Source organism: Petromyzon marinus, chromosome 23 (assembly GCF_048934315.1).
Source record: "Petromyzon marinus isolate PM22_M1 ecotype Great Lakes invasive population chromosome 23, UKy_Petmar_22M1.pri1.0, whole genome shotgun sequence".
NCBI lineage: Eukaryota > Metazoa > Chordata > Hyperoartia > Petromyzontiformes > Petromyzontidae > Petromyzon > Petromyzon marinus.
In genome coordinates this window covers 21,592,485-21,664,573 of record NC_133689.1, presented here as the reverse complement: position 1 = coordinate 21,664,573, position 72,089 = coordinate 21,592,485, and the positions used below count along the sequence as shown (strand labels likewise).

Sequence of the window (72,089 nt, the reverse complement as noted above, 5' to 3'; positions counted from 1 at the left end):
TGGGTCTGGGACGTTTCCTTCCAGAGTTATCACAAAAAAACCACAAACATCCCAGAATCCTCTCGATTTGGGGTCAAAATGTTGTCGCTCAATAAATCCCATAAGAAACGTCGCATAGAATAAATGTGATTGAATTCTCCCCGTCTTGACGAGAGGAATTGAATGGTGCAACTGATTTTGCTGTGCTGTGTTAAATAAGAGATTTGCATGACTGCTTTTGTTCTAGTTTGTGAATAGCAAAAAGCATTCAACCTCATAATACATGTTGTTTTATTGGTCGCTCGTCCATTTCATATCCCATAGCTTAACCACTCATATCTTTGGATTCCGCTCGATGAGTCGAGCAGTACGAGTACCACCTTGATGGGTCTCCGACGTTTCCTTCCAGAGTTATTACAAAAAACCACAAACATCCCAGAATCCTCTCGGTTTGGGGTCAAAATGTTGTCGCTCATTAAATCCCATAAGAAACGTCGCATCGAATAAATGTGATTGAATTCTCCCCGTCTGGACGAGCGGGATTGAATGGTGCAACTGATTTTGCTGTGCTGTGTTAAATACGATATTTGCTTTACTGCTTTTGTTTTATTTTGTGAATAGCAAAAAGCATTCAACCCCATAATACATGTTGTTTAATTGGTCGAGCGTCCATTTTATATCCCATAGCTTAACCCCTCATATCTTTGCATTCCTCTCGATGAGGCGAGCAGTACGAGTACCACCTTGATGGGTCTGCGACGTTTCCTTCCAGAGTTATTACAAAAAAAACCACAAACATCCCAGAATCCTCTCGATTTGGGGTCAAAATGTTTTCGCTCAATAAACCCCATAAGAAACGTCGCATTGAATAAATGTGATTGACTTCTCCCCGTCTGGACGAGCGGGATTGAATGGTGCAACTGATTTTGCTGTGCTGTGTTAAATAAGATATTTGCATGACTGCTTTTGTTTTATTTTGTGAATAGCAAAAAGCATTCAACCCAATAAAACATGTTGTTTTATTGGTCGCTCGTCCATTTCATATCCCATAGCTTAACCACTTATATCTTTGGATTCCTCTCGATGAGGGGAGCAGTAGGAGTACCACCTTGATTGGTCTGCGACGTTTCCTTCCAGAGTTATTACAAAAAAACCACAAACATCCCAGAATCCTCTCGATTTGGGGTCAAAATGTTTTCGCTCAATAAATCCCATAAGAAACGTCGCATAGAATAAATGTGATTGAATTCTCCCCGTCTTGACGAGAGGAATTGAATGGTGCAACTGATTTTGCTGTGCTGTGTTAAATAAGATATTTGCATGACTGCTTTTGTTCTAGTTTGTGAATAGCAAAAAGCATTCAACCTCATAATACATGTTGTTTTATTGGTCGCTCGTCCATTTCATATCCCATAGCTTAACCACTCATATCTTTGGATTCCGCTCGATGAGTCGAGCAGTACGAGTACCACCTTGATGGGTCTCCGACGTTTCCTTCCAGAGTTATTACAAAAAACCACAAACATCCCAGAATCCTCTCGGTTTGGGGTCAAAATGTTGTCGCTCATTAAATCCCATAAGAAACGTCGCATCGAATAAATGTGATTGAATTCTCCCCGTCTGGACGAGCGGGATTGAATGGTGCAACTGATTTTGCTGTGCTGTGTTAAATACGATATTTGCTTTACTGCTTTTGTTTTATTTTGTGAATAGCAAAAAGCATTCAACCCCATAATACATGTTGTTTAATTGGTCGAGCGTCCATTTTATATCCCCTAGCTTAACCCCTCATATCTTTGCATTCCTCTCGATGAGGCGAGCAGTACGAGTACCACCTTGATGGGTCTGCGACGTTTCCTTCCAGAGTTATTACAAAAAAACCACAAACATCCCAGAATCCTCTCGATTTGGGGTCAAAATGTTTTCGCTCAATAAACCCCATAAGAAACGTCGCATTGAATAAATGTGATTGACTTATCCCCGTCTGGACGAGCGGGATTGAATGGTGCAACTGATTTTGCTGTGCTGTGTTAAATAAGATATTTGCATGACTGCTTTTGTTTTATTTTGTGAATAGCAAAAAGCATTCAACCCAATAATACATGTTGTTTTATTGGTCGCTCGTCCATTTCATATCCCATAGCTTAACCACTCATATCTTTGGATTCCTCTCGATGAGGGGAGCAGTAGGAGTACCACCTTGATTGGTCTGCGACGTTTCCTTCCAGAGTTATTACAAAAAAACCACAAACATCCCAGAATCCTCTCGATTTGGGGTCAAAATGTTTTCGCTCAATAAATCCCATAAGAAACGTCGCATAGAATAAATGTGATTGACTTCTCCCCGTCTGGACGAGCGGGATTGAATGGTGCCACTGATTTTGCTGTGCTGTCTTAAATAAGATATTTGCATGACTGCTTTTGTTTTATTTTGTGAATAGCAAAAAGCATTCAACCCCATAATACATGTTGTTTTATTGGTCGAGCGTCCATTTTATATCCCATAGCTTAACCCCTCATATCTTTGCATTCCTCTCGATGAGGCGAGCAGTACGAGTACCACCTTGATGGGTCTGGGACGTTTCCTTCCAGAGTTATTACAAAAAAACCACAAACATCCCAGAATCCTCTCGATTTGGGGTCAAAATGTTGTCGCTCATTAAATCCCATAAGAAACGTCGCAACGAATAAATGTGATTGAATTCTCCCCGTCTGGACGAGCGGGATTGAATGGTGCAACTGATTTTGCTGTGCTGTGTTAAATACGATATTAGCTTTACTGCTTTTGTTTTATTTTGTGAATAGCAAAAAGCATTCAACCCCATAATACATGTTGTTTTATTGGTCGAGCGTCCATTTCATATCCCATAGCTTAACCACTCATATCTTTGGATTCCTCTCGATGAGGGGAGCAGTAGGAGTACCACCTTGATTGGTCTGCGACGTTTCCTTCCAGAGTTATTACAAAAAAACCACAAACATCCCAGAATCCTCTCGATTTGGGGTCAAAATGTTTTCGCTCAATAAATCCCATAAGAAACGTCGCATAGAATAAATGTGATTGACTTCTCCCCGTCTGGACGAGCGGGATTGAATGGTGCCACTGATTTTGCTGTGCTGTCTTAAATAAGATATTTGCATGACTGCTTTTGTTTTATTTTGTGAATAGCAAAAAGCATTCAACCCCATAATACATGTTGTTTTATTGGTCGAGCGTCCATTTTATATCCCATAGCTTAACCCCTCATATCTTTGCATTCCTCTCGATGAGGCGAGCAGTACGAGTACCACCTTGATGGGTCTGGGACGTTTCCTTCCAGAGTTATTACAAAAAAACCACAAACATCCCAGAATCCTCTCGATTTGGGGTCAAAATGTTGTCGCTCATTAAATCCCATAAGAAACGTCGCATCGAATAAATGTGATTGAATTCTCCCCGTCTGGACGAGCGGGATTGAATGGTGCAACTGATTTTGCTGTGCTGTGTTAAATACGATATTTGCTTTACTGCTTTTGTTTTATTTTGTGAATAGCAAAAAGCATTCAACCCCATAATACATGTTGTTTTATTGGTCGAGCGTCCATTTCATATCCCATAGCTTAACCACTCATATCTTTGGATTCCGCTCGATGAGTCGAGCAGTACGAGTACCACCTTGATGGGTCTCCGACGTTTCCTTCCAGAGTTATTACAAAAAACCACAAACATCCCAGAATCCTCTCGGTTTGGGGTCAAAATGTTGTCGCTCATTAAATCCCATAAGAAACGTCGCATCGAATAAATGTGATTGAATTCTCCCCGTCTGGACGAGCGGGATTGAATGGTGCAACTGATTTTGCTGTGCTGTGTTAAATACGATATTTGCTTTACTGCTTTTGTTTTATTTTGTGAATAGCAAAAAGCATTCAACCCCATAATACATGTTGTTTAATTGGTCGAGCGTCCATTTTATATCCCATAGCTTAACCCCTCATATCTTTGCATTCCTCTCGATGAGGCGATCAGTACGAGTACCACCTTGATGGGTCTGCGACGTTTCCTTCCAGAGTTATTACAAAAAAACCACAAACATCCCAGAATCCTCTCGATTTGGGGTCAAAATGTTTTCGCTCAATAAACCCCATAAGAAACGTCGCATTGAATAAATGTGATTGACTTCTCCCCGTCTGGACGAGCGGGATTGAATGGTGCAACTGATTTTGCTGTGCTGTGTTAAATAAGATATTTGCATGACTGCTTTTGTTTTATTTTGTGAATAGCAAAAAGCATTCAACCCCATAATACATGTTGTTTTATTGGTCGCTCGTCCATTTCATATCCCATAGCTTAACCACTCATATCTTTGGATTCCTCTCGATGAGGGGAGCAGTAGGAGTACCACCTTGATTGGTCTAAGACGTTTCCTTCCAGAGGTATTACAAAAAAACCACAAACATCCCAGAATCCTCTCGATTTGGGGTCAAAATGTTTTCGCTCAATAAATCCCATAAGAAACGTCGCATTGAATAAATGTGATTGACTTCTCCCCGTCTGGACGAGCGGGATTGAATGGTGCCACTGATTTTGCTGTGCTGTCTTAAATAAGATATTTGCATGACTGCTTTTGTTTTATTTTGTGAATAGCAAAAAGCATTCAACCCCATAATACATGTTGTTTTATTGGTCGAGCGTCCATTTTATATCCCATAGCTTAACCCCTCATATCTTTGCATTCCTCTCGATGAGGCGAGCAGTACGAGTACCACCTTGATGGGTCTGGGACGTTTCCTTCCAGAGTTATTACAAAAAAACCACAAACATCCCAGAATCCTCTCGATTTGGGGTCAAAATGTTGTCGCTCATTAAATCCCATAAGAAACGTCGCATCGAATAAATGTGATTGAATTCTCCCCGTCTGGACGAGCGGGATTGAATGGTGCAACTGATTTTGCTGTGCTGTGTTAAATACGATATTTGCTTTACTGCTTTTGTTTTATTTTGTGAATAGCAAAAAGCATTCAACCCCATAATACATGTTGTTTTATTGGTCGAGCGTCCATTTCATATCCCATAGCTTAACCACTCATATCTTTGGATTCCGCTCGATGAGTCGAGCAGTACGAGTACCACCTTGATGGGTCTCCGACGTTTCCTTCCAGAGTTATTACAAAAAACCACAAACATCCCAGAATCCTCTCGGTTTGGGGTCAAAATGTTGTCGCTCATTAAATCCCATAAGAAACGTCGCATCGAATAAATGTGATTGAATTCTCCCCGTCTGGACGAGCGGGATTGAATGGTGCAACTGATTTTGCTGTGCTGTGTTAAATACGATATTTGCTTTACTGCTTTTGTTTTATTTTGTGAATAGCAAAAAGCATTCAACCCCATAATACATGTTGTTTAATTGGTCGAGCGTCCATTTTATATCCCATAGCTTAACCCCTCATATCTTTGCATTCCTCTCGATGAGGCGAGCAGTACGAGTACCACCTTGATGGGTCTGCGACGTTTCCTTCCAGAGTTATTACAAAAAAACCACAAACATCCCAGAATCCTCTCGATTTGGGGTCAAAATGTTTTCGCTCAATAAACCCCATAAGAAACGTCGCATTGAATAAATGTGATTGACTTCTCCCCGTCTGGACGAGCGGGATTGAATGGTGCAACTGATTTTGCTGTGCTGTGTTAAATAAGATATTTGCATGACTGCTTTTGTTTTATTTTGTGAATAGCAAAAAGCATTCAACCCCATAATACATGTTGTTTTATTGGTCGCTCGTCCATTTCATATCCCATAGCTTAACCACTCATATCTTTGGATTCCTCTCGATGAGGGGAGCAGTAGGAGTACCACCTTGATTGGTCTAAGACGTTTCCTTCCAGAGGTATTACAAAAAAACCACAAACATCCCAGAATCCTCTCGATTTGGGGTCAAAATGTTTTCGCTCAATAAATCCCATAAGAAACGTCGCATTGAATAAATGTGATTGACTTCTCCCCGTCTGGACGAGCGGGATTGAATGGTGCCACTGATTTTGCTGTGCTGTCTTAAATAAGATATTTGCATGACTGCTTTTGTTTTATTTTGTGAATAGCAAAAAGCATTCAACCCCATAATACATGTTGTTTTATTGGTCGAGCGTCCATTTTATATCCCATAGCTTAACCCCTCATATCTTTGCATTCCTCTCGATGAGGCGAGCAGTACGAGTACCACCTTGATGGGTCTGGGACGTTTCCTTCCAGAGTTATTACAAAAAAACCACAAACATCCCAGAATCCTCTCGATTTGGGGTCAAAATGTTGTCGCTCATTAAATCCCATAAGAAACGTCGCATCGAATAAATGTGATTGAATTCTCCCCGTCTGGACGAGCGGGATTGAATGGTGCAACTGATTTTGCTGTGCTCTGTTAAATACGATATTTGCTTTACTGCTTTTGTTTTATTTTGTGAATAGCAAAAAGCATTCAACCCCATAATACATGTTGTTTTATTGGTCGAGCGTCCATTTAATATCCCATAGCTTAACCCCTCATATCTTTGCATTCCTCTCGATGAGGCGAGCAGTACGAGTACCACCTTGATGGGTCTGGGACGTTTCCTTCCAGAGTTATTACAAAAAAAACCACAAACATCCCAGAATCCTCTCGGTTTGGGGTCAAAATTTTGTCGCTCATTAAATTCCATAAGAAACGCCTCATCTAATAAATGTGATTGAATTCTCCCCGTCTGGACGAGCGGGATTGAATGGTGCAACTGATTTTGCAGTGCTGTATTAAATAAGATATTTGCATGACTGCATTTGTTTTATTTTGTGAATAGCAGAAAGCATTCAACCCAATAATACATGTTGTTTTATTGGTCGCTCGTCCATTTCATATCCCATAGCTTAACCACTCATATCTTTGGATTTCTCTCGATGAGGCGAGCAGTACGAGTACCACCTTGATGGGTCTGCGACGTTTCCTTCCAGAGTTATCACAAAAAAACCACAAACATCCCAGAATCCTCTCGATTTGGGGTCAAAATGTTGTCGCTCAATAAATCCCATAAGAAACGTCGCATAGAATAAATGTGATTGAATTCTCCCCGTCTTGACGAGAGGAATTGAATGGTGCAACTGATTTTGCTGTGCTGTGTTAAATAAGATATTTGCAGGACTGCTTTTGTTCTAGTTTGTGAATAGCAAAAAGCATTCAACCTCATAATACATGTTGTTTTATTGGTCGCTCGTCCATTTCATATCCCATAGCTTAACCACTCATATCTTTGGATTCCGCTCGATGAGTCGAGCAGTACGAGTACCCCCTTGATGGGTCTCCGACGTTTCCTTCCAGAGTTATTACAAAAAACCACAAACATCCCAGAATCCTCTCGGTTTGGGGTCAAAATGTTGTCGCTCATTAAATCCCATAAGAAACGTCGCATCGAATAAATGTGATTGAATTCTCCCCGTCTGGACGAGCGGGATTGAATGGTGCAACTGATTTTGCTGTGCTGTGTTAAATACGATATTTGCTTTACTGCTTTTGCTTTATTTTGTGAATAGCAAAAAGCATTCAACCCCATAATACATGTTGTTTAATTGGTCGAGCGTCCATTTTATATCCCATAGCTTAACCCCTCATATCTTTGCATTCCTCTCGATGAGGCGAGCAGTACGAGTACCACCTTGATGGGTCTGCGACGTTTCCTTCCAGAGTTATTACAAAAAAACCACAAACATCCCAGAATCCTCTCGATTTGGGGTCAAAATGTTTTCGCTCAATAAACCCCATAAGAAACGTCGCATTGAATAAATGTGATTGACTTCTCCCCGTCTGGACGAGCGGGATTGAATGGTGCAACTGATTTTGCTGTGCTGTGTTAAATAAGATATTTGCATGACTGCTTTTGTTTTATTTTGTGAATAGCAAAAAGCATTCAACCCCATAATACATGTTGTTTTATTGGTCGCTCGTCCATTTCATATCCCATAGCTTAACCACTCATATCTTTGGATTCCTCTCGATGAGGGGAGCAGTAGGAGTAACACCTTGATTGGTCTGCGACGTTACCTTCCAGAGTTATTACAAAAAAACCACAAACATCCCAGAATCCTCTCGGTTTGGGGTCAAAATGTTGTCGCTCATTAAATCCCATAAGAAACGTCGCATCGAATAAATGTGATTGAATTCTCCCCGTCTGGACGAGCGGGATTGAATGGTGCAACTGATTTTGCTGTGCTGTGTTAAATAAGATATTTGCATGACTGCTTTTGTTTTATTTTGTGAATAGCAAAAAGCATTCAACCCAATAATACATGTTGATTTATTGGTCGCTCATCCATTTCATATCCTATAGCTTAACCACTCATATCTTTGGATTCCTCTCGATGAGGCGAGCAGTACGATTACTACCTTGATGGGTCTGCGACGTTTCCTTCCAGAGTTATTACAAAAAAACCACAAACATCCCAGAATCCTCTCGATTTGGGGTCAAAATGTTGTCGCTCAATAAATCCCATATGAAACGTCGCAAAGAATAAATGTGATTGAATTCTCCCCGTCTGGACGAGCGGGATTGAATGGTGCAACTGATTTTGCTGTGCTGTGTTAAATAAGATATTTGCATGACTGCTTTTGTTTTATTTTATGAATAGCAAAAAGCATTCAACCCCATAATACATGTTGTTTTATTGGTCGCTCGTCCATTTCATATCCCATAGCTTAACCACTCATATCTTTGGATTCCTCTCGATGAGGGGAGCAGCAGGAGTACCACCTTGATTGGTCTGCGACGTTACCTTCCAGAGTTATTACAAAAAAACCACAAACATCCCAGAATCATCTCGGTTTGGGGTCAAAATGTTGTCGCTCATTAAATCCCATAAGAAACGTCGCATCGAATAAATGTGATTGAATTCTCCCCGTCTGGAGGAGCGGGATTGAATGGTGCAACTGATTTTGCTGTGCTGTGTTAAATACGATATTTGCTTTACTGCTTTTGTTTTATTTTGTGAATAGCAAAGAGCATTCAACCCCATAATACATGTTTTTTTATTGGTCGAGCGTCCATTTTATATCCCATAGCTTAACCCCTCATATCTTGGCATTCCTCTCGATGAGGCGAGCAGTACGAGTACCACCTTGATGGGTCTGGGACGTTTCCTTCCAGAGTTATTACAAAAAAACCACAAACATCCCAGAATCCTCTCGATTTGGGGTCAAAATGTTGTCGCTCAATAAATCCCATAAGAAACGTCGCATCGAATAAATGTGATTGAATTCTCCCCGTCTGGACGAGCGGGATTGAATGGTGCAACTGATTTTGCTGTGCTGTGTTAAAACAGATATTTGCATGACTGCTTTTGTTTTATTTTGTGAATAGCAAAAAGCATTCAACCCAATAATACATGTTGTTTTATTGGTCGCTCGTCCATTTCATATCCCATAGCTTAACCACTCATATCTTTGGATTCCGCTCGATGAGGCGAGCAGTACGAGTACCACCTTGATGGGTCTGCGACGTTTCCTTCCAGAGTTATCACAAAAAAACCACAAACATCCCAGAATCCTCTCGGTTTGGGGTCAAAATGTTGTCGCTCATTAAATCCCATAAGAAACGTCGCATCGAATAAATGTGATTGAATTCTCCCCGTCTTGACGAGAGGAATTGAATGGTGCAACTGATTTTGCTGTGCTGTGTTAAATCAGATATTTGCATGACTGCTTTTGTTCTAGTTTGTGAATAGCAAAAAGCATTCAACCCCATAATACATGTTGTTTTATTGGTCGCTCGTCCATTTCATATCCCATAGCTTAACCACTCATATCTTTCGATTCCTCTCGATGAGGCGAGCAGTAGGAGTACCACTTTGATGGGTCTGCGACGTTTCCTTCCAGAGTTATTACAAAAAAAACCACAAACATCCCAGAATCCTCTCGGTTTGGGGTCAAAATGTTGTCGCTCAATAAATCCCATAAGAAACGTCGCATAGAATAAATGTGATTGAATTCTCCCCGTCTGGACGAGAGGAATTGAATGGTGCAACTGATTTTGCTGTGCTGTGTTAAATACGATATTTGCTTTACTGCTTTTGTTTTATTTTGTGAATAGCAAAAAGAATTCAACCCCATAATACATGTTGTTTAATTGGTCGAGCGTCCATTTTATATCCAATAGCTTAACCCCTCATATCTTTGCATTCCTCTCGATGAGGCGAGCAGTACGAGTACCACCTTGATGGGTCTGCGACGTTTCCTTCCAGAGTTATTACAAAAAAACCACAAACATCCCAGAATCCTCTCGATTTGGGGTCAAAATGTTTTCGCTCAATAAATCCCATAAGAAACGTCGCATTGAATAAATGTGATTGACTTCTCCCCGTCTGGACGAGCGGGATTGAATGGTGCCACTGATTTTGCTGTGCTGTGTTAAATAAGATATTTGCATGACTGCTTTTGTTTTATTTTGTGAATAGCAAAAAGCATTCAACCCCATAATACATGTTGTTTTATTGGTCGCTCGTCCATTTCATATCCCATAGCTTAACCACTCATATCTTTGGATTCCTCTCGATGAGGGGAGCAGCAGGAGTACCACCTTGATTGGTCTGCGACGTTACCTTCCAGAGTTATTACAAAAAAACCACAAACATCCCAGAATCCTCTCGGTTTGGGGTCAAAATGTTGTCGCTCATTAAATCCCATAAGAAACGTCGCATCGAATAAATGTGATTGAATTCTCCCCGTCTGGACGAGCGGGATTGAATGGTGCAACTGATTTTGCTGTGCTGTGTTAAATACGATATTTGCTTTACTGCTTTTGTTTTATTTTGTGAATAGCAAAAAGCATTCAACCCCATAATACATGTTGTTTTATTGGTCGAGCGTCCATTTTATATCCCATAGCTTAACCCCTCATATCTTTGCATTCCTCTCGATGAGGCGAGCAGTACGAGTACCACCTTGATGGGTCTGGGACGTTTCCTTCCAGAGTTATTACAAAAAAACCACAAACATCCCAGAATCCTCTCGGTTTGGGGTCAAAATGTTGTCGCTCATTAAATCCCATAAGAAACGCCTCATCTAATAAATGTGATTGAATTCTCCCCGTCTGGATGAGCGGGATTGAATGGTGCAACTGATTTTGCAGTGCTGTATTAAATAAGATATTTGCATGACTGCTTTTGTTTTATTTTGTGAATAGCAGAAAGCATTCAACCCAATAATACATGTTGTTTTATTGGTCGCTCGTCCATATCATATCCCATAGCTTAACCACTCATATCTTTTGATTCCTCTCGATGAGGCGAGCAGTACGAGTACCACCTTGATGGGTCTGCGACGTTTCCTTCCAGAGTTATCACAAAAAAACCACAAACATCCCAGAATCCTCTCGATTTGGGGTCAAAATGTTGTCGCTCAATAAATCCCATAAGAAACGTCGCATAGAATAAATGTGATTGAATTCTCCCCGTCTTGACGAGAGGAATTGAATGGTGCAACTGATTTTGCTGTGCTGTGTTAAATAAGATATTTGCATGACTGCTTTTGTTCTAGTTTGTGAATAGCAAAAAGCATTCAACCTCATAATACATGTTGTTTTATTGGTCGCTCGTCCATTTCATATCCCATAGCTTAACCACTCATATCTTTGGATTCCGCTCGATGAGTCGAGCAGTACGAGTACCACCTTGATGGGTCTCCGACGTTTCCTTCCAGAGTTATTACAAAAAAACCACAAACATCCCAGAATCCTCTCGGTTTGGGGTCAAAATGTTGTCGCTCATTAAATCCCATAAGAAACGTCGCATCGAATAAATGTGATTGAATTCTCCCCGTCTGGACGAGCGGGATTGAATGGTGCAACTGATTTTGCTGTGCTGTGTTAAATACGATATTTGCTTTACTGCTTTTGTTTTATTTTGTGAATAGCAAAAAGCATTCAACCCCATAATACATGTTGTTTAATTGGTCGAGCGTCCATTTTATATCCCATAGCTTAACCCCTCATATCTTTGCATTCCGCTCGATGAGGCGAGCAGTACGAGTACCACCTTGATGGGTCTGCGACGTTTCCTTCCAGAGTTATTACAAAAAAACCACAAACATCCCAGAATCCTCTCGATTTGGGGTCAAAATGTTTTCGCTCAATAAACCCCATAAGAAACGTCGCATTGAATAAATGTGATTGACTTCTCCCCGTCTGGACGAGCGGGATTGAATGGTGCAACTGATTTTGCTGTGCTGTGTTAAATAAAATATTTGCATGACTGCTTTTGTTTTATTTTGTGAATAGCAAAAAGCATTCAACCCCATAATACATGTTGTTTTATTGGTCGCTCGTCCATTTCATATCCCATAGTTTAACCACTCATATCTTTTGATTCCTCTCGATGAGGCGAGCAGTACGAGTACCACCTTGATGGGTCTGCGACGTTTCCTTCCAGAGTTATCACAAAAAAACCACAAACATCCCAGAATCCTCTCGATTTGGGGTCAAAATGTTTTCGCTCAATAAACCCCATAAGAAACGTCGCATTGAATAAATGTGATTGACTTCTCCCCGTCTGGACGAGCGGGATTGAATGGTGCAACTGATTTTGCTGTGCTGTGTTAAATAAGATATTTGCATGACTGCTTTTGTTTTATTTTGTGAATAGCAAAAAGCATTCAACCCCATAATACATGTTGTTTTATTGGTCGCTCGTCCATTTCATATCCCATAGCTTAACCACTCATATCTTTGGATTCCTCTCGATGAGGGGAGCAGTAGGAGTACCACCTTGATTGGTCTGCGACGTCACCTTCCAGAGTTATTACAAAAAAACCACAAACATCCCAGAATCCTCTCGGTTTGGGGTCAAAATGTTGTCGCTCATTAAATCCCATAAGAAACGTCGCATCGAATAAATGTGATTGAATTCTCCCCGTCTGGACGAGCGGGATTGAATGGTGCAACTGATTTTGCTGTGCTGTGTTAAATAAGATATTTGCATGACTGCTTTTGTTTTATTTTGTGAATAGCAAAAAGCATTCAACCCAATAATACATGTTGATTTATTGGTCGCTCATCCATTTCATATCCCATAGCTTAACCACTCATAATATTGGATTCCTCTCGATGAGGCGAGCAGTACGATTACTACCTTGATGGGTCTGCGACGTTTCCTTCCAGAGTTATTACAAAAAAACCACAAACATCCCAGAATCCTCTCGATTTGGGGTCAAAATGTTGTCGCTCAATAAATCCCATATGAAACGTCGCAAAGAATAAATGTGATTGAATTCTCCCCGTCTGGACGAGCGGGATTGAATGGTGCAACTGATTTTGCTGTGCTGTGTTAAATAAGATATTTGCATGACTGCTTTTGTTTTATTTTGTGAATAGCAAAAAGCATTCAACCCCATAATACATGTTGTTTTATTGGTCGCTCGTCCATTTCATATCCCATAGCTTAACCACTCATATCTTTGGATTCCTCTCGATGAGGGGAGCAGCAGGAGTACCACCTTGATTGGTCTGCGACGTTACCTTCCAGAGTTATTACAAAAAAACCACAAACATCCCAGAATCCTCTCGGTTTGGGGTCAAAATGTTGTCGCTCATTAAATCCCATAAGAAACGTCGCATCGAATAAATGTGATTGAATTCTCCCCGTCTGGACGAGCGGGATTGAATGGTGCAACTGATTTTGCTGTGCTGTGTTAAATACAATATTTGCTTTACTGCTTTTGTTTTATTTTGTGAATAGCAAAAAGCATTCAACCCCATAATACATGTTTTTTTATTGGTCGAGCGTCCATTTTATATCCCATAGCTTAACCCCTCATATCTTTGCATTCCTCTCGATGAGGCGAGCAGTACGAGTACCACCTTGATGGGTCTGGGACGTTTCCTTCCAGAGTTATTACAAAAAAACCACAAACATCCCAGAATCCTCTCGATTTGGGGTCAAAATGTTGTCGCTCAATAAATCCCATAAGAAACGTCGCATCGAATAAATGTGATTGAATTCTCCCCGTCTGGACGAGCGGGATTGAATGGTGCAACTGATTTTGCTGTGCTGTGTTAAATAAGATATTTGCATGACTGCTTTTGTTTTATTTTGTGAATAGCAAAAAGCATTCAACCCCATAATACATGTTGTTTTATTGGTCGCTCGTCCATTTCATATCCCATAGCTTAACCACTCATATCTTTCGATTCCTCTCGTTGAGGCGAGCAGTAGGAGTACCACCTTGATGGGTCTGCGAGGTTTCCTTCCAGAGTTATTACAAAAAAAACACAAACATCCCAGAATCCTCTCGGTTTGGGGTCAAAATGTTGTCGCTCATTAAATCCCATAAGAAACGCCTCATCTAATAAATGTGATTGAATTCTCCCCGTCTGGACGAGCGGGATTGAATATTGCAACTGATTTTGCTGTGCTGTGTTAAAACAGATATTTGCATGACTGCTTTTGTTTTATTTTGTGAATAGCAAAAAGCATTCAACCCAATAATACATGTTGTTTTATTGGTCGCTCGTCCATTTCATATCCCATAGCTTAACCACTCATATCTTTGGATTCTGCTCGATGAGGCGAGCAGTACGAGTACCACCTTGATGGGTCTGCGACGTTTCCTTCCAGAGTTATCACAAAAAAACCACAAACATCCCAGAATCCTCTCGGTTTGGGGTCAAAATGTTGTCGCTCATTAAATCCCATAAGAAACGTCGCATCGAATAAATGTGATTGAATTCTCCCCGTCTTGACGAGAGGAATTGAATGGTGCAACTGATTTTGCTGTGCTGTGTTAAATCAGATATTTGCATGACTGCTTTTGTTCTAGTTTGTGAATAGCAAAAAGCATTCAACCTCATAATACATGTTGTTTTATTGGTCGCTCGTCCATTTCATATCCCATAGCTTAACCACTCATATCTTTGGATTCCGCTCGATGAGTCGAGCAGTACGAGTACCACCTTGATGGGTCTCCGACGTTTCCTTCCAGAGTTATTACAAAAAAACCACAAACATCCCAGAATCCTCTCGATTTGGGGTCAAAATGTTGTCGCTCAATAAATCCCATATGAAACGTCGCAAAGAATAAATGTGATTGAATTCTCCCCGTCTGGACGAGCGGGATTGAATGGTGCAACTGATTTTGCTGTGCTGTGTTAAATAAGATATTTGCATGACTGCTTTTGTTTTATTTTGTGAATAGCAAAAAGCATTCAACCCCATAATACATGTTGTTTTATTGGTCGCTCGTCCATTTCATATCCCATAGCTTAACCACTCATATCTTTGGATTCCTCTCGATGAGGGGAGCAGCAGGAGTACCACCTTGATTGGTCTGCGACGTTACCTTCCAGAGTTATTACAAAAAAACCACAAACATCCCAGAATCCTCTCGGTTTGGGGTCAAAATGTTGTCGCTCATTAAATCCCATAAGAAACGTCGCATCGAATAAATGTGATTGAATTCTCCCCGTCTGGACGAGCGGGATTGAATGGTGCAACTGATTTTGCTGTGCTGTGTTAAATACAATATTTGCTTTACTGCTTTTGTTTTATTTTGTGAATAGCAAAAAGCATTCAACCCCATAATACATGTTTTTTTATTGGTCGAGCGTCCATTTTATATCCCATAGCTTAACCCCTCATATCTTTGCATTCCTCTCGATGAGGCGAGCAGTACGAGTACCACCTTGATGGGTCTGGGACGTTTCCTTCCAGAGTTATTACAAAAAAACCACAAACATCCCAGAATCCTCTCGATTTGGGGTCAAAATGTTGTCGCTCAATAAATCCCATAAGAAACGTCGCATCGAATAAATGTGATTGAATTCTCCCCGTCTGGACGAGCGGGATTGAATGGTGCAACTGATTTTGCTGTGCTGTGTTAAATAAGATATTTGCATGACTGCTTTTGTTTTATTTTGTGAATAGCAAAAAGCATTCAACCCCATAATACATGTTGTTTTATTGGTCGCTCGTCCATTTCATATCCCATAGCTTAACCACTCATATCTTTCGATTCCTCTCGTTGAGGCGAGCAGTAGGAGTACCACCTTGATGGGTCTGCGAGGTTTCCTTCCAGAGTTATTACAAAAAAAACACAAACATCCCAGAATCCTCTCGGTTTGGGGTCAAAATGTTGTCGCTCATTAAATCCCATAAGAAACGCCTCATCTAATAAATGTGATTGAATTCTCCCCGTCTGGACGAGCGGGATTGAATATTGCAACTGATTTTGCTGTGCTGTGTTAAAACAGATATTTGCATGACTGCTTTTGTTTTATTTTGTGAATAGCAAAAAGCATTCAACCCAATAATACATGTTGTTTTATTGGTCGCTCGTCCATTTCATATCCCATAGCTTAACCACTCATATCTTTGGATTCTGCTCGATGAGGCGAGCAGTACGAGTACCACCTTGATGGGTCTGCGACGTTTCCTTCCAGAGTTATCACAAAAAAACCACAAACATCCCAGAATCCTCTCGGTTTGGGGTCAAAATGTTGTCGCTCATTAAATCCCATAAGAAACGTCGCATCGAATAAATGTGATTGAATTCTCCCCGTCTTGACGAGAGGAATTGAATGGTGCAACTGATTTTGCTGTGCTGTGTTAAATCAGATATTTGCATGACTGCTTTTGTTCTAGTTTGTGAATAGCAAAAAGCATTCAACCTCATAATACATGTTGTTTTATTGGTCGCTCGTCCATTTCATATCCCATAGCTTAACCACTCATATCTTTGGATTCCGCTCGATGAGTCGAGCAGTACGAGTACCACCTTGATGGGTCTCCGACGTTTCCTTCCAGAGTTATTACAAAAAAACCACAAACATCCCAGAATCTTCTCGGTTTGGGGTCAAAATGTTGTCGCTCATTAAATCCCATAAGAAACGTCGCATCGAATAAATGTGATTGAATTCTCCCCGTCTGGACGAGCGGGATTGAATGGTGCAACTGATTTTGCTGTGCTGTGTTAAATACGATATTTGCTTTCCTGCTTTTGTTTTATTTTGTGAATAGCAAAAAGCATTCAACCCCATAATACATGTTGTTTAATTGGTCGAGCGTCCATTTTATATCCCATAGCTTAACCACTCATATGTTTCGATTCCTCTCGATGAGGCGAGCAGTACGAGTACCACTTTGATGGGTCTGCGACGTTTCCTTCCAGAGTTATTACAAAAAAACCACAAACATCCCAGAATCCTCTCGATTTGGGGTCAAAATGTTGTCGCTCATTAAATCCCATAAGAAACGCCTCATCTAATAAATGTGATTGACTTCTCCCCGTCTGGACGAGCGGGATTGAATGGTGCAACTGATTTTGCTGTGCTGTGTTAAATAAGATATTTGCATGACTGCTTTTGTTTTATTTTGTGAATAGCAAAAAGCATTCAACCCAATAATACATGTTGTTTTATTGGTCGCTCGTCCATTTCATATTCCATAGCTTAACCACTCATATCATTGGATTCCTCTCGATGAGGCGAGCAGTACGAGTACCACCTTGATGGGTCTGCGACGTTTCCTTCCAGAGTTATTACAAAAAAACCACAAACATTCCAGAATCCTCTCGGTTTGGGGTCAAAATGTTGTCGCTCATTAAATCCCATAAGAAACGCCTCATCTAATAAATGTGATTGAATTCTCCCCATCTGGACGAGCGGGATTGAATGGTGCAACTGATTTTGCTGTGCTGTGTTAAATACGATATTTGCATGACTGCTTTTGTTTTATTTTGTGAATAGCAAAAAGCATTCAACCCAATAATACATGTTGTTTAATTGGTCGAGCGTCCATTTCATATCCCATAGCTTAACCACTCATATCTTTGGATTCCTCTCGATGAGGGGAGCAGTATGAGTACCACCTTGATGGGTCTTCGACGTTACCTTCCAGAGTTATTACAAAAAAACCACAAACATCCCAGAATCCTCTCGGTTTGGGGTCAAAATGTTGTCGCTCATTAAATCCCATAAGAAACGCCTCATCTAATAAATGTGATTGAATTCTCCCCGTCTGGACGAGCGGGATTGAATGGTGCAACTGATTTTGCTGTGCTGTGTTAAATAAGATATTTGCATGACTGCTTTTGTTTTATTTTGTGAATAGCAAAAAGCATTCAACCCAATAATACATGTTGTTTTATTGGTCGCTCATCCATTTCATATCCCATAGCTTAACCACTCATATCTTTGGATTCCTCTCGATGAGGCGAGCAGTACGATTACTACCTTGATGGGTCTGCGACGTTTCCTTCCAGAGTTATTACAAAAAAAACCACAAACATCCCAGAATCCTCTCGATTTGGGGTCAAAATGTTGTCGCTCAATAAATCCCATATGAAACGTCGCAAAGAATAAATGTGATTGAATTCTCCCCGTCTGGACGAGCGGGATTGAATGGTGCAACTGATTTTGCTGTGCTGTGTTAAATAAGATATTTGCATGACTGCTTTTGTTTTATTTTGTGAATAGCAAAAAGCATTCAACCCCATAATACATGTTGTTTTATTGGTCGCTCGTCCATTTCATATCCCATAGCTTAATCACTCATATCTTTGGATTCCTCTCGATGAGGGGAGCAGCAGGAGTACCACCTTGATTGGTCTGCGACGTTACCTTCCAGAGTTATTACAAAAAAACCACAAACATCCCAGAATCCTCTCGGTTTGGGGTCAAAATGTTGTCGCTCATTAAATCCCATTAGAAACGTCGCATCGAATAAATGTGATTGAATTCTCCCCGTCTGGACGAGCGGGATTGAATGGTGCAACTGATTTTGCTGTGCTGTGTTAAATACGATATTTGCTTTACTGCTTTTGTTTTATTTTGTGAATAGCAAAAAGCATTCAACCCCATAATACATGTTTTTTTATTGGTCGAGCGTCCATTTTATATCCCATAGCTTAACCCCTCATATCTTTGCATTCCTCTCGATGAGGCGAGCAGTACGAGTACCACCTTGATGGGTCTGGGACGTTTCCTTCCAGAGTTATTACAAAAAAACCACAAACATCCCAGAATCCTCTCGATTTGGGGTCAAAATGTTGTCGCTCAATAAATCCCATAAGAAACGTCGCATCGAATAAATGTGATTGAATTCTCCCCGTCTGGACGAGCGGGATTGAATGGTGCAACTGATTTTGCTGTGCTGTGTTAAATAAGATATTTGCATGACTGCTTTTGTTTTATTTTGTGAATAGCAAAAAGCATTCAACCCCATAATACATGTTGTTTTATTGGTCGCTCGTCCATTTCATATCCCATAGCTTAACCACTCATATCTTTGGATTCCTCTCGATGAGGGGAGCAGCAGGAGTACCACCTTGATTGGTCTGCGACGTTACCTTCCAGAGTTATTACAAAAAAACCACAAACATCCCAGAATCCTCTCGGTTTGGGGTCAAAATGTTGTCGCTCATTAAATCCCATAAGAAACGTCGCATCGAATAAATGTGATTGAATTCTCCCCGTCTGGACGAGCGGGATTGAATGGTGCAACTGATTTTGCTGTGCTGTGTTAAATACGATATTTGCTTTACTGCTTTTGTTTTATTTTGTGAATAGCAAAAAGCATTCAACCCCTTAATACATGTTTTTTATTGGTCGAGCGTCCATTTTATATCCCATAGCTTAACCCCTCATATCTTTGCATTCCTCTCGATGAGGCGAGCAGTACGAGTACCACCTTGATGGGTCTGGGACGTTTCCTTCCAGAGTTATTACAAAAAAAACCACAAACATCCCAGAATCCTCTCGATTTGGGGTCAAAATGTTGTCGCTCAATAAATCTCATAAGAAACGTCGCATCGAATAAATGTGATTGAATTCTCCCCGTCTGGACGAGCGGGATTGAATGGTGCAACTGATTTTGCTGTGCTGTGTTAAATAAGATATTTGCATGACTGCTTTTGTTTTATTTTGTGAATAGCAAAAAGCATTCAACCCCATAATACATGTTGTTTTATTGGTCGCTCGTCCATTTCATATCCCATAGCTTAACCACTCATATCTTTCGATTCCTCTCGTTGAGGCGAGCAGTAGGAGTACCACTTTGATGGGTCTGCGACGTTTCCTTCCAGAGTTATTACAAAAAAAACCACAAACATCCCAGAATCCTCTCGGTTTGGGGTCAAAATGTTGTCGCTCATTAAATCCCATAAGAAACGCCTCATCTAATAAATGTGATTGAATTCTCCCCGTCTGGAAGAGCGGGATTGAATGGTGCAACTGATTTTGCTGTGCTGTGTTAAATAAGATATTTGCATGACTGCTTTTGTTTTATTTTGTGAATAGCAAAAAGCATTCAACCCAATAATACATGTTGTTTTATTGGTTGCTCGTCCATTTCATATCCCATAGCTTAACCACTCATATCTTTGGATTCCTCTCGATGAGGCGAGCAGTACGAGTACCACCTTGATGGGTCTGCGACGTTTCCTTCCAGAGTTATCACAAAAAAACCACAAACATCCCAGAATCCTCTCGATTTGGGGTCAAAATGTTGTCGCTCAATACATCCCATAAGAAACGTCGCATAGAATAAATGTGATTGAATTCTCCCCGTCTTGACGAGAGGAATTGAATGGTGCAACTGATTTTGCTGTGCTGTGTTAAATCAGATATTTGCATGACTGCTTTTGTTCTAGTTTGTGAATAGCAAAACGCATTCAACCTCATAATACATGTTGATTTATTGGTCGCTCGTCCATTTCATATCCCATAGCTTAACCACTCATATCTTTGGATTCCGCTCGATGAGTCGAGCAGTACGAGTACCACCTTGATGGGTCTCCAACGTTTCCTTCCAGAGTTATTACAAAAAAACCACAAACATCCCAGAATCCTCTCGGTTTGGGGTCAAAATGTTGTCGCTCATTAAATCCCATAAGAAACGTCGCATCGAATAAATGTGATTGAATTCTCCCCGTCTGGACGAGCGGGATTGAATGGTGCAACTGATTTTGCTGTGCTGTGTTAAATACGATATTTGCTTTCCTGCTTTTGTTTTATTTTGTGAATAGCAAAAAGCATTCAACCCCATAATACATGTTGTTTAATTGGTCGAGCGTCCATTTTATATCCCATAGCTTAACCCCTCATATCTTTGCATTCCTCTCGATGAGGCGAGCAGTACGAGTACCACCTTGATGGGTCTGCGACGTTTCCTTCCAGAGTTATTACAAAAAAAACCACAAACATCCCAGAATCCTCTCGATTTGGGGTCAAAATGTTTTCGCTCAATAAACCCCATAAGAAACGTCGCATTGAATAAATGTGATTGACTTCTCCCCGTCTGGACGAGCGGGATTGAATGGTGCAACTGATTTTGCTGTGCTGTGTTAAATAAGATATTTGCATGACTGCTTTTGTTTTATTTTGTGAATAGCAAAAAGCATTCAACCCCATAATACATGTTGTTTTATTGGTCGCTCGTCCATTTCATATCCCATAGCTTAACCACTCATATCTTTGGATTCCTCTCGATGAGGGGAGCAGTAGGAGTACCACCTTGATTGGTCTGCGACGTTACCTTCCAGAGTTATTACAAAAAAACCACAAACATCCCAGAATCCTCTCGGTTTGGGGTCAAAATGTTGTCGCTCATTAAATCCCATAAGAAACGTCGCATCGAATAAATGTGATTGAATTCTCCCCGTCTGGACGAGCGGGATTGAATGGTGCAACTGATTTTGCTGTGCTGTGTTAAATAAGATATTTGCATGACTGCTTTTGTTTTATTTTGTGAATAGCAAAAAGCATTCAACCCAATAATACATGTTGATTTATTGGTCGCTCATCCATTTCATATCCCATAGCTTAACCACTCATATCTTTGGATTCCTCTCGATGAGGCGAGCAGTACGATTACTACTTTGATTGGTCTGCGACGTTTCCTTCCAGAGTTATTACAAAAAAACCACAAACATCCCAGAATCCTCTCGATTTGGGGTCAAAATGTTGTCGCTCAATAAATCCCATATGAAACGTCGCAAAGAATAAATGTGGTTGAATTCTCCCCGTCTGGACGAGCGGGATTGAATGGTGCAACTGATTTTGCTGTGCTGTGTTAAATAAGATATTTGCATGACTGCTTTTGTTTTATTTTGTGAATAGCAAAAAGCATTCAACCCCATAATACATGTTGTTTTATTGGTCGCTCGTCCATTTCATATCCCATAGCTGAACTACTCATATCTTTGGATTCCTCTCGATGAGGCGAGCAGTAGGAGTTCCACCTTGATGGGTCTGCGACGTCTCCTTCCAGAGTTATTACCAATAAACCACAAACATCCCAGAATCCTCTCGGATTGGGGTCAAAATGTTGTCGCTTATTAAATCCCATGTGAAACGTCGCATCGAATAAATGTGATTGAATTCTCCCCGTCTGGACGAGCGGAATTGAATGGTGCAACTGGTTTTGCTGTGCGGTGTTAAATCAGATATTTGCATGACTGCTTTTGTTCTAGTTTGTGAATAGCAAAAAGCATTCAACCCCATAATACATGTTGTTTTATTGGTCGATCGTCCATTTCATATCCCATAGCTTAACGACTCATATATTTGGATTCCTCTCGACGAGGCGAGCAGTAGGAGTACCACCTTGATGGGTCAGCGACGTTTCCTTCCAGAGTTATTACCAATAAACCACAAACATCCCAGAATCCTCTCGGTTTGGGGTCAAAATGTTGTCGCTTATTAAATCCCATAAGAAACGTCGCATCGAATAAATGTGATTGAATTCTCCCCGTCTGGACGAGCGGAATTGAATGGTGCAACTGCTAGGCACGCTCACCAGCACGGAGGCCGCGAGGCTCGCCAGCCCCGCGTCATCCCCGGCGCGCAGCAGAGGCCCCGAGCAGCTGCCTCGGGGCCTCCGTCCGCCTCGCCACCTCCTCGCCCTCCTCCTCCTCGTAGTGACACGAGCGCGACGAGGTGGAGGCCATGCTTCCCTCGCCGGGCGCGCTCGACTCCTCAGGGGCGAGAGACGCCGACCAGACAGGGCCGGATTCAGGCTACGAGGGCCCTGAGTAAATTGCAAACAGTATTGCAATGTTTATTAAGTCATACAAAAGTGTTTTTACCGATGTAAAATGAACACATTTATTCGACTCGTGGTAAAATCATCAAACGTGAATGACTCGCTATACTCGTTTCTGTAAACACACGTCGAAAGATAAAAGGTCGACCCGAGGTCCTCGCTACCGTCGCTGAGCTGCGTAGATTCAATGTGGGGACGCAGTGCCTCGACCAGGGGGGCTGAGTCCCGATTGGCCTGGGGGGGGGGGGGGGTTGGCCCAACCCCGAGGCCAACTGTGGGGCGAGGGGAGGGGGCTCGTGAGAGCTGAACGCTGGACGCCACTAAACTATTTGTTTATTTTAGCAGGTGGGGCCCACTGAGCCATTGTAGCCTTTTTTTCAGAAGAGACCTGGCCACACATTATAGTCCAACGAAGTGGCTTATCATCGTGTGGAAATGTTAGCAGCCAAATACTCTTAAACGCGTGATCCTGATTGATACTAAATGTGGAGGAAGAAACCCAGAGGGCCTGGAGAAAAAAAAAAAACACGCGACCGAGGGGAGAGACGCAAACAAATTCCAAATATTACAGCAGGCGAGGTAGTGAACATCTCGCCACCGCGGCGCCCAAGCGCTGAGTCTGGGTCAACACTCATTTTTTACTTTTGGTGAATTGCGTCTTCGCGTTAACCGGGTCAGAGGGCCATTTGCCAGGCAACACGGCAGGGACATCCTAGCAGGCATTTGTGGTTGAAACTCGTTGCCCGCAGTTATAACGCCGTGAGTTGGGGGCTGAGTTATGCAATTAAAATGGTTATTTATAACATGTGCGATGTTGAAATGTCTCTTCAGCACCACGGTCTTTGCATAGAAGCACTCTTACAAAATGGAGCTGTATACCATTCACAAAAGCACCATGCCATAACCTTACAACAGTTCCATCTCCCAGCAGCTCACTTGTATACCCGTTTCCTTGCCAGAGGCTATGTTTGATCCTTAAATCTACACATTCATTGGGAACCTACCCCGATTTAGTAAAAAAACCTCACATTTTAGAATTTCCCACTGCATGTCACTGCCAACCGCACACTCACCTCTTACCCACTGATAGCTTCTGATTTGACAAGCCCATTGTTAGACCTACACCATACCTCTTTCTCAGGAAGTCCATGTAACAGTGGAATGTGTTTCAAATTCCGTGAGTTGGTAGCGCTTCCAATGCACGTGCGTTACAGTTTTAGGGACGAGGCTGTCTGCCTGTGCGTGAGTTTTAGGGATGAGGCTGTCTGCCTGTGCGTGACAGCTGTAGGGACGAGGCTGTCCGCCTGTGCGTGACAGCTGTAGGGACGAGGCTGTCCGCCTGTGCGTGACAGCTTTGGGGATGAGGCTGTCCACCTGTGCGTGACAACTGTAGGGACGAGGCTGTCCGCCTGTTCGTTACAGCTGTAGGCACGAGGCTGTCCGCCTGTGCGTTACAGCTGTAGGGACGAGGCTGTCCACCTGTGCGTGACAGCTGTAGGGACGAGGCTGTCCGCCTGTGCGTTACAGCTGTAGGGACGAGGCTTTCTGCCTGTGCGTGACAGCTGTAGCGATGAGCGTGCAGAGGCGCTGTGCGGGGCCGGACGTCGTTGCTGATCGCGAATCCCAGGCGCGCTACGACCACCTGGAGCACGTCAGCAGCTGTGGCCCCTCTGCCTGGAGATGTTCTCCAAGCCCGTGGTCATCGTGCCCTGCCAGCACAACCTGGGCCACAAGTGCGGCAACGACGCGTTGCAGTTGCTCGCCCGAACGCTCGCCTGTGACACTCACCTGCACGTTCACCTGTACACTGACATGAACGCTCACTCACCTGTACATTCTCTTGCACACTCACCTGTATACTCATTCGCCTGTGCACTTGCCTGTACAGTACTCACCTGTGCAGTGACTAGCCTGCACGCTCACCTGTTCATTGTCACCCCCCTCCCACCCTCCTTGGGGGTACGGGGGGGGGGGCCGTGGTGCCGCCAGGAGGTGGTGCTGCACCGCCACGGCGTGTACACCTCCAACACAGCCTCCTCCTCTACAACATCATCCACATCTACACGCAGCAGCAGCAGCAGCATGAGGGCAGGGGGCACGGAGCAGGGCAGTGACAAAGGGCAGGACACGACTGGGCCAGGGGGACAGGACGCAGGTGTAGGGGGCAGTGAAGGAGAGGAGGGAAGGGCAGGGTTTAGAGTAGGGTAGGAGGCAGGGAGGGCAAGGCTGTGTAGGGTAGAGTATTGGGGTAGAGGCGTATGGCTGGGTGGGGTAGTGTAGAGGAGGGCAAAACTGGGGATGGGCAGGGGTAGGGCAGTCTCAGGGCATGGTGGGCAAGGCAGCACAGCAGGAGAGGGCAAGGCTGGTCATAGTCACCTTGTTGCTCTGTCTGGTAGTTGCGTTGTTGGTGATGGTGGTGGTTGTTGTTGTGGGGTGTGGTTGTAGTACTATGGCAACCCGTGTTGTTGGTGGTGGTGCTAATGGCCACGTTGTTATTGTAGTGGTTGTGATCAGTGTTGTTGTGTTCATTGTTGTCTCTGTCATCGCTGTCACCGTCATCATCACTGTTGTGATTCTCCACGCAGCGTCGTCGTCGTTGTTGGAATCGCTGTTGTCCCAGTATTGTTGTTTATTGTTATCTCTGTGTTGTCATCCTCCAAGTGTTGTTGTTGTGCCAGTGTTATTGTTGTTGTCCTAGTTTCGTCGTCGTCGTCGTCGTTGTTGTGGTGGTGGCGGTGCCCCCAGGGGCCCCGGCGGCCGCAAGGACGCGGAGCCGCGCTGCTTGGAGCACGGTGAGGAGGAGGAGCAGGAGGAGGAGACACGTGGACTGATCCTCCTCCTCCTGGTGCCGCACGCCCAGCTGCTCGCTCTGCAACCAGCGGCACAGCCAGACGGCAACGCTCGACGTCATCAACGAGCAGCGTGACGTGGACTACTCCTCATACCTCCTCACACCACCACGCACCACCACACACCACCACGCACCACCACGCACCACCACACACCACCACCACTACACACCACCACACACCTCACACCACCACACACCACCACGCACCACCACGCACCACCACACACCACCACCACTACACACCACCACACACCTCACACCACCACACACCACCACGCACCACCACGCACCACCACCACTACACACCACCACACACCTCACACCACCACCACGCACCTCACCACCACACACCACGACACACAACCACACACCACGACACACAACCACACACAACCACACACAACCACACACAACCACACACCACCACACACCACCAAGCACCACGCACCACCACACACCACCACGCACCACCACGCACCACCACGCACCACCACACACCACGCCCCACCACACACCACCACCACCACGCACCACCACACGCCACCACACACCACTACACACCACTACGCACCACCACGCACCACGACACACCACCACGCACCACCACGCACCACCACACACCACCACCACGCCGCACCACCACGCACCACCATACGCCACCACACACCACTACACACCACTACACACCACTACGCACCACCACGCACCACCACGCACCACACACCACCACGCACCACCACGCACCACCAACACCACACACCACCACGCAGCACAACGCACCACAACACACCACCACGCACCACCACACGCCACCACACACCACCACACACCACCACGCACCACGACACACCACCACGCACCACCACGCACCATCACACACCACCACGCACCACCACACACCACCACCACTACACATCACCACGACGCACCACCACACACCACCACACACCACCACACACCACCACACACCACCACGCACCATCACCACCACGACAAACCACCACACACCACCGCCACCACACCGCTCTTCACACTTTCACGCCCCTCATCTCCAGACCTTCACGCCCCTCCATATACCCTGATTCCATCTTCGCTCACCCCCTCGCTCATCCACACACCTCACACATCCACACGCCTTGTCACACCTCATCACACCACCTCGCACCACCTCACACCTCCACATGATGTTGGAACCGGTACATCCCCCCCTGTATAGTGAGCTGAGTGATGGTGCTGGTGATGATGGTGATGCTATGTCTGTTACTGATGGTGATAAATACGTTGGTGATGTTAATGACGGTAATGGCAGTGATGATAGTTAATTATGTTGGTGATGGTGATGTTGATGATGGTAGTGATGTTAATGGTGATAATGGGCCGTCGCCTCCAACAGGGTGGGCCAAGTCTTGGTAGTGTTGGTTATATTTGTAGTGGTCGACTTGACGCGAACAACTTTCTTGTTTTCTCCGACACATCTTGTATTACAACTCTTCACAGTACGTCTGTGACTCCGTCATTCCGCTTAGCCGCAGCTCGCTCGCCGCGCTCTGCCCGTCTCGCTCACTCCGCTTCCTTCCCCTATCCCTCACTGTCCCTTTGTGTCGTCCCTGTCTCTCTTCATCGCTCGCTGTCTCTGTCTCTCTCCGTCGCTCGCTGTCTCCGTCTGTCTCCGTCGCTCGCTGTCTCCGTCTCTCTCCGTCGCTCGCTGTCTCCATCTCTGTCCGTCGCTCGCTGTCTCCGTCTCTCTCCGTCGCTCGCTGTCTCCGTCTCTCTCTGTCGCTCGCTGTCTCCGTCTCTCTCCGTCGCTCGCTGTCTCCGTCTCTCTCCGTCGCTCGCTGTCTCCGTCTCTCTCCGTCGCTCGCTGTCTCCGTCTCTCTCCGTCGCTCGCTGTCTCCGTCTCTCTCCGTCGCTCGCTGTCTTCGTCTCCGTCGCTCGCTGTCTCCGTCTCTCTCCGTCACTCGCTGTCTCCGTCTCTCTCCGTCGCTCGCTGTCTCCGTCTCTCTCCGTCGCTCGCTGTCTTCGTCTCTGTCGCTCGCTGTCTCCGTCTCTCTCCGTCGCTCGCTGTCTCCGTCTCTCTCCGTCGCTCGCTGTCTCCGTCTCTCTCCGTCGCTCGATGTCTCCGTCTCTCTCCGTCGCTCGATGTCTCCGTCTCTCTCCGTCGCTCGATGTCTCCATCGCTCGATGTCTCCGTCGCTCGCTGTCTCCGTCGCTCGCTGTCTCCGTCTCTCTCCGTCTCTCGATGTCGCCGTCTCTCGATGTCTCCGTCGCTCGATGTCTCCGTCTCTCGATGTCTCCGTCGCTCGCTGTCTCCGTCTCTGTCCGTCGCTCAATGTCTCTGTCTCTCTCCGTCGCTCGATGTCTCTGTCTCTCTCCGTCGCTCGCCGTCTCAGTCTCGTCTCCGTCGCTCGATGTCTCCGTCACATTGCTGGATTCAAACTCGGGTCTCCAAATTAATATTTCAGTGTGTAAACCACTGCTCCCATATTTAATTAACTACTGGTTAATTGGCCCATTAACTGTTGAATTAAATGTAATTTCTATCAACTCACCTATCCATATCAGTGATGATGATGATGATACGTATTTAGCGCGCAGCGCGACAGACCCGGTGACCTGAGTTTGATTCCTGCTCAAGGTCAACACCAGTCAGGATTATGTGAAACGGTCCTGGGCCTCCCCTAGGTCGACTCAGCCTCAAATGAGTACCTAGTGCGGTGTGTAAACAACACCATTTGGGAGACAAAGGCAGTTGGGCATGGTGCTGGCCATCTACCCCATCGCATACCATGCCAGCCTTAATAGGTGCTCGCTAACACCACCTGCCCCAACAGTCTGTTAAGGCTATAGGGGGGATGTTTGTCATCGTGTGAGTGATGGGGCAATAGTACAGAAAGTAGACAAGTTTCCGTACCTGGGCAGTGTGCTTCTAACCAACTCCAGTTTGGCTGCAGTTGTCTCACCCTGAATCCGCTGAGCAGCACTGCATTTGTTTTTCACCGTGTGAACGAAAATTAAGTTGAATATTTTGAGGTTCTTTAAAAATTATTACTAAACACTGCTTATAAACATAAACGCATAAATGCTGAGAATATAATGTCAGATGCATATCGTCTGTACTTTATACAGTGGCTTGTGCTAAGAAACTGCCAGTCAGACGCAAACTTGTCATGCTGGGGTGTTATTGCCAGAAACGCCTTTGTTTCCCCAGCGCTGATTTTTACCAACCACACCTGGTATTCAATTAAGATTGAGTCGACTTAGGGGAGGAGTAGGGCCGGTTCAAATATAATTTACCACTGCTATTGGCCACGACCGGGAATTATGTGAAATAGTATCGGAGCCAGATGACATCCCCGTCGCACCCCACGGTAAACAGGAGGAAATGGCTCTGACACTCGGGTCCGTATGTTTACACGGGCCTTCCCACCATAATGGTCCTTAATGATTGTGAACAGAGTCAGGGACCCCAAAAGCACAAAGAATAACCCAAGACCGTGGCCTCTTATTGGTATTGGAGGTCTTCACCAGGTCAAGAGAGCTTCCTGGTGTGTGCACGTGTTCCACTGTTGCGGTGCCCTGCAGTGGCATTTTGGTGACACTTTTTTTTTTCAATTTGTGGAGGAAATTTCTCCTGCCATGGCCAGGTTGGATCTGATGTATGGAGTCCCACTGCTTGCGGTGGTGAGGGGCCAGTGAGCTTCCTGATGGTTTGATCCACAATGAGGCGCTTCTTTGGGATGTTTGCGTTCTTCCAATTGTTTATCCACTCAAGCATATCGGTTGTGTGGACATAAGCCGGATGGATTTAAGAAACGTTTCCATTGATTACCACGATAACAGATCAAACTAGCGACTTCTGGATTGTGTACCAACCATTGCGTCATGCCAGCGTCTTGTGATGTCATGGTTATAGGTGGGGGGAAATAACAACCAGGGTACAAGGTGTTAGTGTGTCGTGAGTTTGAGGACACAGTTTCAAATATAGTTATTTTTTTATTTTTTTCCTCTCCCCCCAAATGGGGTAAAAACAAATAAATTGCAATGTATAAGGGTTGTGGAGGAAAGGGTTGGTAGGAGAATGTGTGCCGAGATCGCCAGCAATCTGCGGCGGACGCCTGCTCACTGTACGAACGCCTCCCGTGGAATCCGTCCGGTAGTCGGACGAAAAGGAACGATGAAGGTAGGCGACCGCGGTTTTCGGAGATCCGAGGCGGACGGCGACAGTGATGAGGGAAGGGGGGAGAGAGAGGGGTGGAATAGAAGGGGAGATGGGCGGTATCGTTAGTGATGCTCGTCAAACGCGAATGCGCCCGACCGTTTGCTATCAGTCGTGTCCATAAACGGTGCGGATGGGACGGCACTCACGTTCAGTTCCATGAGGGTGTTCGCACACTGCTGGAACTGCCAGCTGTTCTCCTGCAGCCACCCGAGAGTGGGCGCGCACGCACACAGGAGAGACGTCAACATGACTACCCAGTTTGCCAACCAGATAACTAGGCCTGGCCTGGATCCCATGGCAGCCTGAATGGGCGACGCCACTCCAAGTGGGTCATGTAAACCCCTTACATTGTGCCGCTTTGCTCGCTTTCCTATGGGAGCTGCACGCTTTGATGTTGGCCGACTTCGGAAACAGTCATAATGTCACAAAGTCAGTGCACAAGAGGTGCAACTGTTAAGCTGCTGCTGATTAAGTTTAAGTTTTTGCCAATGTTTTGTAAAATAAAATGGTGGATATGTAAACAAGTGATTGATTAGAGCTTGGTATATGCTTAAGCCATTTCAAGCATACGTTAAACCTCTAATAATAATTATTTTAAAATAAATATTGTTCCTTTCATCTGGCTGTGGACAAAATGGAGGATGGGAAGTGGTAGGAGTAATGCCAGGGTTGTGGCCAAAGAGCCGCATGGCCCTCGAAAAGTTGGGAGAATAAATATTTCTCATTGTTGCAGCGAAGCGTACCGCAATTCTGTGCACCACCGCAGGCGTGGAGGGCACCACAGGCGTAGAACTTCGCAGCTGCGAAAGCATCTGCCCATCCTGATGGTGACAATGGTGAAGGTAGTGGTTGTAAAAAGTGGTATAGATCATGGCGATAATGATTGTGATTGATTATAGTGGTGAGCATGATTATGGAAACAGTAGTCGTGGTGATGAAGATAATGGTAAAGATGGTAATGATTGTTGTGGAAGTAGTAGTTATGGTGAAAGGGATCATGGTGATGATGGAATTACATTATGATGTTGGCGGTCAGGATGAAGATGACGGCAATAGTGGTGGTGTTTGTGGCAATGATGATGATAGTGATGATTGTGGTAACGATGGTAGATGTGTGACGAAGATAGTCAAAGATGGTGTTAGAGATAGATGATTGAAGCAATAAGTGATGATGTTGATAACCGCCAGCAGGACAAAAACAAAAAACAGATGACATTCAACAGCTGCTCATGTTCCTCTGTGTCATCTGTAAACTGCACGTAACCTTTTCTTAAGTGAACTCTTATACAAACAATTAAGAAACTTAAGTGGGCTCGGGCAGGACACGTCTTCATAAGGGTTAATGGCTGATGATCAAGAATGCAGCAATGAGATGGAACCCATCTAACAGTTGTTCATGGGCAGGTGCTAGGTGGGTTATTACAATTTCGCAATCATGAGAAATTTCAATGGCTTAGGGGAGGTATTCATCCAGCAGTAGTTTGACCAAGGCAGGAAATGATGACCTTCTTCAGAAGTGTTTTACTTGGTGCATTTGGCAAAATCCTCTGATCACAAGCACTTTTGCATGTGTGGGGAAACTGGAATGCACGGAGACACAAATATCACAGAGAGTGGGGATAGCTTGAGGGCCGGCATCTGTGGAGGGTCACTCACCAGGATCACGAGCTGTGGAAAGTGGTTTCGCACGAAGCTGTTGACACACACACATGCAGTTAGAGATGGGACACAAGGCCAAGGGAGTGTGTGTGAGTGACCGGGTGGATGAACGCATGAGCGAGCGGGGTGTTGAGTGCATGGGTGAAGCTGGAGGGTGGGGGAGTAGGCGTGCGGGCGAGCCATTGGTTGAACAGGCAACCACAAAGATAAACCATGTAGATGAGTGGGTGGATAAGCATGAGGACGAGTGAGTGCCTGGGTGAGTGGGGAGCTGCGTGGACGGACAGGCGAATGGGTAAGCGGGCAATGTCGCGTTCATGACGAAGGAGCGGTACCTCATGTAGGCATTTGGGTCGTGGAAGGAGTCGCACAGCGGATTCCCGTTCAGCCATAGCTCTTTCAAATTGAAGGCCTTCAGTGGGTAAAGTTCCCTCACATCTTTGAGCTGCATGGCAGGGGAGATATTTCCATACAATTAGGGGCATAAGGGCCATGCTTCTGGGCAACTTACCACAAGTTATGCATTACAATCCATGCCCACGCATGGATTGTAACGCTTTGCAGAATGCATTTGCCTTAGCGTGCAAAAGCTGACGCGCAGCTGTCACGGCAAAATGTGTATGCATATTTGTAAACAGTCCCTTGTGCTATAGTTTGCATCTCTTTTGGTTAACCCTTTCATCATTGGTGTGCGGTATTCAGTTGGGTGTCCTTGATAGTAACAACACATTATACAAACATTTCGTTTATATTGGATCACATTTTATGAACGTTACATTGCCCTCCATTACGAATGGGCAGAGTCAATGCAGAAATTCCTTTAATATTCGTTGAAAAGGGTTAACAAAGGAGGCCAAATACTGCAATCACATATTCTAAGTGAATGTATCAGCTCTCAACTTAATTGATTAATTAGCCCATTTCAGCATAATGGTCAAATTCAAGAGTCCATGCTATGTTTCGTCTTTTGTTTGTATTAATTGTATTTTGTTTGTGTGGTCTGTCCTGTCCAGTATGTACTGTGTCCCATTTGTACTGACCGTCTCATCGTATGTCTCACTGTACTCTCTTGTCTGCACTGTCTTGTTGCCTATCTTGTTCATGCAGCCCAATATGTTTTGTCCATATAATTAGTTGTCTGCCTTGTCTGTCTCTTATGTGTCATTAGCCTAATTTAACGTGCATATAATTTGCATGAATAATAAAGAACTGGTTCCGACACACCATTTGGTGCATGCGTTGTGAGTGCAATGACTGAAGTTAATTGACGTATTGATGCGGAGTTGCGGGCCTACTGTACAAAGTACATCAACAGGTACCACCCATAGGTGATACATGTTGATGTACTAAACTGCAATAGTACGTTTCACATTTGTGTATTCATTGCATTTAAATAATTAATTACGTTTCCACTAATTAAAGGCATATCTGATACCCAATACATGCTTAAAATAATATCAAGCGAATCGGAAATGAACAAGCACCAAAACAAAAGGAGACGATATAAGATATAATAGTAGGTATATCGATACTTGGATTGAATCGCGTAACGAACGGTCGACTCGCTGTGGCGAGGAATCTGAACCAACGCGACGCTCGCACCAGAGGTGCACCAGGCATGCGAGCGTCACGTCGCGATTTATTGAACGGCGCTCACACCCACATTGTTTTTGGAGAGGTTCAGCTTCTTGAGAGATGGAGTGTGCTGGGCAAGTTTTGCCAGGTCATCCAACCGGTGCAGGTCATTGCACGTTAGATTCAGGGATGTGATCTGTGGGAGTGGAAAGCAAGGGAGGCACAGAAAAGAAAAAGGTCCCTCTTATAGCCTTAACAGTCTTTTGCAGAAAGTGCTGTGAGCGAGCACCTATGAAAGCCAGCACGGTACACAAGGGTGGTCAGCACCACGCCGACCGCCTCTGTCTCCCTAGTGGTGATGTTTACACACTGCACTAGGTACTCATTTGAGGCTAAGTCGACCGAGAGGAGGCCCAGGACCGGTTCAGATAATCGTCACTGGTGTTGGCCGTGAGCGGAAATCGAACTCTGGTCGCTCGATTCATAGCGCAGCGTGCGAACAACTGCACTACCGCTCCCCTCTAAGGGAGGCAAAAGACAAAGATCCCCAGTATAGCCTTAACAGACTAGGAGCAAGTGCTGTTAGCGAGAACCTATGAAGGCCAGGATGGCACACGAGGGGGTGGGTGGCCAGCACCACGCCGACCGCCTTTGTCTCCCCAGTGGCGATGTTTACTCACCGCACTAGGTACTCATTTGAGGCTGAGTCGACCTAGTGGAAGCCCAGGACCGGTTCAGAATAATTGTCACTGATTTTGGCCGTGAGCGGGAATAGACACTTGGGCCGCTAGGTTCGTAGCGCAGTGCAGTGCCACCACCTACGGTTTAGCAGCAATAGCAGCAATGTAAATGTCGTGCCGTGCCTCGTTTTGGTTTTATCTCAAGTCGATGGTCGGCGATGACCGCGAGGTAAAATGGGGGCTACGCAACCATGAAGCACGCACCAACATCCACGTGTGGCGACGCGCCTCTAATCCAGCACTAATTAATCTAGTCGCTAATACCAATGCCACATTATACTGCAGTTTGGTACGTATTTTGTACTGGTAGGAACCTCCTGGTTCCACCCAGCCCACAAGGGATTATTGTGTCCGTCTGTCGTCCATCCAAAAATGGGAGGGGTGGGGCTGGGTGGAGAGGGGAGGGTGGGGAGGGGCTGGGTGGGGAGGGAGGGGCGGGGTGGGGAAGGCGGCCACGGCACACACGAGGGGGTGGGTGGCCACCAACCACGTCCGGCCATCTTCACGACATTTTTCCCTCCACGTGGAGAATCAACAACATGCGTTTGGAGTATGCGGATGCTCACAATCTCTAAATTATAAGCCGCCAATTCGTTGAGCCATCATTCGAGGCAAGCAACGTTCCTACCAGCTCCCTCTGCAGGAATGTGTTTTAAGAGTAATAATGCCCTACAGACGAATGGACCAAGAGAGCTAACGCAGCAACACTATACCTTAGGTGCAAAGCATTAAAACACGTGGGGAGAGGAGAAGGCCGTACCATTGGAATATTCTCTCGGATGATCTTGTTCAGACCATCCATGTGGTCCTTCCGGTTCAAAACCAGGTCGACACCACGTGCCTCCAGCTCTGGGGAGTGGGGGAGGGTGATCGTGCATTCATTACGCGTTGCGTTCAACTCAACTCCTACCCTCGCGATGCATACAGTGAGTGATGCGTATAAGGATGAATTAATTAAATATTAGTTAAAATGACATGACAATGATATCTTTAGGCTAACAGGATGAATAAACTAGAACAAATGAGACTAAAGAAACAGTATGAACGATTCTCGGCTCAAATAATAAAGCTGAGTTGTGACAAGTTGTCAATGTGCAGGAGTGCAAAGTAAACTTAAAAAAACACAAATGTTTGTTTCAATTACCTTCATTAATTCTGACCGCCTTCAAGTCCAGAGCTTTGTTGGTAGGGTCATATTTTTGGCTCAAACATTTCTGTAAAAAGAACACGCACATGTCGCATCCCCCATTAGCATAAACTGGCTGCTATGACAGGGTCTGTTGGGGTGCACCAATTTTAAGCACAATGTGAGGACACAGCATCACCATGTCATCTACATGCATTGCGTGTCACTCAGTGACACGGCTTTTGCAGTAGAAAAACAACCTGTCGCTGCCTGAGCCGCGCTGAGTTGACTTGGCACAGCAGTGGGCATAGTAACACACAGACCTGGCTGTCTTTGTCACTGCTAACATTGTCTACGTAATGGCCCTGTACGTTTATTTTAGGTCAAATTGACCAAGCTCAGATACCCACTCTAACAGCAGGGTGATTACTGGAGCCGGGACCAGAGTGCAGTGGGTTTGCTCAACCAACCACAGAAAATACTCCCTGTTTAGGCTTACAGAGTATTGGGGGCAGCGAGTGCTCTTCGTGAACACTAATTAAGGCCGGAAAGGTACACCAGACGGTGATGTGGTGAGCACCACACCAAGCTGTGTTTGTCTCCCCATTGGTGATGTTAACAAACTGAACCAGGTATAAATATATGGTTGCGTCCATATAGGAAAAGTGTCATAGCATCACAAGTTTAAGAGGGCATGGCTCTAAAGAAAGCTGTCTATGGTGTGGACCAATCAGTTTAAAAGACAATGCATATACTACCAGAGCATGTTTTTTGTTTGCATGTTCACCACGAGCATATATGGTTAATGCAGACATGATTCCTTGCAAAAGGTTTCAAAATGGTGTTATAACATCTTAACACTATTTTTATTGCCAGAAAGGCTAACATCTATTCTTATATATCAATGTTGCATGTCGATTTAAACTAGATACTTTACAACGTCAAAGTTTAGTTTGTTTAACCAGTTGAGAATTCAAGAGACCAGGATGTGTTCACTTTTTGTCAAGGAGCATAAACCATCACATGAGCTCCAGTCATCCTCGTAGTGGCTTTTGGCCACTCATCGAAAAAAGATAGTCACTGCATCGAGCGCATTCAAATGCACTTCTGCGGCCTTCTGGAACGCTCTTCCAATATCAGGAAGCTACTGGAGCTATGCACTCTTAAATATAAATTGACAACTCATTTCCCTATAACTACTTGTTGTGTTTAGTTGTCCTCCCGCACCTCCGGTCAGCATGGTTGGCTATGTATGGTGTGAAATAAGTTTAAATGCATACATTTCCGAGAGTGACCTGGGTCACCAAAATGACAAGTCTCTATATTCTATAATTATTTTGGTGCAACTGTTAACCTTTTATAATTGGCATTTCTTTCTCAAAACCTGATACCTAGGATACTCCATCTCCACGTTTGCACACCCCCCAGTACATTTACCGAGATCTCGAACCAGCACAATTGGCTTGGCACCGCAGAATCGGCTTTGAAGATGCGCCGCTTGGCCATCAGCAGCTGCTGCCGCTGCGCCTTGCAGATGGACATCGTATAGGGTCCGCTGGTGGTGGCAACGCAGGTGCACCACAAACAAAACACAACAGCACAGAACATCAGCGATGAGGGCAAGAATTAGGCACATGAGAAAAACCTGCGCTTTGCCCAGACAGAGGCAGTGTCCAGGCTCTACTCGAGGTTTGCATTATATTCTAGGTCGCTAGTCGACTATAATAGGAACGTGACTAATAGCCACAGGCAGAGCAAGATGTATACTGGATGTGGTGCGCCGGGTTGAGGTTATTAGTCAAAATGTTACTGACCCAGACAGACCCAGCTGAAATTATGCCCCGACTCTAAAAATAACGCAATAGCTAAACACTGATGGATGTATATAGCGTCTAACTCGAACACATCTCTAGATGCTGTATGAAAACCAGGGCGTGCGCACCATGGAGAATCAGATGTGGGCTCCGAGGATTGAGGTGAGAGCCTCATTCACCGCTATGGGAAAAGAGTATTGTGGTGGCCTTCCGGATCATATAGAGTAAATAACCCTCTTGTAGCCTACCTAGGTTGTAAGAGCAAGTGATGTCAGTGAGCGCCTATTAAGGCCTAAATGGCATGTAAAGGGGTGGGTGGTTTGGTCAGCCGCACCAGGCCGCCTTCACTGCCCCATTGCTGCTAAAGTTTTCACAATGCAGCAGGTACAAATCGACTTTGGGCAGGCCCGGGGACCGGTTCATATATCAATCTCCACTGATGTAGCCATGGCTGGAAATCAAACTAAGGTCCCCAGGTACATAGTGCAGTGGCCTAATCACCGCGTCCCCTCTGCACACACATGCACGGTGTGCGCTCAGTTAAACTTACCGGCGCTGGCAGGAACCCGACCTATCCCCCTTGTCCACATTTCCACGTCCACTCATACGATGGGAGCGGGGGATTCGGCCATCTCTAGCATCTCGTCCTCCGCTACTACAAGAGCCTCCGCCATCACCTCGTGTCCATCCTGCACCATTCCTTGTTTTCCAGGTGCCCATATGGTGTGCATATTCGCCTCTCTTTCCACCACGTGCGGGGAACCCAGACAACTCCTCAAACATGTGGGGTCTGGGGCCTCTATGAGGACTCCTGGCTGTAGCCTGGGTCTCCATGCACACTTCATGCTCTGTGGACACGGTGGTGGGGGGACTAAAATCTGAGTCAGTGGAGAATATTAATTTGTGAACTTACATTATAATACATGTGCGACAGTGCTGTATGTTGTACATTAATGCTGATGTGTGTTTTGTATGTTATAGGTTTGTGTTGTGTGTTATTGCTGCTGTGTTGTGCGATAGTGACGCGCACCTTGGAAAGTCATGTTCGCCATGGCCACGCAGAGCGAGAGGATGTCGGCTTCGTTCGCCATAGCTGTTGTCGCCGTCGTGGACTCCACGGCACTGCTGGGCTGTGATTCGCGTTGCTTGGCCGTCTTCGTGTTCCGCGCCACTGTCACAGCCAACTTCTCCGCCTCCCTCCGCCGTCTGATGCGTGCTTCCGCCCTGCCGTCTCTGAGACCCCGCCCCTTCCGGGTTACCGAGATCTCGCGAGAGCCGCGCCCGTCACGAGATCTCGCGAGAACCGCGCCCTTCACGAGAACCACAACAAAAACAACAACAACAACAATGGTGAACGCGTTACAATCCACGACAACATCGTTACGTAGCATGTCATATAAACGCCGTGCGATGGCGTTCTGTAAGTGTATCAAATGTGATCTGGTTCGTTTGCGCGGCTGTTGATTTTGATGGCCATTGACCAGAGCGGCTGTTGATGTCGGCGCCTCGAGGCGCACAGCCATTTGACTTATAAATTAAAAATAATCAGAACACACGATTGGACTTAGACTCGCGTGACGTGTTTTAATAAAGTAAAGTTAGTTGAAGTATTTAAGTAATTGGGATATTTTATAGGGGAGGGTGAGGGGTGTGTGGTTGTGTGTTGATGTGTTTGTGTGTTGATGTGTCTGTGTGTTGATGTGCCTTGTGTGTTGATGTGTGTGTTGATGTGTCTGTGTTGATGTGTCTGTGTGTTGATGTGTTTGTGTTGATGTGTTTGTGTGTTGATGTGTTTGTGTGTTGATGTGTCAGTGTGTTGATGTGTCTGTGTTTGTGTGTTGATGTGTCTGTGTGTTGATGTGTTTGTGTGTTGATGTGTCTGTGTGTTGGTGTGTTTGTGTTGATGTGTTTGTGTTGATGTGTCTGTGTGTTGATGTGTCTGTGTTGATGTGTCTGTGTTGATGTGTCTGTGTGTTGATGTGTCTGTGTGTTGATGTGTTTGTGTGTTGATGTGTCTGTGTGTTGATGTGTCTGTGTGTTGATGTCTGTGTGTTGATGTCTGTGTGTTGATGTGTCTGCGCTATAAACCCGGCGAGCCGAGTTCGATTCCCACTCGGGGCCAACACCGGTCCGCTTCTACGCCCTCCTCTAAGTCGACTCAGCCTCAAATGAGTGCCGAGTGCCGTGCGTAAACATCGCCACAAGGGAGACAAAGGCGGCCGGGCGTGCTTCTGGCCACCCACCCCCTCGTGTATAACGCTCCAGACACGTGTACAGTACAAACATCTCTCTCGAGTACAGACTACCATCGCTACTCATCATTTATAGACACAACAAAGACAAATATCTCCCGTGTAGCCTTAACAGACTGTAGGGGCAAGTGCTGTTAGCGAGCACCTATGAAGGCCGGAACGGTACACGAGGGGGTGGGTGGCCAGCACCACGCCCGACCGTCTTTGTCTCCCCAGTGGCGATGTTTACACACCGCACCAGGTACTCATTTGAGGCTGAGTGGACCTAGGGGAGGCCCAGGACCGGTTCAGATAAAATCGTCACCGGTGTTGGCCGTGAGCGGGAATCGAACCCGGGTCGCCAGGTTCACAGCAACGCAACGCGCTAACCGCTACACGAACACGCACACGAGAGCATTACGTGTACTAAGTTTGGTCCTATAATAACAATGACATAATAATGTCAATTATTTACTGAGCAAATCTTCACCGAGTCTCAAGATTGGTGTTTATGAGGCTCATGTGTTGTGTGCCGCGTGGCCAATGCCTGCAGCTTTAATCTTCACGACTGTTTGAAGAATTATTCCGTGAGCGATCATTGATTTACTGGACGATCGTCACCCACACATACTTTGTACGCACGAGTTATTTATCTGCATGATACGTTATTGCAGAATTGTATTTTGAAGCTTTTGTTGTTGAGTACGGTGCTGTACAGTGGGGATGGAGCGGTGGCACAGTGGTTGGCACACGGCGCTTCAAATCCAAGCCGAGTTCGGTTCCCGACCACGGCGAACATCAGAGGCGACTGATATCTGAACCGGTCCTGGTCAAGCCCCGCTACCTCCCGCTCTCCCAGCGTTACCGGCACGCACTGGTGAAGTATGGTCAGACAACACCCGCCTATGCCCGATACGGCCTTCTTTGAACCATATATTTTACAAAAAATATGTTAAGGCTAAAGCGGGGGTCTTTTGTCTTTGTGTGTGTCTATAAGACGAGCGTGTGATACATACACACAGGGTAACCTAATTTGTTTTATTTTAGTCATAAACGCACGAGGAGAATAATTTCTTGAAGAGATGATGGCATTTGGACAAGGCGGATGATGGAACAGCAGCCAAAGAACGTGCCTGAGAATGCAACCTTTTTTATTTTACCAGGTTAGGCCCACTGAGCTGTACAGCTCGTTTTCGTAAGCGACCTGGCTACAAATGTTAGCTCAACGAAGTGGCTTATCACGTGGACATTTATAGCAGCCAAATATTCTAAATGCATGTTTCTAAATGTGGAGGGGAAAACCAGAGGAAGCAAGTTATGTTATGAGTTACTGCACTGAACATTTACAACAATGACTAGTAATCGGTGTTATGTTCTTTCTCTGAATTTTTTTCATAAATAATATGGCGTCATTACATTTGGAAATCAATAATTAAGTGTTTCACTTCATTCGGAGGAAAAAAATGCTTAAAATTACAACCTCAGGCAGCTCTAACAAAGTATTTTACTTTCAATTCTTATTTGGTTTTTATAACCTACCAGTTTCTTGTATATCATCATACAGTAAAAGTGATATTCACTTTTTTTTCAAAATATGTGAATAGTTCATACTATTCCTTGGTTCTTTTGGTAAAGTCACGTAGATAGAAAAATAATAAAGTGAATAAAAAATTAAAAATAAATAATAATTAAAACACTAATGTAGATTGTAGCCTGGTTCTTCATCGGAGTGAGTGTACTGGCAATCTATAATGTAGACTGGAGCCTGGTTATTAAGCTGGGTGAGTGTACTGGCAGTCTATAATGTAGACTGGAGCCTGGTTCTTTAAGTGATACAATTAAAAACAGGCACACTGCGTGACGCTTCCGCATGCGCGGGTGACATCACAGATGTGAAGTCACAGCTCACTTGCCGTGCAAAATATATCCATTATTACGCCCCCCCCCCTCCCCCCCAAAAAAAACAAAAGTCTATTTTTCTAATTTTTGCATTGTGTACAGTCTGGAAAGTACCCACATGGCACATTTCAAGTTGCATGTCAGGAAGTATGCTAAACATTTTGAACAGACACATTTACAAATTTCCTTTTTATATATAGATAAACCCCAATGATCCGATCGAAATCCCTAATTTTACATGAAGTGCCACCCAACCCCCCCCCAAATGCTCCGCCATGACCAGAGTGCAATGATAAAGGGCTGTAATTTTTTGTCAGTATGTGTATTTTTTCACGAGCTTTAACACCATTTTGTACATGCAGTAGAAAGTACAGTACAGCTTTTCCATGTTCAGATACTGTGTACAGATTTCACAAAATTTATGAAAATTCTGAAGCAGTGGCTTTAACATTTTCCTCACAAATTTGCTCGTGAAGTTCAATTCAGCTCTCTATGAGAAGCCATCCAACACAGTCCAGCGACTGCAAGAACTGCTGCCTCCGCATTCCAGTGATCCAAGGTACTCCCCTTTTTACGTGCCACCTTCAGCTGCAAAAGCTGAGTCTGCATATCTGCCCAAAAGGAACCGTGGGCATTGCAGCACCCCTGATGGAAACAATTGCGTGCCTTTGAGACAATCGTGACTGAACCAGGGGTGGAGATGATCGTGCGTGGCGCTGGAGACGTCCAGCTTCAGCTGCTGTACCAGCTGCTCCATCTTCCTGATCTCCACCCGCAGCAGCTTATAGTCCAGCTCTGTGTAGCAGTCATGGCCCTGCTCCATTCGCTCCACGCGCACCGTTAGGTTCTGCAGCAGCGCCGTGTAGCGCACCAGCGTGGCGTGGTTCTCTGCCACCTGCAGGCGTAATTTCAATTACTGTCTACTTCTAACGCATGAACAACCCTTAATACAACATGTAATGGACTGTATTGCTATCAGTGCTGTACTGTAGTTTTACATGAAGTAGTATGATCTATACCAGATATGTTGGAAGGCTGTATCCTCAAACCATCCTTCAGGTCAGGAGCGCAGCCTGATTTAACAGGAGCACTAACATTATATAATTCTTAGTATTGGTTGAAATGCAATACTGTAGCACTGCCACCTGTAGGGGTAGTTTAAATATTATCTCCTTCCAATTCATTTCAATCGATCTTTTACACGTGTTGACTTAATATACAACCATTTTTATGAAATATACGGGACTGTGTTGTTGGCAGTCCTGTAGTCATAGATATAAACTTATCATGATTATAACAGCACGGTTGGCCAAGGTACGGTGCGAAAGAAGTTCAACATGCATACATACTTACATTAGAAGGTTACTTCCTCAAGGAATCTTTGAGGACAGTCAGGTTAATGCATTCGCCTGGTATACAGGAGGTCGTGGGTTCGATTTTGACCCCAACGCCTGCTGTATATTTGGAGACTGCATGTTCTTCCCGTGATCATGTGGATTTTTCTCCGGGTCCTCCGACTTTTCCCTCTACATTTAGAAATATGCGTTTAGAGTATTTGGTTGCGATACATTTCCACATGATAACCCACTTTGTTGGGCTAACATTTGTGGCCAGGTCGCTTCTAAAAAAGAGATCTATAGCTCAGTGGGGCTCACCTGGTAAAATAAAAAAAGTTTTTTTTCATATTTTACAGAGAGTTAGGGGGAAGGGGTGTGTGGCACTCGTAGTCTGTTACCAGCAATGGGTCTCTATCGTAGCGCACTCCCGGTGTCTGCCCAGTGGTTGGTGGTGAATCTGTCAGGTTGCATTGCATTCTTAGTGAAAGGGGTGCAGCAGCCATTGTTAGAGTTTAAATCACTGATAGTGCTACTGAGACTACATACAACTGTCCTGGAAGTGTGTCAGAATCGGTGATCGATGGCACAGATTTGACCCCCAAGGGGTTGGCGTCGTCGCGTCTCGCAGGAGCCGTACCCACGTGACGATGGAGACGGGGCTCAAGTGCTGCTTCCTGAGCCTCAAGGTGCAGGACACCAACCTGGACCTGCAGAAGGAACATGATCGGAGTGAGCGCCAGCTGATCAGACGACGTGCTGGTACGCGCACCGCACCTTGCCGTTCGTTCTCCGGGTCCTCCAGTTTATTTCCCTCCCACATTTACAATCAACGTGCGTTTAAAGTATTTGGCAGCTATAAATGTCCACTTTGTAAGCCACTTTTGTTGAGTTGTGGCTTGTGGCCAGGTGAAATAAAAATAGCTTAGTTAAAAAAAAGTTATTTCGTTTTTAGAAGGATCAAATGTTTGCGTAACTGAACCCGGGTGATTGTCACTGGAAGTCTCTCAACTTGTCGGTTTGTAGCCGCCCAATGAGATGTGAATCACGCTTTGAACCCGCTAAAATGTGCGTAGAGCTCACATGCTCGCAAAACCTCCGAGAAAGAAACGTCTCGTTAGAAGAGTAACGTCACACAATGTTTAGAAAGAAAGTGTTACGCAGTCTAACACGTAGAAGGCTTTCGTGACCAATATTAATCATAGTAAAGGATTTTTGGGATAGACCGTGTGAATATAAATGTTTCATTAACCCACCACCACCCGACATGGCCAATTAGTAAGGTTTGTCACGTGAACAAAACGTGCCAAATAGTGACTACTTCAGCAGACTTGGTTTTGTTGTTTGTGTGTAAATCCGCAACGTTTACAATTCGAGTACTGTGACGTTTTCACCAGGTCATCGGGCGATTTGCCAGATCTAACCCAAAAACCTTTACGATGCGTCTGTCACGCATCCCTCGCGTGCAGCCGAGACGCTCGACTTGCAACCGTGCTCCCCGAGGTCCCGCCGCTGGCCCCGCGGCCTCTCAAGCGCTCGCACCCCCTCTGACCTCGGCGTGCAGGTGTCGCGCAAGGCCTACCTGGCGGGCGACGGGTTCATGTCGCTGGCCGTCAAGGAGCCCTTCCCCGTGCTGAGACGAGGCTCACGTTCCGCACCATGCAGCCAAGCGGCCTGCTCTTCTACTACTCCCTGCAAGTACCGGCCCGGCCTGAAGCCGGCCACACCACCCACCCCAGTATCAACGGTCGGTGACTCCTGTCACGTGTGACGCGCGGTGGCGGTGGTTGTGGTGGTAGTGGTGCGGTGGGGAGAGACTCACGGGGCAGCCCTCCAACGTGCAGCTCCTGCTGTGTGTGTGTGTGTGTGAGCAGCCCGGGCACCGGGCCCTTGACGCGGCTCACATCCCCCATCCATGTCTAAGTGAAGCACGTTGCCCTTCTTGATCACTGCAAACAATAATAAAAACAAAGACAAAAGGTCCCCCATACAGCCTTTAACACTCTTACCCAGGCTAATCGAGAGGTGACTGCGGGGAGTGGTACATCGTGGGGAGTGGTGGTGCAACGGTTAGCGCAATGCGCTACGAATCCGGCAACCTGAGTTCGATTGCCACTCACGGCCAACAGCAGTGACGATTATCTGATTTGGTCCTGGGCCTCTCCTAGGTTGACTTGGCCAAAAATGAGTATTTTTTGCAGTGTGTAAACATCGCCACTAGGAAGACAAAGGTGGTCGGGCATGGTGTTGGTAACTCACCCTCTTGTGTGCCGTGCTGACCTTCACAGGTGCTCGCGAACAGCACTCATCCCAACAGTCTGTGTGTGTGGGCAGGGTGAGATTCTGTCCGTCGCCCTCAAGAGGGGGCGGTGGTCCTGAAGACAAAGAGGACACCCTGCGGACCATGAGCGACGGATACAACGAAGGCTCCAACCATTTACCTCTTCGCTCTGTGCAACTCCTCCAGATGCCGCCTCGGTCTCCCCTGTCTTGGCCATAGGAACGTGGAATTTCCGTATTGCCACCGCAGGCTCTGGTTTGTTAGAAGAGACGAGCTCGATGCGTGTGCACCCCCCCTAGCGCGTGCGTGCATGTGTTCGTGTCACTTTGTCGTTCTTTCTTGCGCGTGTGCGTCTTTGCCTGCGTGTGTGTGCATCTGTGTCTCTCTGTGTGTGTCTGTACCTACGCGTATGCACATGTGCTTCTGTGTCTCTGCGTGTGTCTGTGTCTTTGCGTATGCGCATGTGCGTCTGTGTCTCTGCGTGTGTCTGCCTGCACGTATGCTCATATGCGTCTGTGTCTCTGCGTCTGTCTGCCTGCACGTATGTGCATGTGCGTCTGTCTCTGCGTGTGTCTGTGTCTACGCGTATGTGCATGTGCATCTGTGTCTCTGCGTGTGTCTGTGCCTACACGTATGCGCATGTGCGTCTGTGTCTCTGCGTGTGTCTGTGTCTACGCGTATGTGCATGTGCATCTGTGTCTCTGCAGCGCCGCGGGGACACGTGGCTATCACACTCGCGCGTCGTACAAAGTCATCGTCACCATCATCCTCAACATCATCGTCGATAGCATTGTCATTGTCGTCGTCAATATTGTCATCTTCAACACTTAGTCATCAGACATGGGTCCTGGCTATAAAAGTCTGGAATATCCACGACTGTCTCTTGGATCCATCCACAGAAATGATCCACCTCCTCCATTGTTCACACTTGGGCCAGACTTATGCTGGTAATTTAGTACGGTAATACAATAAACAGAGACAGGTGACTGTGTGACCGGTGGTGACCATGGCTGGTTGTGGTGGTGACTGGTGGTGACCGATGGTGACCGTGTGGCCAGGGTTCATCAGCGCGGCACCTGAGGCCCGTGCAGGATGGTGTGCCGGCGTGGCCCGGCGAGGGTGGCTGTGCGGGGCCGTGGGGGGGACACGCAGGGGGCGTGCGGGGGCAGGGGGGCAACAGTGCCGGTGCCGGAGCCACGCACGACCGCCTCTTGTGGGGGAAACGCATGCGCAGCGCGATCCACCGCAGCTGACGAAGTGTGGAAATGTACGTACGTGTGTTGAACTTCTTTGGCACCGTATGTAGCCAACCGTGCTTGTCCGAGGTGCAGGGAAAAAGACCAACAAACTGTACACAAAAAGCAGTTCTAAAGGAATGAGTTTTAGATCTACGTGGGTGAATGTTTATGTGGGAGTTTGTGTACGTGGGAGAGTGTGTGTGTGTGTGTGTGGGCGTATTTGTGAGTGTTTAAGCGGGTCACTTCTGAAAAAGAGCTATATAGCTCAGGACACCTTACCTGGTCAAATAAAAATAGTGTAGTTTTAATGTGTGAGCAACGTTGGCGGTGCCCTCTCTGTGCCTCTCACAGGCACCTCGCTGGAGCTGAAGACCGACGCCAACGGGTTGCTCGCGTACGCGTCCACCGGCGGGGACGACGACAGGCGGCACCTGGACATGCACCTGGAGGCGCAGCCCTTGTCCCAGCAGCTGCTGATGGTGAATGCAGTCCGTTATTTGCAGATGTTACACATTGGAGCTCATTACTTACAACAGTCGAAACATCTCCCTTCTAGCCGTATAGACAGAGAAAGCAGCGTAGTGGGGGAGCCCTGTGGGCCTCGATGCTCATAGTGATCTGTACATCACTTTAGATGTGACATCGTGATGCGCCCCGGTTGTGTTTGCACCCCAGAGGTGGCAACCCCCCAGCGTGACGTTGCCCGCCGGTCCGCCGCTTCGTGTCGCGCAGGTGGAGGTGGTGGTGGGCCCTGAGGCTCACGGGGAGCTGAACGTGGACGGCTCGGCGGCGAAGGCCGCCCCGACACGCCGCAGGGGCCCGGAGTTCGGCCTGCGCTCCCCGCTCTACCTGGGTGGCGTCGCGAGCGGCACGGGCCGGCGACACCTGCAGGTAGAAAGCCGCCCACGTTCGTCGTGCTGTGTCGGGGCGTTTTGCCCGATTCGAGGGTTTTATTCTGAGTTTTGTTGCGATTTGTGCCGTCAGCGTCACTCCGTGAAACGGTGGACTGTCGCGATGGCGCCTCCGGCTGTGCCAGCACCGGACATCCACCTTCCCCCCCCGGGGCTGTGTCAAATGGCGCGGCTCGCCTGAGAGTTCCAAAGCGGAAATCTTATCCGATAACGTTCCCAATACGAGATGGGTTACATTGGTGACCCATCAAACCATAGGATTATTTACAAACCATGCCTGCTCTTCTTGTTGGCCCACCCATACTGGACATCTATGAAAAAGAGCCTCATAACTCATCACATTCCTCCTGCAGTCTAAATAAAGATTCTGCGTCTGATCTACAAGGGTCTGTACCAATCTGCCCCATCCTATCTTGCTGAGCAGTGCACAGCGCCGGCCTCAACAGGACCCCAAATCGACGCCGTCAATGATCCGCATCCCACGGTTACCCTGCTGCTCTGCTGCTACTGCTCCTGCTGCTCTTGCTGCTGCTGCTACTCCTGCTGCTGCTACTCCTGCTGCTCCTGCTGCTGCTCTTGCTGCTGCTGCTACTCCTGCTGCTGCTCCTGCTGCTGCTGCTCTTGCTGCTGCTGCTGCTATTCCTGCTGCTGCTGCTCCTGCTGCTGCTCCTGCTGCTACTCCTGCTGCTACTCCTGCTGCTGCTCTTGCTGCTCCTGCTGCTACTCCTGCTGCTCCTGCTGCTGCTGCAGCTACTCCTGCTGCTCCAGCTACTCCAGCTACTCCAGCTGCTGCTGCTACTCCTGCTGCTCCTGCTCCTGCTGCTGCTACTCCTGCTGCTGCTACTCCTGCTGTTGCTCCTGTTCCCGTTCCCGCCCGCAAGCCTTGTGCGGCGATGCGGCCAGCGCAGTTTCGCCGGGAGTCTCCAAACCTGAGGAACTGGAGGCGGTCACCTGTGGGAGACGTTCCTCATCCATGCTTGAGTCTCAGACCAGTTTTGTTCGACACTTAAAGTGGCGCTGCTACTCCGTGTGAGCGGCGCGCATTTCCGATGGCACGGACTCGTAAGAGCACACGATCGCGAGCGCTCACGCTCGTTGACAGACTTATTGGTGTCTCTCGCAAAGCAGTGTGCCGCCCCCTGCTAGAGAATAGCCCGCGGAAGCGGATAATGCTGAACTAGTTCTGAGATACTTTTGTCCAAAGAATAAGGGGCAGCACTTTTCCACCCGCCCTTCCACGTGAGAATTATATTCACTTCCATAAGGCCACGATGCGGCTGATGAGATCTGTACAAATCCATACATTTATTTTTTACGTTAATCAAATACGTTAAGGAGAACGAATTGTCTGCTTATTTATCTTTGTTATGTTCTCCACAATGGCGCGCAAAGTTATTTTGTGTTATTAACAGTGGAGAGAGAGAGATCACATGTTCAAGGCCGAGTCTATGCCGGTGTTTGGTGTTGTTTGTATGTAGCTCTGTTTTGCGCTCGTAATGCATTTGTTTCCTGTCTTGCATTAGCGCGCTACGTGGCGCTGACGGTAGCCATGCGGGCCGAGAAGGAGGAGCGCCATTATATCGGGAGGCGTCGCGCGCCCCGGGTGTGCCGTCACCGCCCCCCCCACCCCAGGGCCGCTGGAGGGCCGGGCTGCGTGCGCGGGGCCCGGCTCAACGGAGCGTCCCTGGGGGAGCCAGCACGCCGCTTCGCCGTGACGCCCTGCACCTCCGCGCCCACGACGCCCGGCGTGTGCTTCTCGCACGAAGGAGGCCACGTGCTGCTGGGTGAGAGAGCCATGCCGGCATTGTCGTCCCCCCCGCTCCCTCGCCCCCAACCGAACATCAAATAATCTGTTTAAACGCACGTTTCTAAATGTGGAGGGAACAACTGTCCTTGCCCCGCAGTCCGATTATCGCGGTTGGCTACGTACGGAGCAAAAGAAGTTCAACCACGCGATGCAGCACAGCGAACCCCACGCAGGTGTCGTCATGCTGTCGCCTCGCCGCGTCACGACATGCAGCAGTGTCGTTATTTTGCTGTTATTGTTGCGGATATATTGTTTTTTTTATGTTTCACTTGTCAAAGTAAATTATGAATCGCTGCTTTGAACCTGGCGTTCCCGAGTCAAATTCATGGCCGTGGCCACCGCTCTATGAACCCGGCATTGTAAGTTGAATTCCTGGCTATGTCAAACGTTAGAGGAGAGCGATATCGGATATCGGAACCGGTCTGGGGCCTCCCCTAGGTTGGCTCGGCCTTAAACGAGCATCCGGTGCGGTGTGTAAAATATCAGCGCTGGGAATGTGTGGCTCTGGCCACACCGCCTCCTTGTGTGCTGTGACAACGTTTATAGACGCTCAATAACAGTGCTCGCCCCAACAGTTGTTGGTATCACTGCACTTTTTTGCCACCCATCGAACGGAGACGGTCAACACATCGCGTGCGTTCAAATGCACTTCTGCGGCCGTCTGGAACGCTCTTCCTTCCGATATTAGGAAGCCAATGGAGCTATGCACTTATAAATTATCTAGATTGACGAATTCATAATAAAGGTTTTTTGGGTTAGATCGCGTTTATTTATAAATGTGTCGTAACCCTCCACCACCCGACACGGCCAATCAGCAAAAAAAGGTGTCACGTTGACAAAAAGACAAATAATTCACTACTTTAGCCCACCGGTGTGTTGAAGAGCGAATCCACATTTACAGTTTGAGTACGACGTTTCGCTGGTAAATACAACCAGCATCATCGGGCAATTCGCCAGAATGGTAAAGCCCTCCCTTGCTCCCGGTTTTATATAGAGCAGCAGGGTGACGTCATCACTTAACTCATATCAGGTGCAGTGATTAGAGGCGGAGGGGGGGGGGTATTGTAATTATATGATCGATTAGTAATCAGTCATTGGTTATGATTAGTAATGAGTTGTAGATTAGTAATTCTTTAAATCAAAATGTAATGTGTATTATTTAATTATACGCTTCCAGGCCGCACTAAGCCTGTAGCTGTCAGAGCGATTAAAGTTATTCTTGTTCCTCTCAATTTCAATGGATTCTCTAATTAGTCTTTGCCAGTAATAATTAGTTTTACACAACACTGCAACATTGTCAAAATCAATTGAGTGTCCTTGTTGACAAGCATGTTCTGCCACTGCCGACAGTTGTGTTTGAGATAATTTAATATTTCTCTTATGTTCTTTAAGTCTTACGCTGATGTTACGTCCCGTCTGTCCAATGTAGCAGCTGCCACATAAACAATTAATCCGATATACACCTTCTGTTGACTCTCACCCCTACAACATTCACGCTCACTCGTGCAACATCCACGCTCACCCCTGCAACATCCACACTCACCTCGCCAACATCCACACTCACCCCAACACCATCCACGCCCACCCCAACCCCATTCACTCTCACCCCTACAACATCCACGCTCACTCCTACACCATCCATGCTCACCTTCACAACCTCCACGCTCACCCCCTACACCATCTACGCTCACTCCTACATCATCCATGCTCACCTTTACAACGTCCATGCTCACCCCTACACCATCCACGCTCACCCCTACAATAGCCACGCTCACCCTTACACCATCCACGCTCGCCTCTACAACATCCACGCTCACCCCTACACCATCCACGCTCACCACTACACCATCCACGCTTTCCCCTATACCATCCACACTCACATCTACACCGTCCATGCTCACTCATACAACATCCACTCTCACCCCTACACCATCCACGCTCACCCCTACAACATCCACGCTCACTCCTGCAACATCCACGCTCACCCCTACACCATCCACGCTCACCCCTACACCATCCACGCTCACCTCTCCAACATCCACGCCCACCCCAACCCCATCCACTCTCACCCCTACAATATCCACTCTCACTTCTACACCATCCACGCTCACCTTTGCAACCTCCACGCTCACCTTTACAACCTCCACGCTCACCCTCTACACCATCTACGCTCACTCCTGCAACATCCACTCTCACCCCTACAACATCCACGCTCACCCCTACACCATCCACGCTCACCCCTACACCATCCACGCTCACTCTTACACCAGCCACGCTCACTCCTACACCAGCCACGCTCACACCTTCACCATCCAAGCTCAACCCTATACCATCCACGCTCACCCCTACAATAGCCACGCTCACCCGTACACCATCCACGCTCACCTCTACAACATCCACACTCACCCCTACCCCATCCACGCTCACCCCTACAACATTCACGCTCACTCCTGCAACATCCACGCTCACCCCTGCAACATCCATGCTCACCTCGCCAACATCCACACTCACCCCAACACCATCCATGCCCACCCCAACCCCATTCACTCTCACCCCTACAACATCCATGCTCACTCCTACACCATCCATGCTCACCTTTACAACCTCCATGCTCACCTTTACAACCTCCACGCTCACCCCCTACACCATCTACGCTCACTCCTACATCATCCATGCTCACCTTTACAACGTCCACGCTCACCCCTACACCATCCACCCTCACCCCTACACCATCTCCGTTTACTCCTACAACACCCACGCTCACTCCTGCCACATCCACGCTCACCCCTACACCATCCACGCTCACCCCTACACCATCCACACTCACCCCTTAAACATCCACACTCTCTCATACAAAATCCACGCTCACTCCTGCAACATCCACACTCACCCCTACACCATCCACGCTCACCCCTACAATAGCTACGCTCACTCCTACACCATCCACGCTCACCCCTACACCATCGACGCTCACCCCTACAATAGCCACGCTCACCCCTACACCATTCACGCTCACCTCTACAACATCCACGCTCACACCTACACCATCCACGCTTACCACTACACCATCCATACTCACCCCGACACCATCCACTCTCACCCCGACACCATCCACTCTCACCCCAACACCATCCACTCTCACCCCAACACCATCCACCCCACACCCAACCCCATCCACTCTCACCCCTACAACATCCACGCTCACTCCTACACCATCCACGCTCACCTTTACAACCTCCACGCTCACCTTTACAACCTCCACGCTCACCCCCTACACCATCTACGCTCACTCCTGCAACATCCACTCTCACCCCTACAACATCCACGCTCACCCCTACACCATCCACGCTCACCCCTACACCATCCACGCTCACTCCTACACCATCCACGCTCACACCTTCACCATCCAAGCTCACCCCTACACCATCCACGCTCACCCCTACAATAGCCAGGCTCACCCCTACACCATCCACGCTCACCTCTACAACATCCACACTCACCCCTACACCATACACCCTCACCCTGACAACATCCACGCTCACCCCTACAACATCCACCATCACCCCAACACCATCCACGCTCACCGCTACAACATGCACCCTCACTCCTACACCATTTACGCTCACTTCTACAACATCCACGCTCACCCCTACAACATCCACGTTCACCCCTACAACGTCCACGCTCACCGCTACACCGTCCACGCTCACCTTTAGAATGTCCACGCTCACTCCTCCACCATCCACGCTCACCCCTACACCATCCACGCTCACCCCTACACCATCCACGCTCACCACTACACCATCCACGCTTTCCCATATACCATCCACACATCTACACCATCCATGCTCACTCATACAACATCCACTCTCACCCCAACACCATCCACGCTCACCTTTACAACATCCACTCTCACCCCTACACCATCCACGCTCACTCGTGCAACATCCACGCTCACCCCTACACCATCCACACTCACCTCTCCAACATCCATACTCACCCCGACACCATCCACTCTCACCCCGACACCATCCACTCTCACCCCGACACCATCCACGCCACACCCAACCCCATCCACTCTCACCCCTACAACATCCACGCTCACTCCTACACCATCCACGCTCACACCTTCACCATCCAAGCTCACCCCTACACCATCCACGCTCACCCCTACAATAGCCGCGCTCACCCCTACACCATCCACGCTCACCTCTACAACATCCACACTCACCCCTACACCATACACCCTCACCCTGACAACATCCACGCTCACCCCTACAACATCCACCATCACCCCAACACCATCCACGCTCACCGCTACAACATGCACCCTCACTCCTACACCATCTACGCTCACTTCTACAACATCCACGCTCACCCGTACACCATCCACCCTCACCCCGACAACATCCACGCTCACCCCTACAACATCCACGTTCACCCCTACAACGTCCACGCTCACCGCTACACCGTCCACGCTCACCTTTATAATGTCCACGCTCACTCCTACACCATCCACGCTCACCCCTACACCATCCACGCTCACCCCTACACCATCCACGCTCACCACTACACCATCCACGCTTTCCCCTATACCATCCACACATCTACACCATCCATGCTCACTCATACAACATCCACTCTCACCCCTACACCATCCACGCTCACCTTTACAACATCCACTCTCACCCCTACACCATCCACGCTCACTCCTGCAATATCCACGCTCACCCCTACACCATCCACGCTCACCTCTCCAACATCCATACTCACCTCGACACCATCCACTCTCACCCCGACACTATCCACTCTCACCCCGACACCATCCACTCTCACCCCAACACCATCCACGCCACACCCAACCCCATCCACTCTCACCCCTGCAACATCCACGCTCACTCCTACACCATCCACGCTCACCTTTACAACCTCCACGCTCACCTTTACAACCTCCACGCTCACCCCCTACACCATCTACCGCTCACTCCTGCAACATCCACGCTCACCCCTACAACATCCACGCTCACCCCTACACCATCCACGCTCACCCCTACACCATCCACGCTCACCCCTACACCATCCACGCTCACCCCTACACCATCCACGCTCACCCCTACAATAGCCACGCTCACCCCTACACCATGCACGCTCACCTCTACAACATCCACACTCACCCCTACACCATCCACCCTCACCCCGACAACATCCACGCTCACCCCTACAACATCCACCCTCACCCCAACACCATCCACGCTCACCGCTACAACATCCACCCTCACTCCTACACCATCTACGCTCACTTCTACAACATCCACGCTCACCCCTACACCATCCACCCTCACGCCTACAACATCCACGCTCACCCCTACAACATCCACGTTCACCCCTACAACGTCCACGCTCACCGCTACACTGTCCACGCTCACCTTTACAATGTCCACGCTCACTCCTACACCATCCACGCTCACACCTACACCATCCACGCTCACCCCTACACCATCCACGCTCACTCCTACACCATCCACGCTCACCCCTACACTGTCCACGCTCACCCCTACCACATCCACGCTCACCCCCACCACATCCACTCTCACCCCTACACCATCCACGCTCACCACTACACCATCCATGCTTTCACCTATACCATCCACACTCACCTCTACACCGTCCATGCTCACTCATACAACATCCACTCTCACCCCAACACCATCCACGCTCACCTTTACAACATCCACTCTCACCCCTACACCATCCACGCTCACCCCTACAACATTCACGCTCACTCCTGCAACATCCACGCGCACCCCTGCAACATCAACGCTCACCTCGCCAACATCTACACTCACCCCAACACCATCCACGCCCACCCCAACCCCATTCACTCTCACTCCTACAACATCCACGCTCACTCCTACACCATCCATGCTCACCTTTAGAACCTCCACGCTCACCCCCTACACCATCTACGCTCACTCCTACACCATCCATGCTCACCTTTACAACCTCCACGCTCACCCCCTACACCATCTACGCTCACTCCTACATCATCCACGCTCACCCCTACAACATCCACGTTCACCCCTACAACGTCCACGCTCACCGCTACACTGTCCACGCTCACCTTTACAATGTCCACGCTCACTCCTACACCATCCACGCTCACACCTACACCATCCACGCTCACCCCTACACCATCCACGCTCACTCCTACACCATCCACGCTCACCCCTACACTGTCCACGCTCACCCCTACCACATCCACGCTCACCCCCACCACATCCACTCTCACCCCTACACCATCCACGCTCACCACTACACCATCCATGCTTTCACCTATACCATCCACACTCACCTCTACACCGTCCATGCTCACTCATACAACATCCACTCTCACCCCAACACCATCCACGCTCACCTTTACAACATCCACTCTCACCCCTACACCATCCACGCTCACCCCTACAACATTCACGCTCACTCCTGCAACATCCACGCGCACCCCTGCAACATCAACGCTCACCTCGCCAACATCTACACTCACCCCAACACCATCCACGCCCACCCCAACCCCATTCACTCTCACTCCTACAACATCCACGCTCACTCATACACCATCCATGCTCACCTTTAGAACCTCCACGCTCACCCCCTACACCATCTACGCTCACTCCTACACCATCCATGCTCACCTTTACAACCTCCACGCTCACACCCTACACCATCTACGCTCACTCCTACATCATCCACGCTCACTCCTCCAACATCCACGCTCACCCTTACACCATCCACACTCACCCCTTCAACATCCACGCTCTCATACAAAATCCACGCTCACTCCTGCAACATCCACGCTCACCCCTACCACATCCACGCTCACCCCCACCACATCCACTCTCACCCCTACACCATCCACGCTCACCACTACACCATCCATGCTTTCCCCTACACCATCCACGCTCACCTTTGCAACCTCCACGCTCACCTTTACAACCTCCACGCTCACCCTCTACACCATCTACGCTCACTCCTGCAACATCCACTCTCACCCCTACAACAACCACGCTCACCCCTACACCATCCACGCTCACCCCTACACCATCCACGCTCACTCTTACACCAGCCACGCTCACTCCTACACCAGCCACGCTCACACCTTCACCATCCAAGCTCAACCCTACACCATCCACGCTCACCCCTACAATAGCCACGCTCACCCGTACACCATCCACGCTCACCTCTACAACATCCACACTCACCCCTACCCCATCCACGCTCACCCCTACAACATTCACGCTCACTCCTGCAACATCCACGCTCACCCCTGCAACATCCATGCTCACCTCGCCAACATCCACACTCACCCCAACACCATCCATGCCCACCCCAACCCCATTCACTCTCACCCCTACAACATCCACGCTCACTCCTACACCATCCACGCTCACCTTTACAACCTCCATGCTCACCTTTACAACCTCCAGGCTCACCCCCTACACCATCTACGCTCACTCCTACATCATCCATGCTCACCTTTACAACGTCCACGCTCACCCCTACACCATCCACCTTCACCCCTACACCATCTCCGTTTACTCCTACAACACCCACGCTCACTCCTGCCACATCCACGCTCACCCCTACACCATCCACGCTCACCCCTACACCATCCACACTCACCCCTTAAACATCCACGCTCTCTCATACAAAATCCACGCTCACTCCTGCAACATCCACACTCACCCCTACACCATCCACGCTCACCCCTACAATAGCTACGCTCACTCCTACACCATCCACGCTCACCCCTACACCATCGACGCTCACCCCTACAATAGCCACGCTCACCCCTACACCATTCACGCTCACCTCTACAACATCCACGCTCACCCCTACACCATCCACGCTCACCACTACACCATCCATACTCACCCCGACACCATCCACTCTCACCCCGACACCATCCACTCTCACCCCAACACCATCCACTCTCACCCCAACACCATCCACCCCACACCTAACCCCATCCACTCTCACCCCTACAACATCCACGCTCACTCCTACACCATCCACGCTCACCTTTACAACCTCCACGCTCACCTTTACAACCTCCACGCTCACCCCCTACACCATCTACGCTCACTCCTGCAACATCCACTCTCACCCCTACAACATCCACGCTCACCCCTACACCATCCACGCTCACCCCTACACCATCCACGCTCACTCCTACACCATCCACGCTCACACCTTCACCATCCAAGCTCACCCCTACACCATCCACGCTCACCCCTACAATAGCCACGCTCACCCCTACACCATCCACGCTCACCTCTATAACATCCACACTCACCCCTACACCATACACCCTCACCCTGACAACATCCACGCTCACCCCTACAACATCCACCATCACCCCAACACCATCCACGCTCACCGCTACAACATGCACCCTCACTCCTACACCATTTACGCTCACTTCTACAACATCCACGCTCACCCCTACAACATCCACGTTCACCCCTACAACGTCCACGCTCACCGCTACACCGTCCACGCTCACCTTTACAATGTCCACGATCACTCCTCCACCATCCACGCTCACCCCTACACCATCCACGCTCACCCCTACACCATCCACGCTCACCACTACACCATCCACGCTTTCCCATATACCATCCACACATCTACACCATCCATGCTCACTCATACAACATCCACTCTCACCCCTACACCATCCACGCTCACCTTTACAACATCCACTCTCACCCCTACACCATCCACGCTCACTCCTGCAACATCCACGCTCACCCCTACACCATCCACACTCACATCTCCAACATCCATACTCACCCCGACACCATCCACTCTCACCCCGACACCATCCACTCTCACCCCGACACCATCCACTCTCACCCCAACACCATCCACGCCACACCCAACCCCATCCACTCTCACCCCTACAACATCCACGCTCACTCCTAAACCATCCACGCTCACCTTTACAACCTCCACGCTCACCTTTACAACCTCCACGCTCACCCCCTACACCATCTACGCTCACTCCTGCAACATCCACTCTCACCCCTACAACATCCACGCTCACCCCTACACCATCCACGCTCACCCCTACACCATCCACGCTCACTCCTACACCATCCACGCTCACACCTTCACCATCCAAGCTCACCCCTACACCATCCACGCTCACCCCTACAATAGCCACGCTCAACCCTACACCATCCACGCTCACCTCTACAACATCCACACTCACCCCTACACCATACACCCTCACCCTGACAACATCCACGCTCACCCCTACAACATCCACCATCACCCCAACACCATCCACGCTCACCGCTACAACATGCACCCTCACTCCTACACCATCTACGCTCACTTCTACAACATCCACGCTCACCCCTACACCATCCACCCTCACCCCGACAACATCCACACTCACCCCTACTACATCCACGTTCACCCCTACAACGTCCACGCTCACCGCTACACCGTCCACGCTCACCTTTATAATGTCCACGCTCACTCCTACACCATCCACGCTCACCCCTACACCATCCACGCTCACCCCTACACCATCCACGCTCACCACTACACCATCCACGCTTTCCCCTATACCATCCACACATCTACACCATCCATGCTCACTCATACAACATCCACTCTCACCCCTACACCATCCACGCTCACCTTTACAACATCCACTCTCACCCCTACACCATCCACGCTCACTCCTGCAATATCCACGCTTACCCCTACACCATCCACGCTCACCTCTCCAACATCCATACTCACCTCGACACCATCCACTCTCACCCCGACACCATCCACTCTCACCCCAACACCATCCACGCCACACCCAACCCCATCCACTCTCACCCCTGCAACATCCACGCTCACTCCTACACCATCCACGCTCACCTTTACAACCTCCACGCTCACCTTTACAACCTCCACGCTCACCCCCTACACCATCTACGCTCACTCCTGCAACATCCACGCTCACCCCTACAACATCCACGCTCACCCCTACACCATCCACGCTCACCCCTACACCATCCACGCTCACCCCTACACCATCCACGCTCACCCCTACACCATCCACGCTCACCCCTACAATAGCCACGCTCACCCCTACACCATGCACGCTCACCTCTACAACATCCACACTCACCCCTACACCATCCACCCTCACCCCGACAACATCCACGCTCACCCCTACAACATCCACCCTCACCCCAACACCATCCACGCTCACCGCTACAACATCCACCCTCACTCCTACACCATCTACGCTCACTTCTACAACATCCACGCTCACCCCTACACCATCCACCCTCACGCCTACAACATCCACGCTCACCCCTACAACATCCACGTTCACCCCTACAACGTCCATGCTCACCGCTACACTGTCCACGCTCACCTTTACAATGTCCACGCTCACTCCTACACCATCCACGCTCACACCTACACCATCCACGCTCACCCCTACACCATCCACGCTCACTCCTACACCATCCACGCTCACCCCTACACTGTCCACGCTCACCCCTACCACATCCACGCTCACCCCCACCACATCCACTCTCACCCCTACACCATCCACGCTCACCACTACACCATCCATGCTTTCACCTATACCATCCACGCTCACCTCTACACCGTCCATGCTCACTCATACAACATCCACTCTCACCCCAACACCATCCACGCTCACCTTTACAACATCCACTCTCACCCCTACACCATCCACGCTCACCCCTACAACATTCACGCTCACTCCTGCAACATCCACGCGCACCCCTGCAACATCAACGCTCACCTCGCCAACATCTACACTCACCCCAACACCATCCACGCCCACCCCAACCCCATTCACTCTCACTCCTACAACATCCACGCTCACTCCTACACCATCCATGCTCACCTTTAGAACCTCCACGCTCACCCCCTACACCATCTACGCTCACTCCTACACCATCCATGCTCACCTTTACAACCTCCATGCTCACCCCCTACACCATCTACGCTCACTCCTACATCATCCACGCTCACTCCTCCAACATCCACGCTCACCCTTACACCATCCACACTCACCCCTTCAACATCCACGCTCTCATACAAAATCCACGCTCACTCCTGCAACATCCACGCTCACCCCTACCACATCCACGCTCACCCCCACCACATCCACTCTCACCCCTACACCATCCACGCTCACCACTACACCATCCATGCTTTCCCCTATACCATCCACACTCACCTCTACACCGTGCATGCTCACTCATACAACATCCACTCTCACCGCTACACCATCCACGCTCACCTTTACAAGATCAACTCTCACCCCTACACCATCCACGCTCACCCCTACAACATCCACGCTCACTCCTGCAACATCCACGCTCACCCCTGCAACATCAACGCTCACCTCGCCAACATCCACACTCACCCCAACACCATCCACGCCCACCCCAACACCATCCACGCCCACCCCAACCCCATTCACTCTCACCCCTACAACATCCACGCTCACTCCTACACAATCCATGCTCACCTTTACAACCTCCACGCTCACCCCCTACACCATCTACGCTCACTCCTACATCATCCATGCTCACCTTTACACCATCCACGCTCACCCCTACATCATCCACGCTCACCCCTACCACATCCACGCTGACCCCCACCACATCCACTCTCACCCCTACACCATCCACGCTCACCACTACACCATCCATGCTTTCCCCTATACCATCCACACTCACCTCTACACCGTGCATGCTCACTCATACAAAATCCACTCTCACCGCTACACCATCCACGCTCGCCTTTACAACATCCACTCTCACACCTGCACCATCCACGCTCACCCCTACAACATTCACGCTCACTCCTGCAACATCCACGCTCACCCCTGCAACATCAACGCTCACCCCGCCAACATCCACACTCACCCCAACACCATCCACGCCCACCCCAACCCCATTCACTCTCACCCCTACAACATCCACGCTCACTCCTACACCATCCATGCTCACCTTTACAACCTCCACGCTCACCCCTACACCATCCACGCTCACCCCTACAATAGCCACGCTCACCCCTACACCATCCACGCTCACCTCTACAACATCCACACTCACCCCTACACCATACACCCTCACCCTGACAACATCCACGCTCACCCCTACAACATCCACCATCACCCCAACACCATCCACGCTCACCGCTACAACATGCACCCTCACTCCTACACCATCTACGCTCACTTCTACAACATCCACGCTCACCCCTACACCATCCACCCTCACCCCGACAACATCCACGCTCACCCCTACAACATCCACGTTCACCCCTACAACGTCCACGCTCACCGCTACACCGTCCACGCTCACCTTTATAATGTCCACGCTCACTCCTACACCATCCACGCTCACCCCTACACCATCCACGCTCACCCCTACACCATCCACGCTCACCACTACACCATCCACGCTTTCCCCTATACCATCCACACATCTACACCATCCATGCTCACTCATACAACATCCACTCTCACCCCTACACCATCCACGCTCACCTTTACAACATCCACTCTCACCCCTACACCAGCCACGCTCACTCCTGCAATATCCACGCTCACCCCTACACCATCCACGCTCACCTCTCCAACATCCATACTCACCCCGACACCATCCACTCTCACCCCGACACTATCCACTCTCACCCCGACACCATCCACTCTCACCCCAACACCATCCACGCCACACCCAACCCCATCCACTCTCAACCCTGCAACATCCACGCTCACTCCTACACCATCCACGCTCACCTTTACAACCTCCACGCTCACCTTTACAACCTCCACGCTCACCCCCTACACCATCTACGCTCACTCCTCCAACATCCACGCTCACCCCTACAACATCCACGCTCACCCCTACACCATCCACGCTCACCCCTACACCATCCACGCTCACCCCTACACCATCCACGCTCACCCCTATACCATCCACGCTCACCCTTACAATAGCCACGCTCACCCCTACACCATGCACTCTCACCTCTACAACATCCACACTCACCCCTACACCATCCACCCTCACCCCGACAACATCCACGCTCACCCCTACAACATCCACCCTCACCCCAACACCATCCACGCTCACCGCTACAACATCCACCCTCACTCCTACACCATCTACGCTCACTTCTACAACATCCACGCTCACCCCTACACCATCCACCCTCACGCCTACAACATCCACGCTCACCCCTACAACATCCACGTTCACCCCTACAACGTCCACGCTCACCGCTACACTGTCCACGCTCACCTTTACAATGTCCACGCTCACTCCTACACCATCCACGCTCACACCTACACCATTCACGCTCACCCCTACACCATCCACGCTCACTCCTACACCATCCACACTCACCCCTACACTGTCCACGCTCACCCCTACCACATCCACGCTCACCCCCACCACATCCACTCTCACCCCTACACCATCCACGCTCACCACTACACCATCCATTCTTTCACCTATTCCATCCACACTCACCTCTACACCGTCCATGCTCACTCATACAACATCCACTCTCACCCCAACACCATCCACGCTCACCTTTACAACATCCACTCTCACCCCTACACCATCCACGCTCACCCCTACAACATTCACGCTCACTCCTGCAACATCCACGCGCACCCCTGCAACATCAACGCTCACCTCGCCAACATCTACACTCACCCCAACACCATCCACGCCCACCCCAACCCCATTCACTCTCACTCCTACAACATCCACGCTCACTCCTACACCATCCATGCTCACCTTTAGAACCTCCACGCTCACCCCCTACACCATCTACGCTCACTCCTACACCATCCATGCTCACCTTTACAACCTCCACGCTCACCCCCTACACCATCTACGCTCACTCCTACATCATCCACGCTCACTCCTCCAACATCCACGCTCACCCTTACACCATCCACACTCACCCCTTCAACATCCACGCTCTCATACAAAATCCACGCTCACTCCTGCAACATCCACGCTCACCCCTACCACATCCACGCTCACCCCCACCACATCCACTCTCACCCCTACACCATCCACGCTCACCCCTACAACATTCACGCTCAGTCCTGCAACATCCACGCTCACCCCTGCAACATCAACGCTCACCCCGCCAACATCCACACTCACCCCAACACCATCCACGCCCACCCCAACCCCATTCACTCTCACCCCTACAACATCCACGCTCACTCCTACACCATCCATGCTCACCTTTACAACCTCCACGCTCACCCCTACACCATCCACGCTCACCCCTACAATAGCCACGCTCACCCCTACACCATCCACGCTCACCTCTACAACATCCACACTCACCCCTACACTATACACCCTCACCCTGACAACATCCACGCTCACCCCTACAACATCCACCATCACCCCAACACCATCCACGCTCACCGCTACAACATGCACCCTCACTCCTACACCATCTTCGCTCACTTCTACAACATCCACGCTCACCCCTACACCATCCACCCTCACCCCGACAACATCCACGCTCACCCCTACAACATCCACGTTCACCCCTACAACGTCCACGCTCACCGCTACACCATCCACGCTCACCTTTATAATGTCCACGCTCACTCCTACACCATCCACGCTCACCCCTACACCATCCACGCTCACCCCTACACCATCCACGCTCACCACTACACCATCCACGCTTTCCCCTATACCATCCACACATCTACACCATCCATGCTCACTCATACAACATCCACTCTCACCCCTACACCATCCACGCTCACCTTTACAACATCCACTCTCACCCCTACACCATCCACGCTCACTCCTGCAATATCCACGCTCACCCCTACACCATCCACGCTCACCTCTCCAACATCCATACTCACCCCGACACCATCCACTCTCACCCCGACACTATCCACTCTCACCCCGACACCATCCACTCTCACCCCAACACCATCCACGCCACACCCAACCCCATCCACTCTCACCCCTGCAACATCCACGCTCACTCCTACACCATCCACGCTCACCTTTACAACCTCCACCCTCACCTTTACAACCTCCACGCTCACCCCCTACACCATCTACGCTCACTCCTGCAACATCCACGCTCACCCCTACAACATCCACGCTCACCCCTACACCATCCACGCTCACCCCTACACCATCCACGCTCACCCCTACACCATCCACGCTCACCCCTACACCATCCACGCTCACCCCTACAATAGCCACGCTCACCCCTACACCATGCACGCTCACCTCTACAACATCCACACTCACCCCTACACCATCCACCCTCACCCCGACAACATCCACGCTCACCCCTACAACATCCACCCTCACCCCAACACCATCCACGCTCACCGATACAACATCCACCCTCACTCCTACACCATCTACGCTCACTTTTACAACATCCACGCTCACCCCTACACCATCCACCCTCACGCCTACAACATCCACGCTCACCCCTACAACATCCACGTTCACCCTTACAACGTCTACGCTCACGGCTACACTGTCCACGCTCACCTTTACAATGTCCACGCTCACTCCTACACCATCCACGCTCACACCTACACCATCCACGCTCACCCCTACACCATCCACGCTCACTCCTACACCATCCACGCTCACCCCTACACTGTCCACGCTCACCCCTACCACATCCACGCTCACCCCCACCACATCCACTCTCACCCCTACACCATCCACGCTCACCACTACACCATCCATGCTTTCACCTATACCATCCACACTCACCTCTACACCGTCCATGCTCACTCATACAACATCCACTCTCACCCCTACACCATCCACGCTCACCCCTCCAACATTCACGCTCACTCCTGCAACATCCACGCTCACCCCTGCAACATCAACGCTCACCCCGCCAACATCCACACTCACCCCAACACCATCCACGCCCACCCCAACCCCATTCACTCTCACCCCTACAACATCCACGCTCACTCCTACACCATCCATGCTCACCTTTACAACCTCCACGCTCACCCCTACACCATCCACGCTCACCCCTACAATAGCCACGCTCACCCCTACACCATCCACGCTCACCTCTACAACATCCACACTCACCCCTACACCATACACCCTCACCCTGACAACATCCACGCTCACCCCTACAGCATCCACCATCACCCCAACACCATCCACGCTCACCGCTACAACATGCACCCTCACTCCTACACCATCTACGCTCACTTCTACAACATCCACGCTCACCCCTACACCATCCACCCTCACCCCGACAACATCCACGCTCACCCCTACAACATCCACGTTCACCCCTACAACGTCCACGCTCACCGCTACACCGTCCACGCTCACCTTTATAATGTCCACGCTCACTCCTACACCATCCACGCTCACCCCTACACCATCCACGCTCACCCCTACACCATCCACGCTCACCACTACACCATCCACGCTTTCCCCTATACCATCCACACATCTACACCATCCATGCTCACTCATTCAACATCCACTCTCACCCCTACACCATCCACGCTCACCTTTACAACATCCACTCTCACCCCTACACCATCCACGCTCACTCCTGCAATATCCACGCTCACCCCTACACCATCCACGCTCATCTCTCCAACATCCATACTCACCCCGACACCATCCACTCTCACCCCGACACTATCCACTCTCACCCCGACACCATCCACTCTCACCCCAACACCATCCACGCCACACCCAACTCTATCCACTCTCACCCCTGCAACATCCACGCTCACTCCTACACCATCCACGCTCACCTTTACAACCTCCACCCTCACCTTTACAACCTCCACGCTCACCCCCTACACCATCTACGCTCACTCCTACACCATCTACGCTCACTTCTACAACATCCACGCTCACCCCTACACCATCCACCCTCACCCCGACAACATCCACGCTCACCCCTACAACATCCACGTTCACCCCTACAACGTCCACGCTCACCGCTACACCGTCCACGCTCACCTTTATAATGTCCACGCTCACTCCTACACCATCCACGCTCACCCCTACACCATCCACGCTCACCCCTACACCATCCACGCTCACCACTACACCATCCACGCTTTCCCCTATACCATCCACACATCTACACCATCCATGCTCACTCATTCAACATCCACTCTCACCCCTACACCATCCACGCTCACCTTTACAACATCCACTCTCACCCCTACACCATCCACGCTCACTCCTGCAATATCCACGCTCACCCCTACACCATCCACGCTCATCTCTCCAACATCCATACTCACCCCGACACCATCCACTCTCACCCCGACACTATCCACTCTCACCCCGACACCATCCACTCTCACCCCAACACCATCCACGCCACACCCAACTCTATCCACTCTCACCCCTGCAACATCCACGCTCACTCCTACACCATCCACGCTCACCTTTACAACCTCCACCCTCACCTTTACAACCTCCACGCTCACCCCCTACACCATCTACGCTCACTCCTGCAACATCCACGCTCACCCCTACAACATCCACGCTCACCCCTACACCATCCACGCTCACCCCTACACCATCCACGCTCACCCCTACACCATCCACGCTCACCCCTACACCATCCACGCTCACCCCTACAATAGCCACGCTCACCCCTACACCATGCACGCTCACCTCTACAACATCCACACTCACCCCTACACCATCCACCCTCACCCCGACAACATCCACGCTCACCCCTACAACATCCACCCTCACCCCAACACCATCCACGCTCACCGCTACAACATCCACCCTCACTCCTACACCATCTACGCTCACTTCTACAACATCCACGCTCACCCCTACACCATCCACCCTCACGCCTACAACATCCACGCTCACCCCTACAACATCCACGTTCACCCCTACAACGTCTACGCTCACGGCTACACTGTCCACGCTCACCTTTACAATGTCCACGCTCACTCCTACACCATCCACGCTCACACCTACACCATCCACGCTCACCCCTACAACATCCACGCTCACCCCTACACCATCCACCCTCACCCCGACAACATCCACGCTCACCCCTACAACATCCACGTTCACCCGTACAACGTCCACGCTCACCGCTACACCGTCCACGCTCACCTTTATAATGTCCACGCTCACTCCTACACCATCCACGCTCACCCCTACACCATCCACGCTCACCCCTACACCATCCACGCTCACCACTACACCATCCACGCTTTCCCCTATACCATCCACACATCTACACCATCCATGCTCACTCATACAACATCCACTCTCACCCCTACACCATCCACGCTCACCTTTACAACATCCACTCTCACCCCTACACCATCCACGCTCACTCCTGCAATATCCACGCTCACCCCTACACCATCCACGCTCACCTCTCCAACATCCATACTCACCCCGACACCATCCACTCTCACCCCGACACTATCCACTCTCACCCCGACACCATCCACTCTCACCCCAACACCATCCACGCCACACCCAACCCCATCCACTCTCACCCCTGCAACATCCACGCTCACTCCTACACCATCCACGCTCACCTTTACAACCTCCACCCTCACCTTTACAACCTCCACGCTCACCCCCTACACCATCTACGCTCACTCCTGCAACATCCACGCTCACCCCTACAACATCCACGCTCACCCCTACACCATCCACGCTCACCCCTACACCATCCACGCTCACCCCTACACCATCCACGCTCACCCCTACACCATCCACGCTCACCCCTACAATAGCCACGCTCACCCCTACACCATGCACGCTCACCTCTACAACATCCACACTCACCCCTACACCATCCACCCTCACCCCGACAACATCCACGCTCACCCCTACAACATCCACCCTCACCCCAACACCATCCACGCTCACCGCTACAACATCCACCCTCACTCCTACACCATCTACGCTCACTTCTACAACATCCACGCTCACCCCTACACCATCCACCCTCACGCCTACAACATCCACGCTCACCCCTACAACATCCACGTTCACCCCTACAACGTCTACGCTCACGGCTACACTGTCCACGCTCACCTTTACAATGTCCACGCTCACTCCTACACCATCCACGCTCACACCTACACCATCCACGCTCACCCCTACAACATCCACGCTCACCCCTACACCATCCACCCTCACCCCGACAACATCCACGCTCACCCCTACAACATCCACGTTCACCCCTACAACGTCCACGCTCACCGCTACACCGTCCACGCTCACCTTTATAATGTCCACGCTCACTCCTACACCATCCACGCTCACCCCTACACCATCCACGCTCACCCCTACACCATCCACGCTCACCACTACACCATCCACGCTTTCCCCTATACCATCCACACATCTACACCATCCATGCTCACTCATACAACATCCACTCTCACCCCTACACCATCCACGCTCACCTTTACAACATCCACTCTCACCCCTACACCATCCACGCTCACTCCTGCAATATCCACGCTCACCCCTACACCATCCACGCTCACCTCTCCAACATCCATACTCACCCCGACACCATCCACTCTCACCCCGACACTATCCACTCTCACCCCGACACCATCCACTCTCACCCCAACACCATCCACGCCACACCCAACCCCATCCACTCTCACCCCTGCAACATCCACGCTCACTCCTACACCATCCACGCTCACCTTTACAACCTCCACCCTCACCTTTACAACCTCCACGCTCACCCCCTACACCATCTACGCTCACTCCTGCAACATCCACGCTCACCCCTACAACATCCACGCTCACCCCTACACCATCCACGCTCACCCCTACACCATCCACGCTCACCCCTACACCATCCACGCTCACCCCTACACCATCCACGCTCACCCCTACAATAGCCACGCTCACCCCTACACCATGCACGCTCACCTCTACAACATCCACACTCACCCCTACACCATCCACCCTCACCCCGACAACATCCACGCTCACCCCTACAACATCCACCCTCACCCCAACACCATCCACGCTCACCGATACAACATCCACCCTCACTCCTACACCATCTACGCTCACTTCTACAACATCCACGCTCACCCCTACACCATCCACCCTCACCCCGACAACATCCACACTCACCCCTACAACATCCACGTTCACCCCTACAACGTCCACGCTCACCGCTACACCGTCCACGCTCACCTTTATAATGTCCACGCTCACTGCTACACCATCCACGCTCACCCCTACACCATCCACGCTCACCCCTACACCATCCACGCTCACCACTACACCATCCACGCTTTCCCCTACAATAGCCACGCTCACCCCTACACCATGCACGCTCACCTCTACAACATCCACACTCACCCCTACACCATCCACCCTCACCCCGACAACATCCACGCTCACCCCTACAACATCCACCCTCACCCCAACACCATCCACGCTCACCGCTACAACATCCACCCTCACTCCTACACCATCTACGCTCACTTCTACAACATCCACGCTCACCCCTACACCATCCACCCTCACGCCTACAACATCCACGCTCACCCCTACAACATCCACGTTCACCCCTACAACGTCTACGCTCACGGCTACACTGTCCACGCTCACCTTTACAATGTCCACGCTCACTCCTACACCATCCACGCTCACACCTACACCATCCACGCTCACCCCTACAACATCCACGCTCACCCCTACACCATCCACCCTCACCCCGACAACATCCACGCTCACCCCTACAACATCCACGTTCACCCCTACAACGTCCACGCTCACCGCTACACCGTCCACGCTCACCTTTATAATGTCCACGCTCACTCCTACACCATCCACGCTCACCCCTACACCATCCACGCTCACCCCTACACCATCCACGCTCACCACTACACCATCCACGCTTTCCCCTATACCATCCACACATCTACACCATCCATGCTCACTCATACAACATCCACTCTCACCCCTACACCATCCACGCTCACCTTTACAACATCCACTCTCACCCCTACACCATCCACGCTCACTCCTGCAATATCCACGCTCACCCCTACACCATCCACGCTCACCTCTCCAACATCCATACTCACCCCGACACCATCCACTCTCACCCCGACACTATCCACTCTCACCCCGACACCATCCACTCTCACCCCAACACCATCCACGCCACACCCAACCCCATCCACTCTCACCCCTGCAACATCCACGCTCACTCCTACACCATCCACGCTCACCTTTACAACCTCCACCCTCACCTTTACAACCTCCACGCTCACCCCCTACACCATCTACGCTCACTCCTGCAACATCCACGCTCACCCCTACAACATCCACGCTCACCCCTACACCATCCACGCTCACCCCTACACCATCCACGCTCACCCCTACACCATCCACGCTCACCCGTACACCATCCACGCTCACCCCTACAATAGCCACGCTCACCCCTACACCATGCACGCTCACCTCTACAACATCCACACTCACCCCTACACCATCCACCCTCACCCCGACAACATCCACGCTCACCCCTACAACATCCACCCTCACCCCAACACCATCCACGCTCACCGATACAACATCCACCCTCACTCCTACACCATCTACGCTCACTTCTACAACATCCACGCTCACCCCTACACCATCCACCCTCACCCCGACAACATCCACACTCACCCCTACAACATCCACGTTCACCCCTACAACGTCCACGCTCACCGCTACACCGTCCACGCTCACCTTTATAATGTCCACGCTCACTCCTACACCATCCACGCTCACCCCTACACCATCCACGCTCACCCCTACACCATCCACGCTCACCACTACACCATCCACGCTTTCCCCTATACCATCCACACATCTACACCATCCATGCTCACTCATACAACATCCACTCTCACCCCTACACCATCCACGCTCACCTTTACAACATCCACTCTCACCCCTACACCATCCACGCTCACTCCTGCAATATCCACGCTCACCCCTACACCATCCACGCTCACCTCTCCAACATCCATACTCACCTCGACACCATCCACTCTCACCCCGACACCATCCACTCTCACCCCAACACCATCCACGCCACACCCAACCCCATCCACTCTCACCCCTGCAACATCCACGCTCACTCCTACACCATCCACGCTCACCTTTACAACCTCCACGCTCACCTTTACAACCTCCACGCTCACCCCCTACACCATCTACGCTCACTCGTGCAACATCCACGCTCACCCCTACAACATCCACGCTCACCCCTACACCATCCACGCTCACCCCTACACCATCCATGCTCACCCCTACACCATCCACGCTCACCCCTACACCATCCACGCTCACCCCTACAATAGCCACGCTCACCCCTACACCATGCACGCTCACCTCTACAACATCCACACTCACCCCTACACCATCCACCCTCACCCCGACAACATCCACGCTCACCCCTACAACATCCACCCTCACCCCAACACCATCCACGCTCACCGCTACAACATCCACCCTCACTCCTACACCATCTACGCTCACTTCTACAACATCCACGCTCACCCCTACACCATCCACCCTCACGCCTACAACATCCACGCTCACCCCTACAACATCCACGTTCACCCCTACAACGTCCATGCTCACCGCTACACTGTCCACGCTCACCTTTACAATGTCCACGCTCACTCCTACACCATCCACGCTCACACCTACACCATCCACGCTCACCCCTACACCATCCACGCTCACTCCTACACCATCCACGCTCACCCCTACACTGTCCACGCTCACCCCTACCACATCCACGCTCACCCCCACCACATCCACTCTCACCCCTACACCATCCACGCTCACCACTACACCATCCATGCTTTCACCTATACCATCCACGCTCACCTCTACACCGTCCATGCTCACTCATACAACATCCACTCTCACCCCAACACCATCCACGCTCACCTTTACAACATCCACTCTCACCCCTACACCATCCACGCTCACCCCTACAACATTCACGCTCACTCCTGCAACATCCACGCGCACCCCTGCAACATCAACGCTCACCTCGCCAACATCTACACTCACCCCAACACCATCCACGCCCACCCCAACCCCATTCACTCTCACTCCTACAACATCCACGCTCACTCCTACACCATCCATGCTCACCTTTAGAACCTCCACGCTCACCCCCTACACCATCTACGCTCACTCCTACACCATCCATGCTCACCTTTACAACCTCCATGCTCACCCCCTACACCATCTACGCTCACTCCTACATCATCTACGCTCAC

General features: G+C 49.2%; 2 protein-coding genes across 5 annotated transcripts; one reads left to right on the top strand and one right to left on the bottom strand.

The window, feature by feature from the left end:
* Nucleotides 1-29,834: 29,834 nt before the first annotated feature.
* Nucleotides 29,835-38,213, bottom strand: LOC142925710 (uncharacterized). Of its 2 annotated transcripts, none has more exons than XM_076069097.1 (11): nucleotides 38,018-38,213; nucleotides 37,538-37,865; nucleotides 36,611-36,728; nucleotides 35,192-35,261; nucleotides 34,808-34,896; nucleotides 33,396-33,503; nucleotides 32,068-32,177; nucleotides 31,730-31,766; nucleotides 30,817-30,894; nucleotides 30,220-30,270; nucleotides 29,835-29,976 (listed from the first exon to the last, which is right to left on the bottom strand). In XM_076069097.1, exons 1-11 carry the CDS (start codon nucleotides 38,076-38,078, stop codon nucleotides 29,974-29,976), a joined length of 1,053 nt encoding a protein of 350 aa, XP_075925212.1. In that variant the 5' UTR covers nucleotides 38,079-38,213; the 3' UTR covers nucleotides 29,835-29,973. The 2 variants fall into 2 exon arrangements, with proteins under 2 accessions (XP_075925212.1, XP_075925213.1); XM_076069098.1 differs by having other exon boundaries at nucleotides 37,538-37,835.
* Nucleotides 38,214-38,320: 107 nt separating this feature from the next.
* Nucleotides 38,321-48,458, top strand: LOC142925711 (uncharacterized). 3 transcript variants are annotated; one of them, XM_076069100.1, is made up of 7 exons: nucleotides 38,321-38,407; nucleotides 39,922-40,095; nucleotides 43,083-43,213; nucleotides 44,016-44,987; nucleotides 45,791-45,999; nucleotides 46,322-46,449; nucleotides 46,703-48,458. In XM_076069100.1, exons 5-7 carry the CDS (start codon nucleotides 45,825-45,827, stop codon nucleotides 47,060-47,062), a joined length of 663 nt encoding a protein of 220 aa, XP_075925215.1. In that variant the 5' UTR covers nucleotides 38,321-38,407; nucleotides 39,922-40,095; nucleotides 43,083-43,213; nucleotides 44,016-44,987; nucleotides 45,791-45,824; the 3' UTR covers nucleotides 47,063-48,458. The 3 variants fall into 3 exon arrangements, with proteins under 3 accessions (XP_075925215.1, XP_075925216.1, XP_075925214.1); XM_076069101.1 differs by having other exon boundaries at nucleotides 39,922-43,213; nucleotides 46,703-46,861; nucleotides 48,405-48,455; XM_076069099.1 differs by having other exon boundaries at nucleotides 39,922-43,213.
* The last annotated feature ends 23,631 nt before the right edge of the window (nucleotides 48,459-72,089 follow it).

Bases quoted from the DNA above. Each gene is read 5' to 3' on its own strand.
- LOC142925710 (XM_076069097.1), bottom strand. From the start codon at position 38,078: ATGGCGAACGAAGCCGACATCCTCTCGCTCTGCGTGGCCATGGCGAAC. The intron at 32,178-33,395 runs GTGGGTGTGAGC...CCTGCCATGCAG, and splicing joins TGAACCTCTCCAAAAACAAT to CTCAAAGATGTGAGGGAACT. The intron at 31,767-32,067 runs GTACCGCTCCTT...GTGTGTCAACAG, and splicing joins GACCCAAATGCCTACATGAG to CTTCGTGCGAAACCACTTTC.
- LOC142925711 (XM_076069100.1), top strand. From the start codon at position 45,825: ATGGTGTGCCGGCGTGGCCCGGCGAGGGTGGCTGTGCGGGGCCGTGGG. The intron at 46,000-46,321 runs GTACGTACGTGT...TGCCTCTCACAG, and splicing joins AGCTGACGAAGTGTGGAAAT to GCACCTCGCTGGAGCTGAAG. The intron at 46,450-46,702 runs GTGAATGCAGTC...CGTGTCGCGCAG, and splicing joins TGTCCCAGCAGCTGCTGATG to GTGGAGGTGGTGGTGGGCCC.